The sequence below is a fragment of the Toxotes jaculatrix genome, chromosome 11 (assembly GCF_017976425.1).
Source record: "Toxotes jaculatrix isolate fToxJac2 chromosome 11, fToxJac2.pri, whole genome shotgun sequence".
In the NCBI taxonomy this organism is placed as follows: Eukaryota; Metazoa; Chordata; class Actinopteri; family Toxotidae; genus Toxotes; species Toxotes jaculatrix.
Window position 1 is genome coordinate 24,812,624 of NC_054404.1, and position 72,089 is coordinate 24,884,712.

Here is a 72,089-nt window from a genome sequence, read left to right on the forward strand (position 1 = left end):
ACAGGTGTCTTCACAAAGTACAGTAAACAAAGTACATTTGGCCACTACAGGTCATGTTGTATGTACTTCACCCAGAATTGAATATACGAGTTCATGAGAATATACGAATGCTTGATAAAAGAGTATATGGTTATATGATAAATATGATAATTGACATTACACAAACCATACGCATGAACTCATGAACCAAACTGAAGACCACCTTTTCAAGTGGACAGACCAACGAACTGTGTCTGGGTACGGTACACAATGTTCACCCTAAACTTGATTGTGGGATCAACTGTAACTTGGATATGGTCCTGGGTCCCTGATGTGAAAGCCTCCTTTGAGTTTGCTGTCCACTACCAACACACCACTAATTTCAAAACATGCGGCATGTCTTTCACACACACACACGCACACACACACACACACACACACACACTTGCACTGTGCGTGTTGCTTAAATCACAAAGAGAATTGGCTTACCTTTTCAAGAGTTGCAGCAGTGAGTGCTAAAGAAGAATGTTGTCCTTCACCTCAGTCATGTATTTTCAGGTTAAATCCCTCTCAAACACTAACTGAAACAAGTGGGCCTTTTCTTTTGTAGACCATTGTCACAGAAAATGCATTTCTCAGAGCGGAGAATGAATTCTCGCACATTGCTCTGGATGCACCAAATGTTAAGGCATGTCTGAAAGCAATCAGCACATGGGGCATTGCAACCATATGCATATAGTACTGTATAGTCCAATCACCCTTGATTGGCTGTGAATGTTTATGTGAGTTGAAAAACTGTTCAGTAGCCTTGTGCTCTGTCTCAATTATAGGCAATCATGACAGGTCAATAACACACAGCGTTTATGCCATGACATGACACACTTTCTGGATTCAGTGCAACAAGTGCACTCACCTGAATGTGAGTTGCACTCAAGGAATCTGTGATCCATCTCTCTAAGCACTGAATCGAAAGTGTCAGCAAATACAAAATGCTGCACTTGCTTTGATTCTATATTCAAGCCAGTCTTGGTTGCGATACTAAGCCGAGACAAATTAGCACTATCACTGAAAATAATGGCGTGTACTGTTGTAAGAAGATCTGGTTGGTCTGACCAGCCCCAAGGTCATCTATGGGTTGTCATCCACAGCTAGCACTTACGCTAGCAGGTGCGTCATGGCTACTCACATGGTTCTTGGTTTTCTGTTGGAGGCCTTGAAGAAATTCCACTGTGCAGCCATTTTCTTATATCTATTTCTGCATTTTCATTTTCACATGAAAACCATGTCATTTGAGTGCAATATTTCAGGGTTGATTTAGCAGACACAACTATGTCTTGGCAGATTTATTGCTTAGGACCCAAGGAAGTGCACTGTCAAGTGTGAAGTTGTTTTGATGATGCTCTCTTGAAAGCTGCAAGCTGGATTAATGCAGGCCAAGCAAACAGCCCCCTTCTAAAAGGCACATGACGAATGGGCATTGTACTAGTGAGATATATTATAACATAAAGGATTTTTTAAAACTGAATCAAAGCAAAGCCACTCGTGGAATTCCAGAATATAAATATAGAGCTGGAAATTAGCATACTAAGTCCCCTTTAATAAGGTAAAAAAAAAAAAAAAAAAGCTGCCAGAAATAATGACATATCCCCCATATGATCCTGTGGTCATGCTGGAATGAAACATTTTTCCAAAAAGTGATGGCAGCACCACCAGCCTTGAAAATGAACAATGACTGATAAAGCTGTGAGATCTAGTTACACTTGACTTCAGAGTGGATTTCCTGGAGAAAATGGACATCCGTTGAGAGCAGTTTCCCGTTCTAAAAAACTAAAAACCCCCTTTGATTTGCATGACGAAGCACCGTAACACGAGCCCAGAGTGAAGTTATTGCTGAGAACGCATTGGGCGGCCGTGGCGCAGCAAGTTAAGCATGTGGCTTTGGACTTTGGACCACCCGGAGATCGGAGGGTCGCCGGTTCGACCAAGCACGATGGATACGCACAATGGATATAGGTGGTGGTGAAGGAGATGCTCCCCCCCGTGCCTCTGTGACCATGGCCGTGGTGCCCCTGAGCAAGGCACCGATCTACCCCAGCTCCCTGGGCTCTTTCTAGGGAAGCCCCCTGCCACAGCATCTGTGCATGCTTGTGTGTGTGTTTCATTCACTTTGTGTGGGTAAAATGCAGAGAATAAATTTCCCCAGCTTGAGGGACAAATAAAGGATTAAACTTAACTTAAACTCCTCCACTGGTCAAAATACCAAAACCTCCACTCCATCGAAAGAAAAGGAGCTGCTGGCCTCAAAACAACAAACCTGAGTGAACTGCAATAACACAAGAACCTCCCTGTGAATATGACTGAAAGATTACAGAGAAAGGAAATTAACAAAAAATTTCTAGGAGTGGGAGTAACAATATCCATCACAGGTGAAAAGGAAGACAAAGAGGAATCAGCAGGAAAAATAATTAATAAATCATGTTGACGGTTGGCAACAATGTCCACATGAAGAAAGCACTAAAAGATTCATGCGGCAGCATTATGGAGTTATATTTAAGAGGATCCTAGCTATGTTCACTGGTACAGCTCAATGATCAATGATCATTTACCCGAGACAACTATCCAAACAATTCAGTTCAGTTTTATTTATATCGCGCCTTCCACAATTAAACTGTTTATGTCTTATTTGTCACGACTGAGGCAGTCGTTAATCAGTTCATCAAGTCCTCTAATCTAAACTACAGTATAGGTGGTTTGTCCCTACTCACAATACAACCTGGTCGTTTCATTCAGTAGTGCCCCTTCAGCATGAGACATGTAACAGAAAAACTTTTAAAAATCACAAAAGAAATAATAAATAAAAAAATAATAAAAAGCAGTGCAAGTACGTCATCAAGTTTAAAAGATTGTCGTCGCCATGGTTACAATAATAAACATGTGATTAAGGTTAAAGAATGATCATGGTTTTGATTAAAATAAATAACGCTGAGCCTTGGTTTGAAACTGAAAAATGAACAGCAGTCTCCCATGTTGTCGTCATATGATCTGTCAACCCATCCATCTGGGTTGACAGATGGGTACAGTTTGTTGCTATATAAAATCCTGATGTCCCATTGTAGTTACTATAGTCACTAGAGGGCTTTGTCACTTGAACGTAAACTCATTCAAAATCATTTTAAGGCGTTTGCTAAAAACTCTGATCATTTCATACATGGCATTTCATACATAACCATGGGCTGCAAAAAGCAGTGGGGTCATTTTTATTGGAGGACAGTGTCCATCAGAGTGTGTGCAAGGATAGGTTGATTCCACAAGAAGATAGTGGGTGCTCTGTTTGGATGATGGATGTATAACTTAGCTGGGTAAAGCACTCTGTGCTTGACTCCACCATTGAACAGCACTGCATAACGTCCCATAAAGGACAACATTGCATCAACACCTCATTTGTGAAGATGAAGATTCTCTCCCCCTTGACTTCCAGGGGTTGCTGTTTGCCAGGGCAAAGGCTCAAGCCTCTCTCTGTTTGTTGTGTGTACGCACTTGAAAGCAAGGGTTCACCTTTGGCCAATTTTATGGAAGCTCAATGTCACAAATACAACACTGAGATTGCACTGATACCTGATGGAGAAGAAAATGGTAAACCCACTGAATTCATCAGATTGATCCCCATTTTGCTGAGGGCTGAGCACTTTCCAGGGTCCCTGGCGTGGTCGCTATAACTTGCTCTTGCGTTACCACATGTGCATCCTCCACAAGTGTCCATTCTCTCATCTATGCTGCAAAGGAACAATTCTGACGTCTCCTTGCATAGTACTTGGCACATGGTGAGGTTCATCCCTGCTGGTTGGTTATGTTGCCTTTGCCTGTTGAAAAGTAGGTCATGGTGGATGGTGAGGAGTTTCGACTAGTTTGTTCAGAGATATGAAAAATATTTGGTAGTAAATCAAAAATTAGTAACAGAAGCAATGTTGGCACACATCTTCTCCAGATCCTTGGGTTCTAGCACCCCCTGAAATCTCTTTAAAGCATAGGAGTTATATATCCACATTTCTGAAAAGTGAGTGAAGCAGCAGGTTCCAGCAGACTTGCTCAGTTCCCATTCAGTGATAATGAGCACAGCGGGATTACAGGAAATGCTCCATAGGGAGGACAGTATATAAGATGCATGTCCCTTTGCCTCTGCTGGTGGAGCTGTAGAGGAGTCCAGTGTTGTTTATGTATGTGCAGCTGAGAACAGCATAATAGCACTTCCATCATCCTGTAACACTGGACTTCCTGTTAAAAGCCCATCATCAGGCCATTCATAAGCTTTTAGTTCCCATCAGATCTTTATGGTTGCAAAGCCTTTTCACTTTCAGATTAGAGCTTCACATGCACACGCTCACAAAAAAGCCTTCACATGATCACAATGCATGCATTCACAGACACAAATAACTTCAGGTTGCAGTCTGTGACTGTGTGTGTGTGTGTGTGTGTGTGTGTGTGTGTGTGTGTGTGTGTGTGTGTGTTGGCAGAGGACAGGTCCAGTCATGATTTGAGTTTTTGGAATGTGCGTTGTGCTGTGGTTTCTCCCAAAGTGCTACATTAATGCAGTGGAGAGAGTGGTGGTGGGAGGAGCTGGGTTGGGCTGTGGATGGTGGAGGTGGAGGCTTGTGGAGAGATCCTCTTCCTGCTCTTGAGGAATTACTGTAGCACATTCTGGTTTACTGCCTAACCACCAAACTAAATCTAGAAATTCATAATAAAGACATTTAGTTTAGTTAGCAGCTACTCATTCACCCTGTGCTGCCACCTAGGGCTGTAAAAAAGAAAAGGTATGGTTTTAAAATTGGTAATATGCTTTATAAAAAGGTAACAAAACTGGTCATGTTTCTATTGTAGTTCATCAACACTGTCCATATAAATTTTGAGAAATACTTTCACATTCCTTTGCAGTAGTTCCTTTTCATCACAGTTTCACGCCACAGCAACATTTACTCATAGCCGGTATTATCAGCAGTTACTGTAAACTACACCCTGTTGTACATTTGAAGTAACCACATTATCTGAATCTAGTTGATGTGGTTTTAGCAACTGTGAAAACTCTGACACAATCTGTACACAGTAGTGTGACTCACAAGGATTTGTCCATGAGACATTCACTTCATTTGAAATATAATATTCCTAAAACATACTTTTTGAGGTAAAGTGAGGGACCAAGTCAGTAGGCATGAGGTGGGGCAGGGGAAGGGGCTGGGGTGCAGACTTTTGGTGAGAGGAGTGGTACACCCTGTACAGGTCTCACAGGGCTGACATTTACAGACAAACAACTTTTCACATTCACATTCACACTGGACAATTAAACTAACCTAATCTCAGCCTGGAATACATACATTCATCAACATGTTGCATAAGATACAGTCTTACACAACCTAAAAAAAAACTTATTTAAAACACTTGGCCTCACAGTAGAACTGGAGGCCAAGGTAAAGCAATGCAAAGTGAGGAAGTGTTTAGGGCAGTGTACAACAACTTCAGTTTACCTATAGGAACAGGCCAAGACATCCAGGAACTGTTCATTGATTATTTGTTAAATATGAGGACATCATACATTAATCATGAGCTACGGTAAGATACTTAATCTAATTCATAGACTGATGTCTATGAAAAAGATGTCTAGACTCCAAGGAATGTAATAGATGATTTATAAAAACATGTATTATGTATTGTCATGATGTTTTCAAAGTTAGTCAGTTTCTGACGGAGGTTTCACAACGTTAGACAATAGTAAAACAAGTCAAAATTTTGTGATGTCTACATGCTTTTAAAGCATTACGAATTATTTGATTGCTTCCAGGACCCATTTTATGACTGGGCACTCATTCTCTGCAGTGGCATAGTTCTTCACTCTTGACAAGGATCTCACCTGGGTCTTTGTCAAAGGTTTTGGCCAGTCCTGGATTGCACAGAGTTTTGCTTCCTGGGCTTTGATAAGGCCCCGCCCAATGGTGTACCCCAAGTAGTTAATCTCATTGAGACACATTTCTTGGGATTTGCTCTCAAGCCTGCTTGGTGGAGGGCTTCCAAAATGCATTTTCTTGAGGGGATTTAAGAACCTGATCCATGATGCACAGGAAAGGAGTGGGAGCTCCAAACAGACCAAAATACATCACCTGGTACTGCCAAAGGCCTCCAGGAGAGGCAAACGCAGTCTTCTCCAGTGATGATGCAGACAAGGGAACCTGTCAATAACCCCTTTATGAGATTAAGGGTGGTTAAGAATCAGGCATTGAAAAGACATTCTGGTTACTATCCATTGGCTGCTTTGCTTGGCACCACTGATAAGGGGAGAGGTCTGGGCCAAACTTCGTCCCGGTAAGGTTTTTCCGGTTCTCTGGGGGAAAGGCAATTGAATGATGCCTCTCAGTCATGACTTCCCTAACATTTTCATTTACCTCAAAGGGCCCTTCACCAAGTAGCCAAGAACTTGCATTATGCTGTGGGGATCAGCACTTCAACTCTGCCTTGTGGTTTGAATTCTCTGAGTCTGGATTCTCTGTGCTTTCCCCATTAGCTCCCTCACAATGACCCCACATGTTCAGTCATGGTATGATGGGCACAGGGACTGAGGAACTTTCCTCAAACAGAGGGTAGGGGAGAAGCTGGTCCCAATTTCTTTTTGGCGTCCCTCACCATTGCTTTGAGAGTCTCGTTAAATCTCTTTACTAACCTGTCTGTTAGTTCTTTTGAGTTTTTCTATAATTGTCAATATGTTATACTTACACTGTCCTTCTGCTGTACCAGACTGCTGACAATATAAAGAAACCGGGATGAATGAAGAAACAATGTAATCACACTGTCATGATGAGTTAAAGGGGGGGTTGACATGAATGATATTCATATGATACTCTGATACTGTCCCTTTATGCAACTTCCTGTTTGTCCTGAGTGTGTGTATGTGTGTCTGTGTGTGTCTATACATATCCTTCTATGGTTGTGTGGACAAATTTTGTTTCGAAATTCTTCTGAAGACATTATGGCATTGTCCTCACAACTTTTAGGGGCTCTTTGAGGGTTCAGACTTGGTTTTAGGGTCAGGGTTAGAATTAGGTTTAAGTTAAGGGTAGGTTTATACATTTAGTTGTGATGGTTAAGGTTAGGGGAAGGGGCTAGGGAATGCATTATGTTAATGAGTGTCCTCACAAAGAGAGTAAAGACAAGAATGTGTGTGTGCCATGCCCCCTGAGGCTTTGTGAGTCATGCTGTGATGAGTCTGTCAGTCATGCTGAGGGAACTCAGACTGAAACTCTGTTGAAGGAGGGGGATTTCTTTCATTTCATCCACAAACATCTTGGATTGCTGTACTGATGTTGCTCCCACTCGGCCTTCCTTCCTTTAAGGTCCGTCAACCTCAGCTTAGGTACCTTTTGAAATACACAGTATACACTTATAGTAAAAGAATGCAAGAATTGTCGCTGTGGTTACCTGAGTGTTAATACACTGTAATTTAATCAATACACAATTCTGTCAGCCAATCAGAAACATGTATTTTGATTGGTCACAGTATAATAAGTCAGAAATAAAGTGGGCTCAGTCTATCACAGAAACTTTATTGTTTTATTTATGGTTTCCACTTACAATGGTACTGAGCCAGAAGTCACGTGACTCATGAGTTGATATACTGGAAATGCTGACATTATCTGTTGTGACATCTGATGAGACGGACTTGTAGACAGATAAAGGAGACGCCAAGTATGAGCAGTTTTCTGCCTATTCCCACACAGACCATGTGGGGTGTTGGGTAATTTCCTGTGATGCACTATTTGAAGGGAACATATGGTTCCTTCTTTCATGCTGTAGTAGATCTTCCAAGTGATAGCAGCAATATCCACTCGGACAATAAATTATGCAGAATACATGGCAGCTGCTTCATGAAAAGCAAACTCACCTGGTGCACAACCAAACTGAATGAATTTTGAGTTAACTGGAAATTGTCTATTGTTAAAGGATGAGGCTGTATTTCTCTTATTGTTAAAAATAGATCAAGCCAAAAATGAATGTATTGGACTATTGGACAACGTTGTACTGGGTGACATGTTCCTTCATTAGCACAAACTCACACACACACACAGCTCATGATTCTGCTGCCCTGTACACACCAGTTGTGCATTAATCCCCTGATAAACCAGCCCCCAACGAAAGCACCACTTCCTCCTGTTTGAGTGATGGATCCGAATCAGAAAAAACTTTAGTGATCCCCACCAGGCAATTGCTTTGTTACAACTGCACAACACACAGTTAGGACAGAGGGAGTAAATAAGTAAAAATTGTAATAATAATAAACACACAGCAAGTGAATAGAAAAATGTACAATAGGGAAATGTGTGTAAGTATTGTGTGAAGAAGAATCTCTAGGCCTCTTTAACATCGGCATACAGCATGTCCAGGGTCCTTTCTCCTCTGGTAGTGCAAGTCCACAAACTGAGCATAAGTGGGGAGAGTCTTGTCTTGTTTTTCAATTCCCCAGAGAGATTATGAAGAAAGTGTGTTGCAGAGTCTGGAGTTTCTCAGGCTCAGAATGGATGACATCCACAGGAAGTTGCAGTGGTGGAGTTTGGGGTGGGTGGGTGTAAACAACAACCAAGATGGCATGTGAGAACTCCCTGGGTATGTGTTATGGCTGTAGCCCCACAACTAACATTTTAATGTTAGTGAATGGGCTGCAGAAACATTCCATTTCAGTAATGCGACCAGAGTGGCACCATGATGTTAAACCAAAGTAAAAAAGCCCATCTCTTCTTTTCTTTCCGCTTTCAGATTTATTACCGTCAGCCTGAATCATCTGAAGGCCGTTGATGGTAGCGATGGGATGGTGAGTATGTTATTGTGGCCATGCCCCTGTGAAACAGAGACACTACACTCACAGATTCTCCGATTCCTCATCCGGGATGCTTGTCCACCGATCTCACATTGCCCACGATGATCGAAGGGAGATACGCTCTCCTCCATCAGTCTCTGATGCCTGGACCCAGATCTCTGGATGTTTTGGATGTTTACATTTTACCAAAAGCAAGAAAAGAAAAATAATGTAAATAAAATATTAATTAAAAATAATTTAACTAAAGTTCTATTTTTTTTTTTTTAAATTAGAATCATCCTAACTTTCCCCTTCCACATGGCAAACCTGAGTGAGCTTAAGATACCCTTTTGAACAATGGGATAAAAATAGCCAACTGTTGTGGGTGTTTGTTCACAGAGGGGCAACAATGAGACCATTCAGGGCTGCACTTAACAACAAGCTTGTAGGTCCCACCCAAATCTGAGACAGCATGTTTTATTTTACATGAGAAGACACCTCAAGGACAAATGTACATCTGGTTAACTTGCTCATCTCAGATAATGACAGATCTGACACAAGGTTCAGCTTCAACTGCACACTTTGTTTTTGTACTTAGATTTTATATTTCTATTCAAATGGCACACTTCCTTTTTTACTCTTATTTTAAATTCCTATTTCTGTAAATAATGTCTATATTGTTTATTTTTACCATTAGAGGTTTATATTTGGAGGCTGAGTGCCTGTGTATTGCTGCTGTGATAGTGAAATTTCCCAACTTGGGATGAATAAAGTATTTCTATTCTATTCTATTCTATTCTATTCTATTCTATTCTATTCTATAAAGAACAGTGCACAGCCATTTCCCTAAGCTTAGCTATGCAAAGCCTCTGAGACAGTCCCCCACACTGTCCAAAATGGGGTTAAGGGTCCAACAGCATTTAACAGTATCTGCTTCAGTACTGCTGTAAGTTGCATGTGCTGGCATAGCATTTTGGTTCAGTTTATGTTGAATCTTCATTATATGTGTCAGATGACTTGGCTCTCACCTAACCACTCTGTCAACAAGCCACAAGAACCTCAGGGCACTCTCTTCATGTTTAACTTGTGCTGTCATGTTTTCTTCAGAAGCCGGTGTGTCTAAAATATATATCACTCAAATCCTCCACATATTTATTTCCTTCAAAACATCAGTCCTGAGATGAAAAAAAAAAATCCAAGCTATAATCAAGTGGTATTTTCTCTCTTCATGGAAATGAAATGACTTGCACATACATGGAGAATTCTTCAGTTTCCTGGTCTAATTCCTGAAAAGGTGAGGACTGCCTGGGGACAAGGCCTGTCTGCTCTTATATCTGTTTATCTCTGAGAAAGCTCAAGACCACACCCTACACCTTAACCTCTCTTTATCCTTACTGCGTGTGTTTAACTACCAGTCTATTGTCATGGCTCTGTGAGTATGGGTGTGGTTTCTCTTTAGAATTACAGCCATTGACATTAGTAAACACAGGGGACAAATCCACCTTAAAAACAGGGAGAGCAGGGCAGGAACACAGGACACTTTTAATCAAGTCACCCTGAAGGACTTTGAAAAGAATAATCAACAAATGCAAATGTGTTGAAGTTAGCAAGGCCTGCTGGTGTAAAACTTAGTTTTCAACAAAGTTTCCTTCACACTCAGACACATCTTTGCCTGTCAGCAGAGCTCACAGCCAAGCTGGGAGTGGCTTCTACCCTTCCAGTGAAAACAGGAGTAAACACACAGACACACACACACTCAAGCAGGAACATGTCTTATCATGTCATAAAACAACGTCACTTAGGCTGCAACAGACTGTCTGGCAGACTGCAGCAGGCATCTACACACCCAGAGGCCTGAGTTTGTTACTCATTAAACAAGAACTGTTTGAGAAAATGACAACACATGCTCTTATTTCAACTGCACTGCATTGTTTAAAACTACTTGGAGGCATTAAAAAAAAGATTTAAATCTGCTGTAATCAATATTTTTATATTTAAACTAGAGATGGGGCCGATCCGATCCAGTATTGGTATCGGGTTCCCCTAACTGGCTGCAAAATATGGAATGGATTTCCTGAACGGAGGTGTGTCTCAATGAGACGGGGAGTAATGAGACGCCGCCGTTCAGGAAATCCATTCCACATTTTGCAGCCAGCGAGCATAGAGCAGCACCGTGGCTAACCAACTTTTCAGCACAACATGTCCGCTGTGTGGAAATATTTTGCACTAGAAACACCCCCAAAGCAAGACAGCAACGTCCAATGTTTGCTAAGCTGTTGTACCGAGGGGCGGAAACTCTGTCGCGACCTACAATTCGTAGGTCGCCCGAATTAGGTCAATTTGAGATTTGAAAAACCTCGATTTGTTGCTGCTACAAGAGCCAGCTACTTAATTTGTGCTGATCAACTCAACCAGCCCTTTTTTGTTTCTATTTTATTTGGAGAGGGGTAGTGGAAGAGGAGGTTACCCTTTATGGGTATCTGTCTTGAATTTAATAAATATTGACTTTTAACAGGATTTCCTGTTTTTCCTGACTTTCTTTTCTGACCGTATACTTACCTCAAGTTGCCTTTTGGGACATACATGCATACATTGTTACAGCATCATATAAAATCAACATTATCGGCAGATATCCAAATTCAGGTATCGGATCAGAAGTGAAAAAATGTGGATTGGTGCATCCCTAATTTAAACCTGATTAACGCCTGTGTGTAAAAGGGGTCTCTTTCAGTGACATACTATCTTTACTGTTTTGGTTCTATCTCAGAGCAACAAGTAACTGTTTTAGCAAAAAAAACTGTGATAAACCACGACCCACTCAGCAGGAAACAGCAGACAGATGTGATCAGAGGCCAGCTGAACATAGTCACTGTCATAGTCAACTTTATAGGGAAATAATATTTCAGTGTTGTGTTTCTAGTTGCCCCCAAGTGGCTAAAAAATGCTAACAGGTTTACACAACTCTTTGAACTCTGTGAACTTTACACTTTTTATTTAAAGCTGTTTTATGACCACAAGTGGTCAGCAAAACCGTAATATATGGCTACTAACCTGCTAGCAAACAATACAACCAGCCGATTCAGAGAAGCATGTCTGAGTTAAAGATATTCTGTGGAGATTTTGATCACTAATTGCACTATGAAACAATTCTTTTACAGGTGGGTGACCATTTTGTTTGTTCTCCTACATGTGCGTGATACAGTAAACATTCCTGCCATTGTTTTGACACTATATCAGGTGATCTACAGGTGGTGGTTGGCCTCCAAGAAAAGCAGCCATGCCAGAAACAGAGGCAGGAGAAAAGGAGATTGCTAGTGAGCAATGCAGGTTTCCAAAAAAAAAAAAAAAACTTTGCAGATGTTTTATGAAGAAGTAAACAGACACTGGGGAGGACATGGGGAACATGTTAGTCCAAGTTTCAGGAAAAATGTTTCTTTAGCTCGGTAGTTGCTTGATGTTTTTTCACGCAGCCCTTGTTTACATCACCTCTACTATTCCATGTAAGACAGCTTGCATACACTCGACTTGTCTTATCTTGTGCGATGGAAAATATGGTTTCGGTTTTATGTTTTCTTTATGGGGGAGTTAATGAGATGAGACAGTGTGTTAACCATACAGTGTCTGAGAGCCGGAAGAAAAAAAGACAAATGAAAGGTAAAAGGTTAAAGGCTCCATAGAACTGTAGATGATCAGTGGGTTGAGCACTATGTGAGACCCCTTCAAATTAAACACTCATTTTATTCAATAGTAATATAGGTATATTGCTTAATGCCAGTAGAAGCTGATTGTTTGCACATTAGCAAACCGGTGAGATCTCGTGACTTTAATGTCTCCTGTGGTTATTTGTTGTATTTTACACAAACATGACAGACAACCTGTTTGAAAAGTACCTCACAGGCACATGATGCAGATCTGAGAGCACAGACTGATCCAGTCTGTTGTGAACTTGTATGGGGCGTTTAAGAAAAAACAGCAAAGGCAGCAGAATGAACTTCACCCTCTTTGAACAACAGGCTGTTACAGACGGGGGCAGCTTGTGACTTGCAGTGACACACTGACGGGAATGCAGCAAGGCCAGAATTATCAAACTGTCCGGTGTTGTTTGACTGCACGCGACTGCGCAGACATTCCACGACAAACCTGTTCAGTATTATGATGAGGAATTGATAATTACAGTGTTAGTCTTGTAACAGTCCTTACACCTTTCATGAGGAAGTCATGGTGAAAATGAAAGAAACTCTCTGTACTTTGTCTTCTGTCCTGTAAAATAAAGGTAGAGTGTATGTGTCCACCAGCATGTGTCTCCATCTGCTGGGGAACCGTGGATATAACAGCTTAGTCAGTGTACTGTATGGCAGAATTCCTTCACCCTTCCCTGAAGTAGAGGTAAATCACAGTTACTTTCCCATGCAGTGGGTGACTTTGATTCACGATCTCGACGGCGGGATGCGGTCTGCGACCTCACGGCAGACTACAGACCAAATCATGGAAAACATTCACTTAACTGTTCAGAATCTGGACATTTGAAATCTACAACTGATTCTTATGAGACTCCACAAACTGGACCTCTTTGGTCTTTTCAAATTCAGCCTTAAATTGAGAAGTGTTTTGAGATTAAGATTGTGCCTCACTTCACTATCAGGAATTATACAATAGTACATTTTAATAACTTCTGATGAGGTTCTGGTGTCAGTAAAGAAGTCCTGTTTTGGATCACAGTAATACTGCAGTACTATAATTAAGTACAAATGTGTAGTTTAATTAAGTTCTGTACAGATTTGAGGAACTTTACCTGAGTGTGTCCATTGTAGGCCACTTTATACTTAAATGTGTTTTTGTCCACATGTATCTGACAGTTGTAGTTACTATACAAAGTAAACTTTTACAAGTAAGACTTATGATAAGCTCATAAAATAAGATGCATTGCTTTGCATTAAACTGCAAACAGCATATCAAGTTTGTTAAATCAGAATAATCTTTATTGTCATTGCAGAAAAGAAGTTGTACAGTGCAACAAGATTTTGTTTCAGCTCTGTAAGATGCCCAGTAAGACAATAAGTCTGTGTGACAATCTCAATATAAATATAAATATAAATATAAATATAAATTACGAGGGCACTAGGCATAGTAAATGTACAGTATGGAGTGTTGTGTGGTATAGATGTAAATATGCATATTACTATTAATATAGATCTGACTGGATAGAGAATATGACTATGAGAATATACATTTATTATGTACAGTATAGTGCAAATTGTCATATTATTGACATTGCAGCAGCATGGTAACAATGTCAACTGTTGACATGGTTCGTGTTTCAAGCCGTGAGTTTCTCGGACTGGTTTAGAGCAGCCACAGCTCTGGGGAAGAAACTGTTCTGCAGTCTGGTTGTATGGGTGCGGAGGGCTTTATAGCATCTGCCGGATGGCAGCAGTTCAAACAGGTGATGGCACGGATGTGTAGGGTCTTCGCAGATGCTGGTTGCTTTCCTGAGGCACCTGGTGGAGTAGATCTCAGCTTCATCTCGACAAGCTACAACATTTAAATGCTGCTTACATGTTAATGCACCAGTAATAATAATAATAACATAATAGAAATACAACACAAACAGAAGTAGTACTTTTTATGTTTGATAAAGCACATTGTGCTGATATTACTTACCTTTATTTGAGTATTTTGAAAGGTGTGTGTGTGTCAGAACTGTCACTACTGTGCTGTAGTACAGTAACCCCTTTTATTATTTTGCATTCATAAGGCTCAGGCCCTCAGCAGACAGGCTGATGTCTTCTCATTTTTCCTGTGAAGAGTTCCATCTCATAACGTTTTCCTCAGTATCTCCTGGATTTTTACAGCAAGCGGAGGACGCTGAGCTTGGAAGGTAAAGTAATATTTTTTTCTGGCTCACTGGGTTGAGTGTTGTGTTGGTAAAACACTTCTACCTACAAGTAGAAATTTTGAGTTTCTATATATTTTTTAATGCTTTTCATGTGTTGGTAAAATGTTCACAGACAACATCATTTTCAAAATATCTAATCTATCAATACAATATCCACATCCTCATTGTGACTACATCATTATGAAACCTTTTGGTTATGTTTAGGGTCTCACAGTCAAAGTTAGGGAGGTTAGGAAAAAGTCAGGACTTGAATTACAAAACAGGACTGTTTTGTTGCCAACCCCAAACTTACATGTTAGGCACAGGATGGACACCCAGCTCTATGAAGGTACAAGTCCTGACGCCAGCATTCACCCCGACCTCCTCTGATGTAGCACTCAGAAGTTTTGGTTAGAAAATTCTGATTATACCGAACGACTGATTTCCTATCCCACTAGCTCTGCAGGATTCTGCAGACCTACTATAAAGAGATGAACAGCTGTGACAACATTTGACTTTTTAAACTTCTTTTATTAAGCTGTACACATATTCCTGTATTTTCATGTAGAAAGTCACCACAGGATACATGGTTGCCATCTTGGATTTCAGATAAAAATGGAGACAAGTCAGATCAAAATGGAACTCAGCTTGAAATGTTACATTTCTAACACTGCAGTGCTGTTGGCCCTTGGAAAATATACACACAGTAACAATGACAGCGAGAAACATACAACACATTGAATTAAAAGATGAAGCCATGAGGACATATTTGAAACGTCAGAATCTTTTGGAAAATGCATGTTTTAAAATATGGCGACAGCTAAAAGAGAAGATTTATATTCATTTCATCTCTGTGTGTGTCAGTCTGGATGTGTTAAGCCTTGGTTAGCACAGCAGACTGACTACAGCTTAAACTCTTCGCTGTACCAGATGCACAAAGATGATGCTGATTATTAATCTTTTCCTTCGAATAAGGCTGACTGCAAACAAGTGCACTTCCTAATATGTCTGGCTGTTCCTTCAAGTACAATGACTCACTCCCGAAAGCCGACCTCCATCTTCTGATCACACTTACAAAAAACAGAACAAAGTGGGAAGACCAAGAAAAAAAAAACTACATATTTACATTTAAGTTTAGAAACTTGCTCAACAAGCAGCTGACATCATCTCAGGAATCTGACAAGATTAAAAAACTGACAAAGCTGTTACGACTTATTACCCTTCGCCTTCTTCTTCTTTTTCTCCTTCTTCTTCTTTTTCTTTTTCGGCGATTTGACTTTAGGTGTTTTTCCTTTGTCGTCGTCACTGCTGTCACTGCTTTTACCTTTTTCACTGCCGTATTTCTCTCTACTGTGCTTTTTGTCTTTGTCCACTTTGACTTTGTCGTGGCTCCTGAGGGCCTGCTCCTTGTTCACCTCCTCCTTGACCCTGACATCTGAAGGAGGTGCCGGTCCTCGGGACACTGTTATGAGCATCCTCTCCTTGCTCATCTCCTCTTCCAAGGAGATTTTTCCCTGACTCGCTCTGTGATTTCTGTGATCGTCATCTGGTTTGCTTCTGTGATCTCTCCCGTCTCTCCAGTCTTGTTGGTAGTCTCTGTGATGTCTGTGGTTTCCTAAATCTTTCTGATAGCTGTAGTCCCTATGGTGATCTCTCTTGTCTGAGGGGTGTGGCTGTTGATTACTGCTGCTGCTAAAGCTGTGTGAATGTCCTCTGCTGTCTCCAGCCTGCTTACCCATCAGCACTTTCTGCTAAAAAAAAAAAAAGTGTTGAGACTAAAAACACATGGCAGACTCTTCATCCCACCTTTGAGTGTGACCATTCTGAACACGATGAAATACTTTCACATGCTACATTATATGAACATGCTCATCTCAAGTATCCTGAGGCCTAAAGAGTCCTCTAGTGACTTTCTGAGGCAGCAGAGCAGTGTATGCTGGACTGAGCTACAATATTAACAGTATTAATAGTACTAACGGAACAGATCACTCGGTGCAAGAATGGGGTTCACTTATGAGAGGGTTAAGATGTGCAGTGCATTCAGAAAGTCTTCAGGTCCCTTCACTTTTTTTCCATTTTGTCTTGTTGCAACTTTTCCCTCATCAATCTACACTCAATACATAACAAAAACAGAATTCAAACATTTTTTGCTAATTTAAGAAAACTGAAATATATTGACATAAGTATTCAGACTCTTTTCTATGATAAAGTGAACTCAAGTGCCTCCATTTCTCTTGATAATCTTTTTAGATGTCTCTATAACTGGAGTCCACCTGTGGTGAATTCACAGGTGGACTGACAGTCCACGTCCAACCTGACAGAGACTGAGAGGATCTGCAGAGGAAAATGGCAGAAAATCCCCAAATTCAGGTGAGGAAAGTTTGTTGCTTTGTACCCAAGAAGACTTGAGGCTGTAATCACTGCCAAAGGTGCTTCAACTGAGTACTGAGTGAAAAGTCTGTATACTTATGTCAATGTGTTATTTCAGTTTTTCTTTTTTTAATAAACTGGCAAACAAAATTTAAAAACCCTGTTTTTACTTTGTCGGAGTATAGAAAAAGATACACACACTTGTTCGTCATATACATTCACTTTACACTCACACGTTTTGGTCTTTTGGTGGGATTTATCAACAAAAATATAGAATAACACCAGCCCTGCCCAAAAGGAGGTACCGTGGTACTTACAGCATCAGAGTTACTATGTTGGTGGATAGCTGCATGCTTCTCAGCACAATTAAAATCTCCGATGAACTCCTCACAATCCTTGCAATAAAATCCAATCACTGGTACCAGAGAACTCAATCCTGCAAATGAGACAAGACAAGCAGTGAAGCATATGGAGCACCTCAGTGTGTGGAAGACAAAAAAGGTGAAAGTGAAAAAATGGGTTACCGTCTTGTTTCAGCAATTCCTCCAATTCTTTCACCAGGGATTCCACTTTACTTATTTTGGTTTGTTTCTCTCTCTTCCTTTCCTCATCATCAATCGCCTGAGAAACACAAGTTAGAATTTGAAAACCAAAGGGTTGAGACCTTCTTTGATACATTTACCTTTCTCACTGAGCGGTCAGTGACACAGCAAGGAAATCTTTTACCTTCTGTTTGTCAGAGGTCTGAGACGCCTGAGATGTGCCACTGCCGTCACTCTTCGCCCGCTTCTCCTTAGTTGCTAAAAGAGGAAAGAATAAGATAATCTTGTATTGTACATTAAAAGCATTAAACAATTAAAATCATCAGACCATGCGGTATCAATTTCCAACTGACTCGGTTACACCTCCACGTTCAGCTGTCACAAAATCTTATCCTTGACAACCGAAGAGAAACAAATCTAAAATCAGCTCGATACATCTCACAGTTCTAGGATAAGGATACAACTGGGCAAGTGAAGGCACAAAAAAACTATGCAAAGAACCGCTATGGCAGACTTTTAGACTTTAATTATGCCTCCACACTGGAATTTGCAGATGAGGAAACTTTTGAGTTTAGTGTCATTTTTGTTTACCATCATGGTCATCATCCAAAAATGGTCTAGGAAACACACCTGCTGTAGCGGGGCCTTACCAGAGAGGTGGTTCTGAGTACTTTGGCAGGTGTTCATATGTCTGTCAGGGGACAGTTGGTTGTCACCATGACAACTGTGCAAGAGACAGTCATGAAACTTTACAGGTGTGAAGTTGAGATCTCATGGTCAATGTTTCCGACCACCAGCAATCACATACAAAAATATTTTATGACTGACATTACTGCCTATAGGCAGCAAAAGGAATGACTTTCCAAAAATCTTTTGTAAACAAAAATCTTTTGTAAAGATTAAAGAAGGTATTACAAGGGATTGAAGAATACCTCTTAAGGACTTTTTACAGGTAAGGTGATTTAAGCTTTAACAGTAGATTTTGCTGTTACTACTGAATAAAAAAACATAAAAAGATCAAAACTCTCTAACTTCCCCACTTTGTCTGCAGCACACAGGCAAAAAAAGGTCACAAATATAAAATTTCATCTTTAAAAGAAAGCCTCATTATTTTCAGAGAAGAGCTGAACTGCAATTCTGAGCGAACGCTGCCTGAACTGAAGTATCGAGTATATTCGTGGGAATTTTTTTCAGCTGTGGATAATGACGGAGTACGTCGCCCAGGATGGGTCGGATCGATTCATTGCTGTTTTTGTTTTTTTTTAATGTGATTTGCTGGTAAGTAGAAAAATATAGAATATCTCCAGCCTTATACTCTAAAGGTTTAGCTTTATATGATGTATATGACATAAGTCATCCACAACAATAAAACCAATCAATAAAGCTGATCACAATCTGTATTTATGATTACTAAATTTACCTATAAAACACTAATGCTCAGCAGGCTGAATGCTGAAATTGAATCTTTCTTTCAGTACACTCACCTTTGATCAGGGACTGAAGAGATTCCAGAGCCTGTCGTACATTTGGGTTATTCATCGCTGGCATTGCCAAGCTCGCTGCCTTTGGGTCTGAACCAAGAGGCGCAGGAGACGGCTGCTTCTCCTCCCTCTGCCCCTTCATTTTCCCCATCATCTTGCCGATGTCTGCTGTGCCCAGACTTTTTAATATGTTCTTGATCTTCTCACACTCACTGCTGTCCAGATTGGCAGCGGCTACACTTGAGGAAGTCACTTGAAGGGGTTGCGTCAGATCAAGCGGATCCCCAAAGCTACTGAATAAGGGCTTTGACTTATGATCCTGTTGACTGCAAAGAGGAGAAAGGTCCATTTTGTAGGCTTGTTTCGCTCCAGTGTCTTCATTTCCGTACAAAAACGACTCCTCGTCATCGAGCTCATCAGCTTTCCTGACCGTGGAATCCTCTTGACTTTGTGGTTGGAGCCAAGAGAAGTCACTGCCTACTCTCTCATGGGGAAGGAGCACGCTGTCGTTTTCCAGTGATGATGAATTCTCCTGACTGTCGTACTGTACTTGCTGATGTTTGTACTCATTCCCCACACACTGCGCTTTTTTGCTGTCATCAGAGGCCTGTACAGAATGAAGGCAACAATAACATTAGACTGGACAGACGCCTGCTCATTCACTTTGCTAACTTGCAAGGCTATTTGGAAAATAATGAGGTACAGTCGCTGCATGCAATAGTTTTAAGAGATAGATGAAACACATACAAACCACAATTTTAAGTACTTTATCCAGAATTTGCATTAGGTGTGTGACAACTGACTGAATAATTAAATAGGTGAACCTTTTTTAATGTTAATTTTTCTAAAGTCTTTCTTTTGTAATGTACTTGTTACACCAAAACTCTAAAATGGACAATACTTCCAGTGAGCAAAATCTATACAATTTCTTAAATAGTCATTATAAATGATGAAGGATACTGTTTTAATACTGAACAATTATGTGATTAACTAATTTAATAACTGACAATCCTATTAATCAGTGAACACAGAAATGCGTACTCTTTAAAATGTAAAGGCATTCAGAGACATAAGTGGTTCTGCTGCTAAAACTGTAGCTAAAACTGCTGCTTTATGTGGTCGATACTGAACTTTTTGCTTTGACTGGGACAAGGGTTGGGTGATATGGCCTATAAATAAAGAATAATACTGAAATATTTTTAGGCTATATCGCAATACACAATATATATCTCGATATTTGAAAATCTCTTCTAAAACATGTCATAAATGCTTGGGTGGCCTTTCGAACGGTTAACCAGATTTATGGTATATTTTGCAGAAAACTGTTGTTTGTTCAACATCTTCCTTGCATATACACAGATAGTGAATCCAGTGATTCGTCTGCCTCCACCTTCTATTGCCCTTTCTGAACTCTGAGTACGCACAGTGTCATGGGCTCGAGTGATCCCACGCCAAAGTGATTCTCATGCCATAGCTTAAAAAAATGATGTGACAGTTTCACTCACAGTTCACAGTGTCCCCAGCAGAACACGTCGACATTTCTCAAGTATATTAGAAACATTAACCTAAATGCAACTCTCGAATTGGGCGTGTATTATGAACATGCCCTTGGTGTGATCTTGGTGTAGCCAAATAGATTTTCTTCAAAAATGACACCTTTTGTGGAGGTGCTGATAACCGACTGACACGAGACATTTTGTAGAAGGAATGATGAGCTGTACCTGGATGGTGAGGATGGCATCTTTGAGGGTGGGAAGCCGCTCTTCCAGTTCTTTGCTGTTCATGACCAACTTCAGTCCTTCTAACAGACTTCTCCCTGTCAGCTTATTACTGTTGCTAACACTGCTGCTACAGCTGGGGCTGGGGCTCCTCTTTCTCTTTTTGCCTTTAGCATGGCTCTTTTCACTACTGCTACTTCGAGACTTGGACCTTCTGACCCGGCTCTTGCTCCGTGCATGGCTTTTCTTCTTGCTTCGGTTTCGACTTCGACTCCTACTGCGAGGCCTGCTTTTGCTTCTTGCCCTGCTTTTGCTCCTCGCCCGACTCTTGCCACGAGCACGGCTTTTGCTCCTTCCTCTGCTTCGGCTGCGTTTTTGGCTTCTGCTTCGTCCACGGCTCTTGGCTCGAGATTTCCCGCGGCTTCTGCCACGACTTCTGCTTCGACTGTGGGTTTTGCTCCTGGCCAAAAGCTTCTGAAACACAGGGTCTGATTTTGCTGCGTCTTTCAGGACGCTGGCCGACTTAAATGCATCAGCAAGGTTGTATGCCATGTTCCCTTTCAGATAGTCGGGGAGAGGCTTGTTGGCTGCAATGCATCTCAAGAATTCCTCACTAGCTCGGTCACTGAAAGTAAAAATACATGTTTCAAACACCAGAAAAAAAAAAACAAAAAATACATCAAAACAACTGTTCCAGCTTAGACTTATACAAAGGATTTTACTTTGACATATATACCTGCTGTCTGGAAGATGATGGTCCACAGAAGTGGGATTCCACTGTGGGATCTGAAGGTGTGGTGGTTCTGCATGAGGGACGATCTGTTGGCTGCCTCCCATAGCAATCACTGTACTATGGTCTATGGAGAAGCTGCTACAGTGGGGCTGAGAGTATTCAAAATTCATGTTATAGTGCTGTACAAGTCAGAACTGCAATAGCATATTTTTGGCATTTTTACTCTGTGTGACCATTAAAATGGTGTTCCACAAAGCCAACACTTACAAATTGGATTTACAAATTATAGGAAATTTGTATTCAAAAGGGATAGCTGCACGAATTCAGAGTTTTTAAATCTCTGAATAACTGCACACAGAATGCTAGACATTTACACATTTAAGAGATCAAAATAGCAACTGTTTAAATTGTCTGAGGTTACATCACAGTGTAAAGACGTTTTTTACAATTTCCCAAGGACTGACGTTGCATCTTGTCGCAAATTGTATTCACAGATTGAATATGCTCAGTAGCTCAACCGCGATAACATAGTAACAAATAATCAGGATGCTTGAGTCAATGCTTTTATAACAGCCTAGATGACCTAAAGGCCCACATTAACCTACAGGCTTGTGTGATGGCTTTTCTGCCACAGAGGAAATAAACTCCTGGAAAGTCAAAACGAGTTGAAAGCATCTCACAATGTGCTCACTCTAGAAACGGATAAGAGAAGGAATCATTTGTCAGCAGCCAAGAATTATCCTTAATACTCTCATTACATGGTGTCTTGGTGTGAGGAGCTCAAAAATGCTACCACCAAGAGGTCTGACAGGAGGGAGTGTAAATACGTGACTGATGAACAAGCTACACAACGAGAGATTTATGTTTTAATGATCATACAGTTGTATGCAAAGGTTTGGTCATCTCTGGTCAACTGACATATTTTGAATGTAAGAATGTAAACTGTATGCAAACAAATGTTTTCAGGAGACTCAGGGTAACTTGATTAATAACAGTTTGATCCAACCAAACTCTTATTATCTCATTGCTTGACTGCTCTTCTGAGACACTTTTTAGGGACAAGCTTAATTTTAAAGACATAATCTTATAAAGTCTTTTATCAAGTAGATGTATTTAAGTATTTGATGGTACATAACTTGCAGAATTGCTGAAATGGTGCACATCAGCTAGGAGGTGTGTTAACCCCTTAACACAACAACAAATTCAGGTTATGGGCGTGCTGCTTGTCAGAGAATGGTACTCCCTTTTTACTATATGTCCGTTTTCTGCACTTGAAATAATCCAGACAGTGTTGTATGATCATTTGTATTTCTATTGCTGGTGGTATTTCTTGCAGAATAGTGAAAAATGTGCAGCGTGTTGCTAGTACTGAGCCCAGGGACTACCTTAAAGAAAGACAGTTAACAGGTTTTCTTTAACATTTCTGCTGTATTTTGTGCAGAACACAACAGGAACATTACATGCTGTTTTGAGAATTTGAGAATTTGAAAATGAATTTGAGAAATTCATTTTCTATGTCTAACACACAATCAAACTGATCTTTACTTCAAGCTGATAACTACTCTTTTTGCAAGTTCCATATTTAAACAAGACGTCTACGCCACATCCACAGTAGCTACTCCGTGCTGTAAGGCTGTAAGTAGGGCTGTTACAATAATTGCAATACCTCAATACAGACAGGCCAACAACAGGAGATGGTAAGCAACTGCTTTAACTGTGTTCAAGTTTTCTCTTCGTTTCTAACTTCAGTGTGTATATTGAATGGTAAAGCCCTGTGGTCGCTCCAGCAGCTGACGACTGGAAAAGTATATGTCTGATACTTTGATTAATGTTTATGTAATCTGAAATATTTCTATAATGTTGTGGATTTGCTTCAAAAACTTTTTTTGTTATGAGTTATGATTTACTCTAATTCTTCCAGGGGCTTTGTAGCTTTGTAATTCATCATGGAAAGTGCTGTTATTTTTGGATATTTCTGAAAACAAACAAAAAACAAAGACAAACAACCCCTTATGTGTACTTATTCATCTATTATTTACAGTAAAAACGGCTGTGATCGTGTTCTGACTGAAACTGATGGCAGCAGCTCACTGGTTTACTGATTTACAAACACAACTGAAGAGTTCTATGCTGCTGTCTCTACCATTTAGATAAAGATAGTAATCTCAAAGTTGTGGGTGAAGTGGTGCTCTGCCTCTGAAAAGACAAGCATACAATAAACTAAATATAAATAATATACCTAATAATAGCCAAACAATAAAGCGTATTTTTATATAGTACTAAAATCAGGATAAAAGAAGTCATTTGCAAAAAAACCCAAAAAAACAAACAAAAACAAAAAACACATGGTGCTAATAATGCATAATGTGCTGTTGAGCCACTGTAAGTCATTGTATGGGGAAATTCCTGCACTGTGACAGCCCTAGCTTTTTTACATACAATGAAATAAATAATTACATGGATTATAAACAGTCAAACAAAGTGGACAAAAGTGTTGGGAAAAACGTACAGTCAGACATAAATAATAATAATAATCATCATCATCATGAACATTAGAAACAACTGTAATAATTGTAAAACGTTATATGGGCTGCCTCTGAATTGATTTGAACAAATTACGCACTTGTTCAAAATCACCCTTGTGAAAAGAGGACAGCCCTCGCGGACAGATGTCTTTCTAAACTGTCCATTTACACAGTTTAAAAGTTCTGAATTTGTACCAAAGCATGAGCATTTGTTGCAGTCTGCAGCTCATATATTACAGCATCTTGTCTTAAAAAAAATAATAAAATCCAATAAATAAACAGGAAAGATGTTAATATATTGTGAATAGACACATATTACTGTGCAATTTTAAGAAACTTTCACTTAAATTTTTCCTTTTGACTATACTTCTACACAGCTACATTTACATTTATTCAGTTGGCAGAAGATGTGAGTAAATAAAGCACTTAGTAAACCAGTAGTGTAGCTTTGTCTGTGCCTCCACAAGTTCCTTCCTCTTTTTCCAGTTACAGAATGAAACTGCAAACACCTTTCTGCGCGGTCGCTGGCTCTGCCGATCCTTGATTCCTTTGTATTTTTCATTGCTAGACATGGGAAACAACATGGAGGACATCTCCTGTTAACAAACAACCAAAAACGTAGATGTACGATAATAGTACAGATGTAATAACTACTCAAATTAGCAAGTATTTCAGGCTGCATAATAGTTGAGACCTATGTATTTAATTAAGCACAACAAACAAAAATTGCTTCTGCTGACTTACCCATCTCTGATGTAAAGCAGGCTCATAAAGCGTTGTGGCCAGTGCGGGTGGCTGATCTGTACTGTGCCGGCAAATTTAACCGCAATGTCCGTCGTCAACTGAAATGACTTCTGCAGCACAGCTGTGAGGAAAATGGGAACTGCGTGGTAGCCAGGATGCATGCGTGAGAATGCTTCTGTGGCCTGACAGGACCGAAATTCAATCGTAGCTGCAAACAGCACTTTCTAGCTTCACAGCCACAGATTTACATGCCATGTAAGAATAGTTTTACTTATACCTCGCCACATTCAGCTGCTGTTATTGTACAGAACAGGTTTAAAAATCTTGATGGGAATCACGTAGAAGAACTCATGACCCAGGTCTTACGCCTATAAATGTAGCTGATCCAAAGCTCTTATGCCACTTTCAGAAAGTGAGCTGCCAACCTGCTTTTCACTGTCAGCAGAGACTCTGGTCTGACATGTTGCTCTTGACTGATAAACCTAAGAATTATATCAAAAATAATCAAATAATTTACCAGTTAAAAGTTAAGTTTCGCCTATGTTCATTGCTCTCACTCTCTAACTTGATCACTCATGTGTGCTATTTGCCTGTAGCTGAGTCTCTCCCTCTCTCTCTTTTTTTCAGTGGGTTGATTAAATTATATTTATATTAGTTATCATTTAATTTATTTTCACGTCTGGTGGCAACACCAGTTCACCAATGCAGAGCAGCATGTTCAACCCAGCCAACGCAAGATGACCCATTCAGACAGACCCCTGACACAAGTTTAACTTGTGTCACTGTGTCGGTATGAATGGGGCATTAGAAGAGCTTTACACTTTCACATAAACTGAACTGTAGCTCTGATAGAACACGTAATGTCATAACCTAAAAACTATGATCACAAGTAAACTACTGACATAATCTAAAAATAAAATAAATAGCCAAATAAATATTTGTTAGCTACATGATCCACTTGCATCTGTGTTCTTTCACTGGTTTTATTATTGATACATTAGATCAAAGCTCTTGAGGTCAGGGGTTTTAAAACTGGCCCACAAATTAATCTAGAATTTTTACTATTATTATTACTATTTTTTCCCACAAATTTCTAAACAGGTCTTTTCACATTCTAGCAAGATAAAAAAAAAAGTAGCATCATTTTTTTCCTCCACTTTCAACTTAGTGCATCCAAACTGTGTGATGCTTTAATGTGTCTCTATAAACATTAAAGAAGGACAACTGAAGTGAACAACTGAGTCTAATGCAACTGCTGCCTGTCTCATCTGTGAGGAGCATCAGAGAGGCCTGGACATTGTGGAATGTGGAAAAAAAGGAATGTGATTCTTCAGTTGAGGCCAGCTGTGACTGTCTAGGAATAAAATTAGAAAATCTTATGCTTAGGTCTCTTTTAGATCAGGCACGGATAACTTTACCCATGGGCCTACACTGAGCTGAGGGTAAACACCGCTGATTTTATATAAAGAAGAAAATTAATGGTAAACAGGACTGGCAAGAGGGGGAGAACACCAAACTATTTCAACAAGATAACAAGTCTGCAGTTAAGGTGAAAGTTAAGGAAACTTGCAAAATACACCCAGACCACACTGGACGAGGTCTCTGTCAAAAATCACTATACTTAAGACCGGTTTCTTATTCTGAACACAACTGATGCCGTATGTACAGCGTAGCTACGTCTGCATAAATACATAAAGCGAGGCCTCTGTACACGTTTCACTGGAAAAGCTATAAAAGAACACATAATGCTGTTTACTCATGGGGTACAACAGCTAGCTACATGTGTAGCTAACTACCACTCACAGTGGTCTATGATGTTTATTCGTGTTTAGATTTAGGTTATGCTAGCTAACCCATTATTTAACTCATGTAATTTGAAAAGATTAGCTAGCTTTATTATCTTATTGGGTACGTACGCTGATGAAATGCCCTCTCGGTGTCCTGTTGCCGTGGAAATGGCTATCCGGTGCTGAAGATAGTCCGCAAGGTCCAGGTGGTGGCCCAGGTGGAGGAATACCACAAGACCCTCTGTGTCTGAAAGGAGGGCCATGAGGTGGTAGAGGTCCGAACGGCGGCGGGCCATGTGCAGGTTTACCTGGGCGGTACATGGTCCTGTTCAAAAGAGCATGCTAGCTTCAGTGTCGCCGAGGGAGGAAACAAAAATGAAGGGTACAGCTGGTTCCAAGCAAACGCGAGATTCTTTTTCCACACTGTTACGCGCTCCTGTTTCCACTGTATGTTGCAGCCGCCGGAAGTACAGCAGTGACAGAGTAACAACATCCTCCGCCGCCTCCTCCTTCTTCTTCTTCTTCTTCTTCTTCTTCCTCTACTTCTGAGTTTCCGGCAGACTGGAATGCCACCCTGCTGCCCCCCACAGGCTGGGGTTAGAATGCAGTTCGGAGTGATTCTGTTTAATGGTGTCGTAGCAGTGAATTCAAGGACCGCTTACACAGTGCTGGTTCTCGGTGTGATTCAGCAGTCTGTTCATTGTAATCGTCTTTGTGCCCACGCGTGATACTGCAACATAAAACCTTTGTCTGTCTTCAAATTAACAGGTGAATTCCACGAATAGGTGTTTCACAGCATGTTATTTTCTGTAAATTCCACACAGTCCATGTTCATGTTTGTCCATCTGTGCCAGCCAGAATGCCATGCCAGCTTACAGGGTCCCAGTCTCAGTCTAATCAGAACAGCTGTGTGCCCATCTCCTTAAATAACAAAGCTCTTTCTTTAGACTAGTTTGTATAGCAAAGTAGTGCCATCCCTTCTTTTCATTTTCCCATATGTTCTGCCACACAGCTGTGATGTCTCTCTTGATAATAGATTTGTGCTCATATGTCCCAGTGAGAACTCTCACATCTACAGTGCTCAGCATAAATGAGTACACCCCAACAGATTTGTCATAAAACCTTTAGTTTCCTTTAAAAATCAACATTTTCTATAGGATACTACAAAATTCTCCCACAAACTTGGACCACTGATTGCAAACAAGCTTTGTTGAGTAAAAGTAATTTTCCTAACAAATTCATTCAAGACCATGTTGCAAAAATGAGTACATCCCAATGAAAGTCTTAGGAACAAAGGTATATTTTAGATTACAAAAGTCTAGTTAACAAGGATTCAACCACAGGTGAGTCTAATTATTCATTAAACAGGTGTCCGGCAGACAGCTGACTATAGAATGAATAGAATGCCTTTTATTGTCATTACACATCTTTTTACATGTACGAGATGAAAAGCAAGTCCTTCTCTAGTGCAAACATGTATGTAAAATATATACAACATAGAATAGAATAAAATGCATTTAGTGCAAAGAATGTAGAAAATTCAAAAAAGGGCATTATTTAAAGAAAACCCCTTCCCATTTCATGCTGTCAGCAATGGCACCACATGGAAGAAAAATGTCGTAAGTCCTGAGAAAGAAAATAATTTCTTTACACAAGAAAGATGAAGGCAACAAGAAGATCAGCAAAGCTTTACTTATAAGTCAGAATAATGTAGCAAAAGTGATACAAAACAAAGATGGAACAGCAACCATCTCACAGAGACGTCCAGGCCGTCCACGGAAGTTAACACCTCAACAGGAGCGCATTCTGATGAGAAGGGTTGAAGAAAATGCAAGTTCACGGAAGTTAGCTAAAGAAGTAGAAAGCCAAACTGGAGTGAGTGTTTTCCCCGTGACACAATACGGCGTACACTGCAGAGGAATGGCATGCATGGGTGTCATCCACTAAGGAAGCCTCTCCTAAAGCCCATGCACAAAAAAGCCCCCCTAGAATTTGCTAGGGCCCATGCTGACAAAGATACTTACTACTGGGACTCTATACTCACAGATGTACTGCTCTATACTGAAAGAGAAGATGCTACCATCACTCCATGCCCTTAGTTGTCGTGCACTTTTCCAACATGACAATGATCCAAAACATGCACCTAAGGCCACTGTTGCATTTCTGAAGAAGAACAGGGTGAAAGTGATTCAGTGGCCAAGTACAGTATGTCTAATGATCTGAACCCAGTCGAACACCTGTAGGAAATTCTGAAGAGACAAGTTGGGCATCACTCTCCATCCAGCATCCAGGCTCTAAAGGACGTCGTTCTTGATGAATCAATGAAGATCGATGCTGCAATATGTCGCCAACTTGTTCATTCCATGCCTAGAAGACTTGGTGCTGTCCTTAAAAATCATGGAGGTCATATAAAATACTAGATATAGTAGTTTTTGTAGTGGGTGTATTCACTAATTTGAGTAAAACTAAAGATTTTGTAATCTAAGTTATATTATTAACCTTTCATTTTATGAGTTATACAAATGTTCTATAAAACTCAGTCTTGTCAAAATTTTGGAAATTGTTCTTGTGCTTATTGCTATATTCCTTACTTTTCAAAGTGGGTGTACTCATTTATGCTGAGTTTAAAGTCACTCATCCAGTGATATAGTTGATATATTTTAGAACACTTAATTTACATCAATTCATATGCCTGAGGTAATGAACTTATTTAGAATACCCGACATAGCATATTCATTTAGAAATCCCTGGACAAGAATATTCATACACTCGTTCCAAACAAAAGCTCTACAAGTTTTCCCTCGTATTCACTCAGTGACAGAATGTAATTACTGGAGCTATGAGGTGTAGAATTTGAATCCATGAACTCATATTTAACATCTTAATAAAGACATCCTTAAATTTTGCATTTTGCAAAAGCATTTTGTAGTTCCCTGATTGAGACAATCAGACCACTGAATAAAAAGTGATAATCTCATTTCAGATTTTATTTTGCGTATTTACACATCCATGCAAACCTTCCAACATCCAACATGTATGCACACACATCTTCCATGGGCAAAAGCTGACATCTTTTAAATAAGTAACAAAGGCGATTCCAGTTAAATTTACTGAAAGAAAATGGGACTGGAAACCGTTTTTCAATGAATTTTCAAATTCAACTTAACTACCAGAATTTCAAGAATCATACATCTTAATACTGACGTTCACTTCTTATGTCAGTAGGTGCACCAACATTGAAACCTTAGGAACTTTCGCTATCTTTCCAAAAAAAAAAAAAAAAGAAACAATGTCCAATATAAGGCTAATTAAGTGGCAAAATGAGGTCAAAACAGCAGAGTCCAACTTATCAACTAACTTATCAACTAGTCCAACTTATCAACTAACCATTTATAGCACAGCTGTTGGCTTGAATACTACATAGGAAGCAAAGAAAACATAAAGACACCAGGATGAAAAAGCAAAAGGTCTACCCTCTGAGGTACAGCAATAATTCCAAAACAGTCTACAGTGAATGTATACGGGTCTGTATGAGTGTATGTCCTAGAATCTCATGCTGTAAAATTTAAGTTAGGATAATAAGGCATTTGAAATCCATTCACCAATGATAAGGAGTCAATCTTCGTGTGGACTCTGCTGAAATACCCCACACTGTCTTCAACTAGTGTAGTGTCTGCTTTGATTAAAGCCAGCTTGGTTGTAGTGCTGGCCTGCGTGTTGGAAGAACTGTTCAAACTGTCCTCCTTGGTTAAAATTCGAGCCCCCTCTCCCTCCCCAGCCCCCGCCTTGTCCTCCGCCTCCGCCTCGGCCTCCCCTTCCCCTGCCCCCGCGACCTCCTCGACCCCCACCTCTCTCCTGATGCCAGCCTGCATCTTGGTGGTAGTTGTCATGGTAACCACCTCCTCCTCCGTGATACCCAGGGTCCTGGAAGCCTCCTTGGTTGTTCCCTCCTCCTCCTCCATAACCACCTCTCCCTCCTCCCCCATGATGACCTCCTGCATCCTGATAGTGGCCCTGGTGGTAAACGCCTCTTCCTCCTCCATCTCTTTCTCCCCAGCCTCCCTGCACCTTCCCCCCTCTGCTGCCTCCACCTCTTCCTCCCCTGTCTCCATGTCCTCCTCCTCTCTCGTAGCCTCCACGGCCACCTTGGGAGTAGTGATCGTAGCCCCCCCTGCTGCCTCCGTGCCCACCCCCGCCATAGTGTCCACCGCCCTGGGGAGCATCCTGACGCTTCTGCCAGGTAGGCATCTCTGGTGGAGGAGGCTCAATCTCGCAGGGTCGGCCTCCCCTGTCTGGCACTCTGCCCATTAGAACCTAAGAAAAAGACACATATTGAATTAAGACAGTTCAAAGCATGATCACTACCTCGATTTGATCCCACTTCTGTTGTTTGCATGAGATTAAGTTTCAGTTATTTTCACTGAACATCATGTGTTAAGCAAAGGGTCATAAAACCAAAACTGAACAGATGCTGATGCTTTAGCAAGTTTTAGCAAACATCAAATAAACAGAGTGTTTTAACTCTATTAAAACACTCTGAATAACAGATGAAACAGAAAGGAATACCTGGAACTACATTGTGTTTAACCTACCTTGTTAATAGCACAAGCAGTCTTCTCTCTTATCTTGCCACTGCTTGTGCGTAGGATCTTAGAGAAGTCTTGTCGAGCAGCAAGAAGATGGGCAACAGATGTTTTACTTGTGGTGCAGAGGGCAGATCGCAGAGGCGGGTAAACTTTGGCCAACTTCTCAGCATGTGTCTGCAATAAAACATTCAAAACAAAAGTTTTTATTTGTTTTTGGAAAGCAACACTTCGAGTCCATCAGTCATACATTGCAAATATGTATGCTATGTAGACTGGAGCAATTTTTTGTTTTTCTGTGGAATATTTAAAAAAAAAAAAAAAAAGGGGTTTACATTACAGATGTGGTTTTTAATTTCTCAACAAGCTTTCAGTGTATATGTCAGGCCTTTTTCACTTTTTCATTCCAATCCATTCTATTTAACAAACTCATAAATGACTTTTGTCAGTCTTTTCCCTTCTCAGCAGGGCAAGAGCACCCCCAAATGGATAACAATGGCCTGACAACTGCTGAAGCACACGTGTACACAGAATTCCTGTTTAAAATGCCTTGTGTGTCATTTAACTTGGAATCTTTAGGACCCTTCCAAGTTTTTACATACCTTCGCTCTGTCAGACCAACCAAAAGACTGAACTGTGACGTCAAGACGTTTCAGCAGCATCTTCCTTCTGACTTCATACTCATTCACTAATGCTTGGTTTATAGCTTCTATTTTTTCCTGGCAAAATGAGAAACAAGCACAAGAGAAAGGTCATTCGCTTATACAGAGTTCACCAATTGTATTATATTTCTTTGTCATTTTTCAGTATTTACCAAGTGCACAGGTCCAAGGGTCTTTTTCATCAAAGGCTCTCCTATGTGATTTGGTGGGACTCGACTTATGGCTTCTTTCAGCTTAAAAAAAAAAAAGGTAGAAACCTCAGAGAGTAAAGCTGGAATGTGTAGAAGTAGACTTCTTCAGACACTGTGGCAGTGGCAGTGGTACTGACCCTGCTGATAATACACTATAGGCACAAAGTATTATCAGCAGGTTCAGTACACATATCATGCTGTTGTGTGAGTGCACAGCCATCTCTCTGTGCCACTAGAACAACTGACCTTCTTTTCAATTCCACTGAAGAACTGGAACATGGTGATGTTGGCAGGAGGCTTGGACATGCCCAGCGCCATGCAGATGCCCTTCAGTTCCTGGAACACAGGGCTGCCTGACTCCTGGGCTTTCTTCTGAGGCTTGTTAACCAGGATCATCCTTGATGCCTCCAGCTCTGATACCAGAAAGGCTGAGATAGAAATGGATTTGGTTAAATTGTAATTGCTGTTAAAAGGATGCTTAGGTTTCAGAAAGTCATACTTAAACCCTTGTTAGTGCTATCAGGAACTAAATAACCTTCCTTGTGGTTTGTGTAGCTCTTTGTGTGATACATACATGTCTGAGACATTAACAAGAAGGCACTGAAATCATTAAGCGATGGCTGCGACTAAATCTCAATACAATATTAGTACACAGTTTTCACAAGTGAAGTAGGAGAAGGTTGTGTATCATCACGGTAGCCAACCTGTTGACCTATTCATATAGACCCCTGAGTCATTGTGTCAGTCTGAATGGGGTATCAGTGAAAACAGCTGTGTCAGTATCATGTGGCTCCACAGAGAGTGGAAAAAGTAACCGCACACACAGGCTGCTTATGCTGCCTTCTAGTGGTGACTACATGCTATGTTCATGCCCAGCACAGAATAGCACTTCACAATATATGACTATGGAAGATTTTGTTACAGGTGGGTGTGAACACATTTTAGAGATGTTGCAGAGTACTGTTATCATACTGAGAAGCAGCAGACAGTCTGTCCTGTTGAGGAACCGCTGAGTGATGTCTCCACTGGTAAGGACAGAATAAGGACAGGCAAGCTCTGACAGCAGACCACTCATCTCCAACTGGAAGCTCTCTGCCTCGCTTGGACCTGGGTGGGGCAGGATAACAAACATATCAAAAATGATGTTACAAGACAGACAAACAAACTGGTTAAATGTCACAAGTACCCAATCTTGGCAGACCTCAAACAGAAAACTGGCTTTGTGAAATATGCAGCAACAGTGATTAAAAAGCAATCGAACCTAATGACTTACTTACCAAAAAAATGGAAACCATGGCATGTGCCATATGTTGTATAAACAGAAATATATGTGTTTTATGTTTCATTTCTTTCCCATTGTTATCAACCTTCAGCTGACAAGAAAAGGAAATGAGGAAAGGAAACTCTTCTGTCACTGTTCAATATATATATACATGTCTTACAGTTAGTGGCGTGGACATTCTCCTCCAACTTGCAGTAGAGTCTAAGCTCTGAGACAATCCAGGCACAGAGCTTAGTAAACTCAGGTGAAGCTGCACCTCCATTCACAGCAGAATCCAGAGCTCCTTCCTCCAAAAGAGGACCTTGGTACCTGCAGTGACACACACACACATGCAAACACCCACAACTCTTTGCTTCCCTTATCAGTACTGCAAAGTGGTGGTCATGGGCGTAGATTTGGCTATGGACGGCAGGGACATGTCAAGGTGTAGATGAATTTTCACCAAGCAATACCTTTATCAATCTCAGATGATCTTGTCGAGATGCCACAGTTGTGTGTTTTCAGAATGTTGGTTATTATGATACACAGTGAAAGACTGAAATATGAGGGATGCCTGACTATGATTGAACAACCCCCACCTTCAAATTGCTTTATGCATCGTTGAGCAGCTGCAGCCTGGCAGTAGCAGTAGAGGGGTGGGTGATGAGCAGTAGTTACTTAAGCATTTCACACGTGATCTAATTTGTGACTGGTGCTCAGACATGGGGTGATAGAGAGCATGTGCACAACTGTCTATTTTGGCTGTCTGACACAAAATGACACAAGATAAAACCAAACCTAGGACCTTGCCTTGTTTGTATGAGCCACAGTGAGGTGTGGCTTAGTTTGCAGAGACAAGTTTGACACTTTGACACTTCAGTGCTCTTGCCAAGTATTGACAGCATTCACTGAAAATGCCCGACCACAATTTAGAATTTGGCTATTTAAAGACATGCCCTCCAAACAGCGGCTCAAGACAATCACTTATGTGTATGATGTTACTGGACATTTCAGAATATAACCAAATAACCAAGAAACACTTGATAAATCAATAAATCGTGCATTATTAGAAAGTGGGGCTTAAACGGGTTAAGAGAAAGGAATGTGTTGGAGCTGTCCTTATATGAATCACGCCGGGAGCAGCTTCTGCTGACGCAGCTAATGACAAACCATATATAACCACCCTGCGTATGTGTATTAACAGTAATATGTCTGGAAATATAGAAAACCACTATGTACATAAATAGTCAAAAGATATTCCATCACCGTCTGACTAACGTTAGTCACAACAGCAAATTAGCCGTTAAGCTAAAGCAAGCTACAGTGCACTGCGCTAGCTAAAACCGGACAGACAGACAAAGCTAATCATAGAAGTAACAGCTCTCATACAGCGGACGACATATTACGTTTTTTTCTTACCCTAAATCTTCAAGAGAGACGAGGGTGTCATTCTCCATCCCAGTAGTCTACAATTATGTCTTAAACCACGTACTATGAAACAGGGCTTTCACATCGGCCACCTCAACTCAAACACGTTTGACTTCCTCACCTTCTTCCATGGATTTTTTTTTTTTTGAAGATAGGCAAATCAGCTCACAATAGATTTACCGCCACCTACTGGAATGGAGTGTAAAGCGGTTGAAAGCCTAAACCTGTTTCTTATACTTGTGGTTTTGTGATTTGCTTCCTTTAGTGCTGATACTACTTCCCTTCATTGCTCATCAAACGTAGCTGCACACCTTAAACATATTTAGATATGGTCATATGAAACATGAAAGCACAATATTTCTATATCTATAAATATTAGTTTAGTGTTAAAAATACAAGGAACTAATATCCAAAATAAATTAAGAGGTCAGTTCACATAATCACACTGATACTGGTTTGATTTTATCACATGACAAGAAAGATACTTATAATAGCAATAATAATTATCAACAGATTAAACCCTCTGTCGTTAGCCACACACTTTGATATGTATTTAGAGCCTGTGGCTCAAATCACATGAACATTACAAAAGAGAAATTCATATTTACATAAGTACAAGTGATAAAAACAACTTAAATATTTTTCATCAAATATAAGGATGTGCTAACTGTAGGAGCCATATTATTATTTTTTGGCGCTAGTTGGTTTTTTATCGATTAGTTTTGTCTGGTTACCATGGTGATGCACAAGGTTTGGGTCGCGTGGGCATAGGCGGTGATAGACGGAGGTAACAAAGAGGGGCACTCACTCACCTGCGCTCAGGTAGGAGGAGAGAGGGGAGCTGGGTAGCCGTAATTTTTGTTGACAGTATGCAAGTTCTTATGCATATTTTTCCATTAATTTTTTTACATATGCTTTGTGAAAACAATGTAAGGGTCTAATCCTGCAGAAGGGAAAACTGGGAAAACTGGGTGTTGTGAATCAAGTATTTTAATATCATGCAGCATGGAGACAAGACATACAGTTCACAGTGTGTTCTGCAGTGTTGTCTGAAGAGTGCTGTCTAGTATGACTCTTTATACCTGTAGTCAGTATGCCATGAATACCTTTCCCAGCATGAGAGACAATAAAGGATGTCTTCTGATCACACCAAATGTAAACAGTCAGGACAACCAAATGGGGTTCACTCCCAGGCCATCTAAGATATTTCCAAATCAGCAGTTTTAGATAAACAGCTCATTCTAGGAAAGATCTGTTAGCACACCTACTGTAAGCACTCAGGACAATTAACTGGGGTTCACTCCCAGGTTAGTTAAGGTCTTTCCAGATCAACAGTTACAGATGTCATTTCACTTTAGGGGACGTCTGTTTTAAATGACCACAAGATATAATCCTTATTTCCTTACAACAACCCTGGGGAGAGTGTGGGAAATGTGGGAAAACTTGTACAAAGGATGGTTTTGGGTACAGCTTAGTTCTAAATTATCGATCCTAGACTTCACTTTCACTAAGGACAGATACATTGAAAAAAATTTTTCCACAGCTTTCTACTGTGTACACGTTTCCATTGACAAGCATGTGTATTCTGGAAGCTGCTGTTTACCGTTTGTCTATATAAAGGAACCGATCAAGAGCAACTCAGACAGCGTGTTTTTTGTTTGGAAAAATAGCGTGTTGGACAAATAGACAGGACCCAGTACCTAACTCTCAAGTGAAAAATCCAAGGCTGGATTTTTGGTCGCAATACTAACATCTAACAAAAAATTCTATGAGACATATGTAGATAGACATTTGAATATTAACTGGGAGTGACTGATATTCACATGGTTCAATGGTTTATACACCCATTGCATGAAGAGTATGACTGAGCATTCACATTGCTATGCTAACTTATGCCGCACAGCTAACCTGCTCCAAAGCAGGCATTTTGAAAGGGACATAAGAGTTTACAATAAAATGACATATAACAAAGAGCAATAGATATTTTTATAGATCAGTTTTCATGTTTTTTCCTGTGTGAGGTTTTCTTATGTGCCCTCTCTGCTGGGGAGTTTATCACTAAATAACTACATCATAAACATTATAGCTTAATTCTTTTATCTGAAGAATTCCTGACAGTGTTGCTGTGATGCTTTGATTCTGATTCCATCACTGCAGCTCAGAATAGGAGAAGACTGTGAAGATAATTGTTGATTCTCACAATGTTAAATATTTAATATGATTATAAATGAACACTTCAGTCAGACTGACCTCATAGACAAAACTACTTCTCTCTTCTTTGGCAGCACCAACAGTCTGACAACCTGCACCCCATATTAAGAATTTGTTACTATTTCAGTAAGAAACTTAATGATAATTTCTGAATTTATTGACAGTAAATCCTCAGTCTGACTTTATCAGATGTAAATTATTCCTATCATTTTTTTTTCTATTCGCATGTTGATCACGTGGTTTATATTTCGCCTTGTTATACCTCCATGTAGAGGCCGGAGGCATTATGTTTTCGACTGGATGGCTGAGACCGGTGAAGACTGCAGAGGGAGAGAGAGCGCATGGTTAGTTCGAGGCAGAGATAGTCCAAAATTCAGGTAAGTAAATCCACAAAATGTCTTTCACAAAGGTAGAGAACAGAGACTAATCACCACAGAAGATGACAGAACAATCTGGCGAGGGTAGACAGGAATATAGCAGAGGTGTCCAAACTGTTCCACAAATAGCCATGTGGCTGCAGGTTTTTGTTCCAACCAAGCAGCAGCACACCAGACTTGACCCATTTAACCAACTGATCTCAGTCTTCAGACAATTGATTGGTCAAACTGTGTGCTCTTCATTGGTTGGAACACTTCATTGCAGCCACACGGCCCTTTGTGGAACAGTTTGGACACCACTGTCTTATAGCTTTGAGGGGAAACTGATTGTGCCCCAATTGCACACAGGCATGTGTAATTGGGGCAGGAGGATGGAGTAGGGAGGAGCTGCCCCGGAATCCACTGCCTGAAAAACACACCCACACCAAGGACACACACACCCACACATACACACGAAAGAGAGAGAAGAGAGAAAAACCAAAACAGAAAAACCCCAGAGGCAGCCGAGCTGCCTCATGACAATACGAGAGTAAATAAAACTAGTATAAAACCTGAATAAGGAAGTACTAACTTATCCATGTATATTCCCCACCCTGATGACTGTGAAACAGAATTATTGGGTTTATGAGAAGTTTCTGATTATCCAGCCTAAAAAAGATCATGAGAAAGTTGTTACTGCCAAGAGAAAAATCAGTTGTCAGTTATCAGCTGTAACAGGAAGATAAATAAAAATTAGACACTGGAAAAAAAAAATTAAAATAATTTTAATTTTTAAATAAATCTAGGTTCTATATCTAATATGTGTGACTAGCTGGTCACACATGTCCAAAACGCAGCATAGGCCTATGTGTTTGAAAATCTAAACTCATCTAGTTGTTATGAGGCAGATCTACTGCCTCTGGGGTTGTTGTTGTTTTCTTTCTCTCTCTCTGTGCATGTGTGGGTGTTTTTCTGGTTGTGGATTCCTGTGTGGCTCCTCCCTATTCCTTTCTTCTGCTCACGCTGATTGCAGTCCCCTCACAAAACATAAGAGGCCTGGTGTCCCTCTCAACCCTTGCAAGCTTGTTCCATCATCTCCCGTGGTGACAAGATCTCTGTGCTCTTCTCTTTGTTACCATTTTGTGGATGCACTTACCTTTTTGTACTTTGCTCTCCTGACTCCTTCTAACCACCGTGCTTTCTCTTGTGGAAGTGATGTTGAGCTTCTTTCTTTCTAATTAGGAGTCTAGAAATCAAAAGCACTACCCCAACAAATAGCACTTATTGTTTTCAGAACTCAAGCCTGTGCCTGTTAGGGTAATGCTGATGACAAACTGATGTACATAGCTAGTCCTGAAAATAATGCTGCAGAAAAAAGTATGTCTTGCATGCTTCCTATTTTGTGGAAGTGATATTGAGCTTCTTTAATCAGCACTGTGGACATGTTTCTGTGGCAAAATTTCCCAAAACCAAGACAACCCCAAAGAGAAGCTCTGTTTGAAGTTATCAGAGTTGGATTTCCAAAAGAAAATGGCTTCCAAAGGGGTCCTTTGCTTCTGTCCATTGAAACTGCCCCAACAAGTAGCACTTACTGAATTCAACAGTCAAGTCAATGCTCAAGTTAGGGTAATAATAAGGACTTGAATACATGTGAAGTGGAAGTCAAAATTCCCAGTACCCTTTTCAAAATGGCTTTGGCATTGAATTCTTTGAAGGGCTAAAGAAATCAGCAACACTACCCCAACAAATAGCACTTACTGTTTTCAGAAGTCAAGTCTGTGCTTGTGTTAGGGTAATGTTAGTGAAAAGTTGATTTATGTAGCTACTGCTGTAAAAAGAACTCTTTAACCAATATCATGTGAAATGTTTCCCATGATTGTAGAAGCCATGTTCAGTTAATCAGCACTGTGGAGATGTTTCTGTGGCAAAATTGCCCAAGACCATGACAACCCCAAATAGAAGCACTTATGAAGACAGGTATCATGAGTGGCTCTGTTTGAAGTTATCAGAGTTGGATTTCCAAAAGAAAATGACTTCCAATGAGGTCCTTTGCTTCTGTCCATTGAAACTGCCCCAACAAGTAGCACTTACTGAATTCAACAGTCAAGTCAATGCTCAAGTTAAGGTAATTAGTAAGGACTTACAAAAACCTCATGATTTTCCTTATTGTCCTTAAGATTCTCTGTTGCAATTTCTGTGGTGTGCCAGTCACAGTGGACTGCCTTCCTTGCGTTTGCCCACCTGAAATATAAATGAACTAACTCCCACCCTACTCCGCCCTCTTTTTCACAAAGTTTCAAGGGTCTTGATAATTGTTGAAGAATCAGACATTCTGGAATTCATGAATAACAGTCATCGTAATTCATGCAGACCATTAGCACTTGATGAGAGAATAGTTAGTCCCCATTGAATTTTCTTGATGCATTTCATTACAACATGGTAGCCACCATTTGTATCTAAAACAATACAAAAAGAAGAAATGAATATTTACTCCAAATGCATTTTAAACAGTGGGTATCAAAGCATGTGTATAAAATCAATAGATCTGAAATCTTTGTGTAGGGATTCAATAAAGAGTATCATCCCAACTTCAAACCACTTTTCTCCATTTCTTATAATCTTATGAGAAAATGGCTTCCAATTAGGAGTCTAGAAATCAGCAGCACTACCCCAACAAATAGCACTTACTGTTTTCAGAAGTCAAGCCTGTGCCTGTGTTAGGGTAATGCTGATGACAAATTGATGTACATAGCTAGTCCTGAAAATAATGCTGCAGAAAAAAGTATGTCTTGCATGCTTCCTATTTTGTGGAAGTGATACTGAGCTTCTTTAATCAGCACTGTGGACATGTTTCTGTGGCAAAATTTCCCAAAACCAAGACAACCCCAAAGAGAAGCTCTGTTTGAAGTTATCAGAGTTGGATTTCCAAAAGAAAATGGCTTCCAAAGGGGTCCTTTGCTTCTGTCCATTGAAACTGCCCCAACAAGTAGCACTTACTGAATTCAACAGTCAAGTCAATGCTCAAGTTAGGGTAATAATAAGGACTTGAATACATGTGAAGTGGAAGTCAAAATTCCCAGTACCCTTTTCAAAATGGCTTTGGCATTGAATTCTTTGAAGGGCTAAAGAAATCAGCAACACTACCCCAACAAATAGCACTTACTGTTTTCAGAAGTCAAGTCTGTGCTTGTGTTAGGGTAATGTTAGTGAAAAGTTGATTTATGTAGCTACTGCTGTAAAAAGAACTCTTTAACCAATATCATGTGAAATGTTTCCCATGATTGTAGAAGCCATGTTCAGTTAATCAGCACTGTGGAGATGTTTCTGTGGCAAAATTTCCCAAAACCATGACAACCCCAAATAGAAGCACTTATGAAGACAGGTATCATGAGTGGCTCTGTTTGAAGTTATCAGAGTTGGATTTCCAAAAGAAAATGACTTCCAATGAGGTCCTTTGCTTCTGTCCATTGAAACTGCCCCAACAAGTAGCACTTACTGAATTCAACAGTCAAGTCAATGCTCAAGTTAAGGTAATTAGTAAGGACTTACAAAAACCTCATGATTTTCCTTATTGTCCTGAAGATTCTCTGTTGCAATTTCTGTGGTGTGCCAGTCACAGTGGACTGCCTTCCTTACGTTTGCCCACCTGAAATATAAATGAACTAACTCCCACCCTACTCCGCCCTCTTTTTCACAAAGTTTCAAGGGTCTTGATAATTGTTGAAGAATCAGACATTCTGGAATTCATGAATAACAGTCATCGTAATTCATGCAGACCATTAGCACTTGATGAGAGAATAGTTAGTCCCCATTGAATTTTCTTGATGCATTTCATTACAACATGGTAGCCACCATTTGTATCTAAAACAATACAAAAAGAAGAAATGAATATTTACTCCAAATGCATTTTAAACAGTGGGTATCAAAGCATGTGTATAAAATCAATAGATCTGAAATCTTTGTGTAGGGATTCAATAAAGAGTATCATCCCAACTTCAAACCACTTTCCTCCATTTCTTATAATCTTATGAGAAAATGGCTTCCAATTAGGAGTCTAGAAATCAGCAGCACTACCCCAACAAATAGCACTTACTGTTTTCAGGAGTCAAGCCTGTGCCTGTGTTAGGGTAATGCTGATGACAAATTGATGTACATAGCTAGTCCTGAAAATAATGCTGCAGAAAAAAGTATGTCTTGCATGCTTCCTATTTTGTGGAAGTGATACTGAGCTTCTTTAATCAGCACTGTGGACATGTTTCTGTGGCAAAATTTCCCAAAACCAAGACAACCCCAAAGAGAAGCTCTGTTTGAAGTTATCAGAGTTGGATTTCCAAAAGAAAATGGCTTCCAAAGGGGTCCTTTGCTTCTGTCCATTGAAACTGCCCCAACAAGTAGCACTTACTGAATTCAACAGTCAAGTCAATGCTCAAGTTAGGGTAATAATAAGGACTTGAATACATGTGAAGTGGAAGTCAAAATTCCCAGTACCCTTTTCAAAATGGCTTTGGCATTGAATTCTTTGAAGGGCTAAAGAAATCAGCAACACTACCCCAACAAATAGCACTTACTGTTTTCAGAAGTCAAGTCTGTGCTTGTGTTAGGGTAATGTTAGTGAAAAGTTGATTTATGTAGCTACTGCTGTAAAAAGAACTCTTTAACCAATATCATGTGAAATGTTTCCCATGATTGTAGAAGCCATGTTCAGTTAATCAGCACTGTGGAGATGTTTCTGTGGCAAAATTTCCCAAAACCATGACAACCCCAAATAGAAGCACTTATGAAGACAGGTATCATGAGTGGCTCTGTTTGAAGTTATCAGAGTTGGATTTCCAAAAGAAAATGACTTCCAATGAGGTCCTTTGCTTCTGTCCATTGAAACTGCCCCAACAAGTAGCACTTACTGAATTCAACAGTCAAGTCAATGCTCAAGTTAAGGTAATTAGTAAGGACTTACAAAAACCTCATGATTTTCCTTATTGTCCTGAAGATTCTCTGTTGCAATTTCTGTGGTGTGCCAGTCACAGTGGACTGCCTTCCTTACGTTTGCCCACCTGAAATATAAATGAACTAACTCCCACCCTACTCCGCCCTCTTTTTCACAAAGTTTCAAGGGTCTTGATAATTGTTGAAGAATCAGACATTCTGGAATTCATGAATAACAGTCATCGTAATTCATGCAGACCATTAGCACTTGATGAGAGAATAGTTAGTCCCCATTGAATTTTCTTGATGCATTTCATTACAACATGGTAGCCACCATTTGTATCTAAAACAATACAAAAAGAAGAAATGAATATTTACTCCAAATGCATTTTAAACAGTGGGTATCAAAGCATGTGTATAAAATCAATAGATCTGAAATCTTTGTGTAGGGATTCAATAAAGAGTATCATCCCAACTTCAAACCACTTTCCTCCATTTCTTATAATCTTATGAGAAAATGGCTTCCAATTAGGAGTCTAGAAATCAGCAGCACTACCCCAACAAATAGCACTTACTGTTTTCAGGAGTCAAGCCTGTGCCTGTGTTAGGGTAATGCTGATGACAAATTGATGTACATAGCTAGTCCTGAAAATAATGCTGCAGAAAAAAGTATGTCTTGCATGCTTCCTATTTTGTGGAAGTGATACTGAGCTTCTTTAATCAGCACCGTGGACATGTTTCTGTGGCAAAATTTCCCAAAACCAAGACAACCCCAAAGAGAAGCACTTATGAAGACAGCTATCATGAGTGGCTCTGTTTGAAGTTATCAGAGTTGGATTTCCAAAAGAAAATGGCTTCCAAAGAGGTCCTTTGCTTCTGTCCATTGAAACTGCCCCAACAAGTAGCACTTACTGAATTCAACAGTCAAGTCAATGTTCAAGTTAGGGTAATAATAAGGACTTGAATACATGTGAAGTGGAAGTCAAAATTCCCAGTACCCTTTTCAAAATGGCTTTGGCATTGAATTCTTTGAAGGGCTAAAGAAATCAGCAACACTACCCCAACAAATAGCACTTACTGTTTTCAGAAGTCAAGTCTGTGCTTGTGTTAGGGTAATGTTAGTGAAAAGTTGATTTATGTAGCTACTGGTGTAAAAAGAACTCTTTAACCAATATCATGTGAAATGTTTCCCATGATTGTAGAAGCCATGTTCAGTTAATCAGCACTGTGGAGATGTTTCTGTGGCAAAATTTCCCAAAACCATGACAACCCCAAATAGAAGCACTTATGAAGACAGGTATCATGAGTGGCTCTGTTTGAAGTTATCAGAGTTGGATTTCCAAAAGAAAATGGCTTCCAAAGAGGTGCTTGCTTCTGTCCATTGAAACTGCCCCAACAAGTAGCACTTACTGAATTCAACAGTCAAGTCAATGCTCAAGTTAGGGTAATAATAAGGACTTGAATACATGTGAAGTGGAAGTCAAAATTCCCAGTACCTTTTTCAAAATGGCTTTGGCATTGAATTCTTTGAAGGGCTAAAGAAATCAGCAACGCTACCCCAACAAATAGCACTTACTGTTTTCAGAAGTCAAGTCTGTGCTTGTGTTAGGGTAATGTTAGTGAAAAGTTGATTTATGTAGCTACTGGTGTAAAAAGAACTCTTTAACCAATATCATGTGAAATGTTTCCCATGATTGTAGAAGCCATGTTCAGTTAATCAGCACTGTGGAGATGTTTCTGTGGCAAAATTTCCCAAAACCAAGACAACCCCAAATAGAAGCACTTATGAAGACAGGTATCATGAGTGGCTCTGTTGGAAGTTATCAGAGTTGGATTTCCAAAAGAAAATGACTTCCAATTAGGTCCTTTGCTTCTGTCCATTGAAACTGCCCCAACAAGTAGCACTTACTGAATTCAACAGTCAAGTCAATGCTCAAGTTAGGGTAATAATAAGGACTTGAATACATGTGAAATGGAAGTAAAAAATTCCCAGTACCCTTTTCAAAATGGCTTTGGCATTGAATTCTTTGAAGGGCTAAAGAAATCAGCAACACTGCCCCAACAAATAGCACTTACTGTTTTCAGAAGTCAAGTCTGTGCTTGTGTTAGGGTAATGTTAGTGAAAAGTTGATTTATGTAGCTACTGGTGTGAAAAGAACTCTTTAACCAATATCATGTGAAATGTTTCCCATGATTGCAAAACCCATGTTCAGTTAATCAGCACTGTGGAGATGTTTCTGTGGCAAAATTTCCCAAAACCATGACAACCCCAAATAGAAGCACTTATGAAGACAGGTATCATGAGTGGCTCTGTTTGAAGTTATCAGAGTTGGATTTCCAAAAGAAAATGACTTCCAATGAGGTCCTTTGCTTCTGTCCATTGAAACTGCCCCAACAAGTAGCACTTACTGAATTCAACAGTCAAGTCAATGCTCAAGTTAAGGTAATTAGTAAGGACTTACAAAAACCTCATGATTTTCCTTATTGTCCTGAAGATTCTCTGTTGCAATTTCTGTGGTGTGCCAGTCACAGTGGACTGCCTTCCTTGCGTTTGCCCACCTGAAATATAAATGAACTAACTCCCACCCTACTCCGCCCTCTTTTTCACAAAGTTTCAAGGGTCTTGATAATTGTTGAAGAATCAGACATTCTGGAATTCATGAATAACAGTCATCGTAATTCACGCAGACCATTAGCACTTGATGAGAGAATAGTCCCCATTGAATTTTCTTGATGCATTTCATTACAACATGGTAGCCACCATTTGTATCTAAAACAACACAAAAAGAAGAAATGAATATTTACTCCAAATGCATTTTAAACAGTGGGTATCAAAGCATGTGTATAAAATCAATAGATCTGAAATCTTTGTGTAGGGATTCAATAAAGAGTATCATCCCAACTTCAAACCACTTTCCTCCATTTCTTATAATCTTATGAGAAAATGGCTTCCAATTAGGAGTCTAGAAATCAGCAGCACTACCCCAACAAATAGCAGTTACTGTTTTCAGAAGTCAAGCCTGTGCTCTGTTTGAAGTTATCAGAGTTGGATTTCCAAAAGAAAATGGCTTCCAAAGGCGTCCTTTGCTTCTGTCCATTGAAACTGCCCCAACAAGTAGCACTTACTGAATTCAACAGTCAAGTCAATGCTCAAGTTAGGGTAATAATAAGGACTTGAATACATGTGAAGTGGAAGTCAAAATTCCCAGTACCCTGTTCAAAATGGCTTTGGCATTGAATTCTTTGAAGGGCTAAAGAAATCAGCAACACTACCCCAACAAATAGCACTTACTGTTTTCAGAAGTCAAGTCTGTGCTTGTGTTAGGGTAATGTTAGTGAAAAGTTGATTTATGTAGCTACTGGTGCAAAAAGAACTCTTTAACCAATATCATGTGAAATGTTTCCCATGATTGTAGAAGTCATGTTCAGTTAATCAGCACTGTGGAGATGTTTCTGTGGCAAAATTTCCCAAAACCAAGACAACCCCAAATAGAAGCACTTATGAAGACAGCTATCATGAGTGGCTCTGTTTGAAGTTATCAGAGTTGGATTTCCAAAAGAAAATGGCTTCCAAAGAGGTGCTTGCTTCTGTCCATTGAAACTGCCCCAACAAGTAGCACTTACTGAATTCAACAGTCAAGTCAATGCTCAAGTTAGGGTAATAATAAGGACTTGAATACATGTGAAGTGGAAGTCAAAATTCCCAGTACCTTTTTCAAAATGGCTTTGGCATCGAATTCTTTGAAGGGCTAAAGAAATCAGCAACACTGCCCCAACAAATAGCACTTACTGTTTTCAGAAGTCAAGTCTGTGCTTGTGTTAGGGTAATGTTAGTGAAAAGTTGATTTATGTAGCTACTGGTGTAAAAAGAACTCTTTAACCAATATCATGTGAAATGTTTCCCATGATTGTAGAAGCCATGTTCAGTTAATCAGCACTGTGGAGATGTTTCTGTGGCAAAATTTCCCAAAACCATGACAACCCCAAAGAGAAGCACTTATGAAGACAGGTATCATGAGTGGCTCTGTTTGAAGTTATCAGAGTTGGATTTCCAAAAGAAAATGACTTCCAATGAGGTCCTTTGCTTCTGTCCATTGAAACTGCCCCAACAAGTAGCACTTACTGAATTCAACAGTCAAGTCAATGCTCAAGTTAGGGTAATAATAAGGACTTGAATACATGTGAAGTGGAAATCAAAATTCCCAGTAGCTTTTTCAAAATGGTTTTGGCATTGAATTCTTTGAAGGGCTAATGAAATCAGCAACACTACCCCAACAAATAGCACTTACTGTTTTCAGAAGTCAAGTCTGTGCTTGTGTTAGGGTAATGTTAGTGAAAAGTTGATTTATGTAGCTACTGGTGCAAAAAGAACTCTTTAACCAATATCATGTGAAATGTTTCCCATGATTGTAGAAGCCATGTTCAGTTAATCAGCACTGTGGAGATGTTTCTGTGGCAAAATTTCCCAAAATCAAGACAACCCCAAATAGAAGCACTTATGAAGACAGCTATCATGAGTGGCTCTGTTTGAAGTTATCAGAGTTGGATTTCCAAAAGAAAATGGCTTCCAAAGAGGTCCTTTGCTTCTGTCCATTGAAACTGCCCCAACAAGTAGCACTTACTGAATTCAACAGTCAAGTCAATGCTCAAGTTAGGGTAATAATAAGGATTTGAATACATGTGAAGTCAATGCTCAAGTTAAGGTAATTAGTAAGGACTTACAAAAACCTCATGATTTTCCTTATTGTCCTGAAGATTCTCTGTTGCAATTTCTGTGGTGTGCCAGTCACAGTGGACTGCCTTCCTTGCGTTTGCCCACCTGAAATATAAATGAACTAACTCCCACCCTACTCCGCCCTCTTTTTCACAAAATTTCAAGGGTCTTGATAATTGTTGAAGAATCAGACATTCTGGAATTCATGAATAACAGTCATCGTAATTCACGCAGACCATTAGCACTTGATGAGAGAATAGTTAGTCCCCATTGAATTTTCTTGATGCATTTCATTACAACATGGTAGCCACCATTTGTATCTAAAACAATACAAAAAGAAGAAATGAATATTTACTCCAAATGCATTTTAAACAGTGGGTATCAAAGCATGTGTATAAAATCAATAGATCTGAAATCTTTGTGTAGGGATTCAATAAAGAGTATCATCCCAACTTCAAACCACTTTCCTCCATTTCTTATAATCTTATGAGAAAATGTCTTCCAATTAGGAGTCTAGAAATCAGCAGCACTACCCCAACAAATAGCACTTACTGTTTTCAGAAGTCAAGCCTGTGCCTGTGTTAGGGTAATGCTGATGACAAATTGATGTACATAGCTAGTCCTGAAAATAATGCTGCAGAAAAAAAGTATGTCTTGCATGCTTCCTATTTTGTGGAAGTGATACTGAGCTTCTTTAATCAGCACTGTGGACATGTTTCTGTGGCAAAATTTCCCAAAACCAAGACAACCCCAAATAGAAGCACTTATGAAGACAGGTATCATGAGTGGCTCTGTTTGAAGTTATCAGAGTTGGATTTCCAAAAGAAAATGACTTCCAATGAGGTCCTTTGCTTCTGTCCATTGAAACTGCCCCAACAAGTAGCACTTACTGAATTCAACAGTCAAGTCAATGCTCAAGTTAAGGTAATTAGTAAGGACTTACAAAAACCTCATGATTTTCCTTATTGTCCTGAAGATTCTCTGTTGCAATTTCTGTGGTGTGCCAGTCACAGTGGACTGCCTTCCTTGCGTTTGCCCACCTGAAATATAAATGAACTAACTCCCACCCTACTCTGCCCTCTTTTTCACAAAGTTTCAAGGGTCTTGATAATTGTTGAAGAATCAGACATTCTGGAATTCATGAATAACAGTCATCGTAATTCACGCAGACCATTAGCACTTGATGAGAGAATAGTTAGTCCCCATTGAATTTTCTTGATGCATTTCATTACAACATGGTAGCCACCATTTGTATCTAAAACAATACAAAAAGAAGAAATGAATATTTACTCCAAATGCATTTTAAACAGTGGGTATCAAAGCATGTGTATAAAATCAATAGATCTGAAATCTTTGTGTAGGGATTCAATAAAGAGTATCATCCCAACTTCAAACCACTTTCCTCCATTTCTTATAATCTTATGAGAAAATGGCTTCCAATTAGGAGTCTAGAAATCAGCAGCACTACCCCAACAAATAGCACTTACTGTTTTCAGAAGTCAAGCCTGTGCCTATGTTAGGGTAATGCTGATGACAAATTGATGTACATAGCTAGTCCTGAAAATAATGCTGCAGAAAAAAAGTATGTCTTGCATGCTTCCTATTTTGTGGAAGTGATACTGAGCTTCTTTAATCAGCACTGTGGACATGTTTCTGTGGCAAAATTTCCCAAAACCAAGACAACCCCAAAGAGAAGCACTTATGAAGACAGGTATCATGAGGGGCTCTGTTTGAAGTTATCAGAGTTGGATTTCCAAAAGAAAATGGCTTCCAAAGAGGTGCTTGCTTCTGTCCATTGAAACTGTCCCAACAAGTAGCACTTACTGAATTCAACAGTCAAGTCAATGCTCAAGTTAGGGTAATAATAAGGACTTGAATACATGTGAAGTGGAAGTCAAAATTCCCCGTACCTTTTTCAAAATGGCTTTGGCATTGAATTCTTTGAAGGGCTAAAGAAATCAGCAACACTACCCCAACAAATAGCACTTACTGTTTTCAGAAGTCAAGTCTGTGCTTGTGTTAGGGTAATGTTAGTGAAAAGTTGATTTATGTAGCTACTGGTGCAAAAAGAACTCTTTAACCAATATAATGTGATATGTTTCCCATGATTGTAGAAGCCATGTTCAGTTAATCAGCACTGTGGAGATGTTTCTGTGGCAAAATTTCCCAAAACCAAGACAACCCCAAATAGAAGCACTTATGAAGACAGGTATCATGAGTGGCTCTGTTGGAAGTTATCAGAGTTGGATTTCCAAAAGAAAATGACTTCCAATTAGGTCCTTTGCTTCTGTCCATTGAAACTGCCCCAACAAGTAGCACTTACTGAATTCAACAGTCAAGTCAATGCTCAAGTTAGGGTAATAATAAGGACTTGAATACATGTGAAATGGAAGTAAAAAATTCCCAGTACCCTTTTCAAAATGGCTTTGGCATTGAATTCTTTGAAGGGCTAAAGAAATCAGCAACACTGCCCCAACAAATAGCACTTACTGTTTTCAGAAGTCAAGTCTGTGCTTGTGTTAGGGTAATGTTAGTGAAAAGTTGATTTATGTAGCTACTGGTGTGAAAAGAACTCTTTAACCAATATCATGTGAAATGTTTCCCATGATTGCAAAACCCATGTTCAGTTAATCAGCACTGTGGAGATGTTTCTGTGGCAAAATTTCCCAAAACCATGACAACCCCAAATAGAAGCACTTATGAAGACAGGTATCATGAGTGGCTCTGTTTGAAGTTATCAGAGTTGGATTTCCAAAAGAAAATGACTTCCAATGAGGTCCTTTGCTTCTGTCCATTGAAACTGCCCCAACAAGTAGCACTTACTGAATTCAACAGTCAAGTCAATGCTCAAGTTAAGGTAATTAGTAAGGACTTACAAAAACCTCATGATTTTCCTTATTGTCCTGAAGATTCTCTGTTGCAATTTCTGTGGTGTGCCAGTCACAGTGGACTGCCTTCCTTGCGTTTGCCCACCTGAAATATAAATGAACTAACTCCCACCCTACTCCGCCCTCTTTTTCACAAAGTTTCAAGGGTCTTGATAATTGTTGAAGAATCAGACATTCTGGAATTCATGAATAACAGTCATCGTAATTCATGCAGACCATTAGCACTTGATGAGAGAATAGTTAGTCCCCATTGAATTTTCTTGATGCATTACAACATGGTAGCCACCATTTGTATCTAAAACAATACAAAAAGAAGAAATGAATATTTACTCCAAATGCATTTTAAACAGTGGGTATCAAAGCATGTGTATAAAATCAATAGATCTGAAATCTTTGTGTAGGGATTCAATAAAGAGTATCATCCCAACTTCAAACCACTTTCCTCCATTTCTTATAATCTTATGAGAAAATGGCTTCCAATTAGGAGTCTAGAAATCAGCAGCACTACCCCAACAAATAGCACTTACTGTTTTCAGAAGTCAAGCCTGTGCTCTGTTTGAAGTTATCAGAGTTGGATTTCCAAAAGAAAATGGCTTCCAAAGGGGTCCTTTGCTTCTGTCCATTGAAACTGCCCCAACAAGTAGCACTTACTGAATTCAACAGTCAAGTCAATGCTCAAGTTAGGGTAATAATAAGGACTTGAATACATGTGAAGTGGAAGTCAAAATTCCCAGTACCCTGTTCAAAATGGCTTTGGCATTGAATTCTTTGAAGGGCTAAAGAAATCAGCAACACTACCCCAACAAATAGCACTTACTGTTTTCAGAAGTCAAGTCTGTGCTTGTGTTAGGGTAATGTTAGTGAAAAGTTGATTTATGTAGCTACTGGTGCAAAAAGAACTCTTTAACCAATATCATGTGAAATGTTTCCCATGATTGTAGAAGTCATGTTCAGTTAATCAGCACTGTGGAGATGTTTCTGTGGCAAAATTTCCCAAAACCAAGACAACCCCAAATAGAAGCACTTATGAAGACAGCTATCATGAGTGGCTCTGTTTGAAGTTATCAGAGTTGGATTTCCAAAAGAAAATGGCTTCCAAAGAGGTGCTTGCTTCTGTCCATTGAAACTGCCCCAACAAGTAGCACTTACTGAATTCAACAGTCAAGTCAATGCTCAAGTTAGGGTAATAATAAGGACTTGAATACATGTGAAGTGGAAGTCAAAATTCCCAGTACCTTTTTCAAAATGGCTTTGGCATCGAATTCTTTGAAGGGCTAAAGAAATCAGCAACACTGCCCCAACAAATAGCACTTACTGTTTTCAGAAGTCAAGTCTGTGCTTGTGTTAGGGTAATGTTAGTGAAAAGTTGATTTATGTAGCTACTGGTGTAAAAAGAACTCTTTAACCAATATCATGTGAAATGTTTCCCATGATTGTAGAAGCCATGTTCAGTTAATCAGCACTGTGGAGATGTTTCTGTGGCAAAATTTCCCAAAACCATGACAACCCCAAAGAGAAGCACTTATGAAGACAGGTATCATGAGTGGCTCTGTTTGAAGTTATCAGAGTTGGATTTCCAAAAGAAAATGACTTCCAATGAGGTCCTTTGCTTCTGTCCATTGAAACTGCCCCAACAAGTAGCACTTACTGAATTCAACAGTCAAGTCAATGCTCAAGTTAGGGTAATAATAAGGACTTGAATACATGTGAAGTGGAAATCAAAATTCCCAGTAGCTTTTTCAAAATGGTTTTGGCATTGAATTCTTTGAAGGGCTAATGAAATCAGCAACACTACCCCAACAAATAGCACTTACTGTTTTCAGAAGTCAAGTCTGTGCTTGTGTTAGGGTAATGTTAGTGAAAAGTTGATTTATGTAGCTACTGGTGCAAAAAGAACTCTTTAACCAATATCATGTGAAATGTTTCCCATGATTGTAGAAGCCATGTTCAGTTAATCAGCACTGTGGAGATGTTTCTGTGGCAAAATTTCCCAACACCAAGACAACCCCAAATAGAAGCACTTATGAAGACAGCTATCATGAGTGGCTCTGTTTGAAGTTATCAGAGTTGGATTTCCAAAAGAAAATGGCTTCCAAAGAGGTCCTTTGCTTCTGTCCATTGAAACTGCCCCAACAAGTAGCACTTACTGAATTCAACAGTCAAGTCAATGCTCAAGTTAGGGTAATAATAAGGATTTGAATACATGTGAAGTCAATGCTCAAGTTAAGGTAATTAGTAAGGACTTACAAAAACCTCATGATTTTCCTTATTGTCCTGAAGATTCTCTGTTGCAATTTCTGTGGTGTGCCAGTCACAGTGGACTGCCTTCCTTGCGTTTGCCCACCTGAAATATAAATGAACTAACTCCCACCCTACTCCGCCCTCTTTTTCACAAAGTTTCAAGGGTCTTGATAATTGTTGAAGAATCAGACATTCTGGAATTCATGAATAACAGTCATCGTAATTCACGCAGACCATTAGCACTTGATGAGAGAATAGTTAGTCCCCATTGAATTTTCTTGATGCATTTCATTACAACATGGTAGCCACCATTTGTATCTAAAACAATACAAAAAGAAGAAATGAATATTTACTCCAAATGCATTTTAAACAGTGGGTATCAAAGCATGTGTATAAAATCAATAGATCTGAAATCTTTGTGTAGGGATTCAATAAAGAGTATCATCCCAACTTCAAACCACTTTCCTCCATTTCTTATAATCTTATGAGAAAATGGCTTCCAATTAGGAGTCTAGAAATCAGCAGCACTACCCCAACAAATAGCACTTACTGTTTTCAGGAGTCAAGCCTGTGTCTGTGTTAGCGTAATGCTGATGACAAATTGATGTACGTAGCTAGTCCTGAAAATAATGCTGCAGAAAAAAGTATGTCTTGCATGCTTCCTATTTTGTGGAAGTGATACTGAGCTTCTTTAATCAGCACTGTGGACATGCTTCTGTGGCAAAATTTCCCAAAACCAAGACAACCCCAAAGAGAAGCACTTATGAAGACAGGTATCATGAGTGGCTCTGTTTGAAGTTATCAGAGTTGGATTTCCAAAAGAAAATGACTTCCAATTAGGTCCTTTGCTTCTGTCCATTGAAACTGCCCCAACAAGTAGCACTTACTGAATTCAACAGTCAAGTCAATGCTCAAGTTAAGGTAATTAGTAAGGACTTACAAAAACCTCATGATTTTCCTTATTGTCCTGAAGATTCTCTGTTGCAATTTCTGTGGTATGCCAGTCACAGTGGACTGCCTTCCTTGCGTCTGCCCACCTGAAATATAAATGAACTAACTCCCACCCTACTCCGCCCTCTTTTTCACAAAGTTTCAAGGGTCTTGATAATTGTTGAAGAATCAGACATTCTGGAATTCATGAATAACAGTCATCGTAATTCATGCAGACCATTAGCACTTGATGAGAGAATAGTTAGTCCCCATTGAATTTTCTTGATGCATTTCATTACAAAATGGTAGCCACCATTTGTATCTAAAACAATACAAAAAGAAGAAATGAATATTTACTCCAAATGCATTTTAAACAGTGGGTATCAAAGCATGTGTATAAAATCAATAGATCTGAAATCTTTGTGTAGGGATTCAATAAAGAGTATCATCCCAACTTCAAACCACTTTCCTCCATTTCTTATAATCTTATGAGAAAATGGCTTCCAATTAGGAGTCTAGAAATCAGCAGCACTACCCCAACAAATAGCACTTACTGTTTTCAGAAGTCAAGCCTGTGCCTGTGTTAGGGTAATGCTGATGACAAATTGATGTACATAGCTAGTCCTGAAAGTAATGCTGCAGAAAAAAGTATGTCTTGCATGCTTCCTATTTTGTGGGAGTGATATTGAGCTTCTTTAATCAGCACTGTGGACATGTTTCTGTGGCAAAATTTCCCAAAACCAAGACAACCCCAAAGAGAAGCTCTGTTTGAAGTTATCAGAGTTGGATTTCCAAAAGAAAATGGCTTCCAAAGAGGTCCTTTGCTTCTGTCCATTGAAACTGCCCCAACAAGTAGCACTTACTGAATTCAACAGTCAAGTCAATGCTCAAGTTAGGGTAATAATAAGGACTTGAATACATGTGAAGTGGAAGTCAAAATTCCCAGTACCCTGTTCAAAATGGCTTTGGCATTGAATTCTTTGAAGGGCTAAAGAAATCAGCAACACTACCCCAACAAATAGCACTTACTGTTTTCAGAAGTCAAGTCTGTGCTTGTGTTAGGGTAATGTTAGTGAAAAGTTGATTTATGTAGCTACTGGTGAAAAAAGAACTCTTTAACCAATATCATGTGAAATGTTTCCCATGATTGTAGAAGTCATGTTCAGTTAATCAGCACTGTGGAGATGTTTCTGTGGCAAAATTCCCCAAAACCAAGACAACCCCAAATAGAAGCACTTATGAAGACAGCTATCATGAGTGGCTCTGTTTGAAGTTATCAGAGTTGGATTTCCAAAAGAAAATGGCTTCCAAAGAGGTCCTTTGCTTCTGTCCATTGAAACTGCCCCAACAAGTAGCACTTACTGAATTCAACAGTCAAGTCAATGCTCAAGTTAGGGTAATAATAAGGACTTGAATACATGTGAAGTGGAAGTCAAAATTCCCAGTACCCTGTTCAAAATGGCTTTGGCATTGAATTCTTTGAAGGGCTAAAGAAATCAGCAACACTACCCCAACAAATAGCACTTACTGTTTTCAGAAGTCAAGTCTGTGCTTGTGTTAGGGTAATGTTAGTGAAAAGTTGATTTATGTAGCTACTGGTGCAAAAAGAACTCTTTAACCAATATCATGTGAAATGTTTCCCATGATTGTAGAAGTCATGTTCAGTTAATCAGCACTGTGGAGATGTTTCTGTGGCAAAATTTCCCAAAACCAAGACAACCCCAAATAGAAGCACTTATGAAGACAGCTATCATGAGTGGCTCTGTTTGAAGTTATCAGAGTTTGATTTCCAAAAGAAAATGGCTTCCAAAGAGGTCCTTTGCTTCTGTCCATTGAAACTGCCCCAACAAGTAGCACTTACTGAATTCAACAGTCAAGTCAATGCTCAAGTTAGGGTAATAATAAGGACTTGAATACATGTGAAGTGGAAGTCAAAATTTTCAAAATGGCTTTGGCATTGAATTCTTTGAAGGGCTAAAGAAATCAGCAACACTGCCCCAACAAATAGCACTTACTGTTTTCAGAAGTCAAGTCTGTGCTTGTGTTAGGGTAATGTTAGTGAAAAGTTGATTTATGTAGCTACTGGTGTGAAAAGAACTCTTTAACCAATATCATGTGAAATGTTTCCCATGATTGCAAAACCCATGTTCAGTTAATCAGCACTGTGGAGATGTTTCTGTGGCAAAATTTCCCAAAACCAAGACAACCCCAAATAGAAGCACTTATGAAGACAGGTATCATGAGTGGCTCTGTTTGAAGTTATCAGAGTTGGATTTCCAAAAGAAAATGACTTCCAATGAGGTCCTTTGCTTCTGTCCATTGAAACTGCCCCAACAAGTAGCACTTACTGAATTCAACAGTCAAGTCAATGCTCAAGTTAAGGTAATTAGTAAGGACTTACAAAAACCTCATGATTTTCCTTATTGTCCTGAAGATTCTCTGTTGCAATTTCTGTGGTGTGCCAGTCACAGTGGACTGCCTTCCTTGCGTTTGCCCACCTGAAATATAAATGAACTCCCACCCTACTCCGCCCTCTTTTTCACAAAGTTTCAAGGGTCTTGATAATTGTTGAAGAATCAGACATTCTGGAATTCATGAATAACAGTCATCGTAATTCACGCAGACCATTAGCACTTGATGAGAGAATAGTTAGTCCCCATTGAATTTTCTTGATGCATTTCATTACAACATGGTAGCCACCATTTGTATCTAAAACAATACAAAAAGAAGAAATGAATATTTACTCCAAATGCATTTTAAACAGTGGGTATCAAAGCATGTGTATAAAATCAATAGATCTGAAATCTTTGTGTAGGGATTCAATAAAGAGTATCATCCCAACTTCAAACCACTTTCCTCCATTTCTTATAATCTTATGAGAAAATGTCTTCCAATTAGGAGTCTAGAAATCAGCAGCACTACCCCAACAAATAGCACTTACTGTTTTCAGAAGTCAAGCCTGTGCCTGTGTTAGGGTAATGCTGATGACAAATTGATGTACATAGCTAGTCCTGAAAATAATGCTGCAGAAAAAAAGTATGTCTTGCATGCTTCCTATTTTGTGGAAGTGATACTGAGCTTCTTTAATCAGCACTGTGGACATGTTTCTGTGGCAAAATTTCCCAAAACCAAGACAACCCCAAAGAGAAGCTCTGTTTGAAGTTATCAGAGTTGGATTTCCAAAAGAAAATGGCTTCCAAAGAGGTCCTTTGCTTCTGTCCATTGAAACTGCCCCAACAAGTAGCACTTACTGAATTCAACAGTCAAGTCAATGCTCAAGTTAGGGTAATAATAAGGACTTGAATACATGTGAAGTGGAAGTCAAAATTCCCAGTACCCTGTTCAAAATGGCTTTGGCATTGAATTCTTTGAAGGGCTAAAGAAATCAGCAACACTACCCCAACAAATAGCACTTACTGTTTTCAGAAGTCAAGTCTGTGCTTGTGTTAGGGTAATGTTAGTGAAAAGTTGATTTATGTAGCTACTGGTGCAAAAAGAACTCTTTAACCAATATCATGTGAAATGTTTCCCATGATTGTAGAAGTCATGTTCAGTTAATCAGCACTGTGGAGATGTTTCTGTGGCAAAATTCCCCAAAACCAAGACAACCCCAAATAGAAGCACTTATGAAGACAGCTATCATGAGTGGCTCTGTTTGAAGTTATCAGAGTTGGATTTCCAAAAGAAAATGGCTTCCAAAGAGGTCCTTTGCTTCTGTCCATCGAAACTGCCCCAACAAGTAGCACTTACTGAATTCAACAGTCAAGTCAATGCTCAAGTTAGGGTAATAATAAGGACTTGAATACATGTGAAGTGGAAGTCAAAATTCCCAGTACCCTGTTCAAAATGGCTTTGGCATTGAATTCTTTGAAGGGCTAAAGAAATCAGCAACACTACCCCAACAAATAGCACTTACTGTTTTCAGAAGTCAAGTCTGTGCTTGTGTTAGGGTAATGTTTGTGAAAAGTTGATTTATGTAGCTACTGGTGTAAAAAGAACTCTTTAACCAATATCATGTGAAATGTTTCCCATGATTGCAAAACCCATGTTCGGTTAATCAGCCCTGTGGACATGTTTCTGTGGCAAAATTTCCCAAAACCAAGACAACCCCAAAGAGAAGCACTTATGAAGACAGCTATCATGAGTGGCTCTGTTTGAAGTTATCAGAGTTGGATTTCCAAAAGAAAATGGCTTCCAAAGAGGTCCTTGCTTCTGTCCATTGAAACTGCCCCAACAAGTAGCACTTACTGAATTCAACAGTCAAGTCAATGCTCAAGTTAGGGTAATAATAAGGACTTGAATACATGTGAAATGGAAGTAAAAAACTTCCCAGTACCCTTTTCAAAATGGCTTTGGCATTGAATTCTTTGAAGGGCTAAAGAAATCAGCAACACTACCCCAACAAATAGCACTTACTGTTTTCAGAAGTCAAGTCTGTGCTTGTGTTAGGGTAATGTTAGTGAAAAGTTGATTTATGTAGCTACTGCTGTAAAAAGAACTCTTTAACCAATATCATGTGAAATGTTTCCCATGATTGTAGAAGCCATGTTCAGTTAATCAGCACTGTGGAGATGTTTCTGTGGCAAAATTTCCCAAAACCATGACAACCCCAAATAGAAGCACTTATGAAGACAGGTATCATGAGTGGCTCTGTTTGAAGTTATCAGAGTTGGATTTCCAAAAGAAAATGACTTCCAATGAGGTCCTTTGCTTCTGTCCATTGAAACTGCCCCAACAAGTAGCACTTACTGAATTCAACAGTCAAGTCAATGCTCAAGTTAGGGTAATAATAAGGACTTGAATACATGTGAAATGGAAGTAAAAAATTCCCAGTACCCTTTTCAAAATGGCTTTGGCATTGAATTCTTTGAAGGGCTAAAGAAATCAGCAACACTACCCCAACAAATAGCACTTACTGTTTTCAGAAGTCAAGTCTGTGCTTGTGTTAGGGTAATGTTAGTGAAAAGTTGATTTATGTAGCTACTGGTGTGAAAAGAACTCTTTAACCAATATCATGTGAAATGTTTCCCATGATTGCAAAACCCATGTTCAGTTAATCAGCACTGTGGACATGTTTCTGTGGCAAAATTTCCCAAAACCAAGACAACCCCAAATAGAAGCACTTATGAAGACAGCTATCATGAGTGGCTCTGTTTGAAGTTATCAGAGTTGGATTTCCAAAAGAAAATGGCTTCCATAGAGGTCCTTTGCTTCTGTCCATTGAAACTGCCCCAACAAGTAGCACTTACTGAATTCAACAGTCAAGTCAATGCTCAAGTTAAGGTAATTAGTAAGGACTTACAAAAACCTCATGATTTTCCTTACTGTCCTGAAGATTCTCTGTTGCAATTTCTGTGGTGTGCCAGTCACAGTGGACTGCCTTCCTTGCGTTTGCCCACCTGAAATATAAATGAACTAACTCCCAACCTACTCCGCCCTCTTTTTCACAAAGTTTCAAGGGTCTTGATAATTGTTGAAGAATCAGACATTCTGGAATTCATGAATAACAGTCATCGTAATTCATGCAGACCATTAGCACTTGATGAGAGAATAGTTAGTCCCCATTGAATTTTCTTGATGCATTTCATTACAACATGGTAGCCACCATTTGTATCTAAAACAATACAAAAAGAAGAAATGAATATTTACTCCAAATGCATTTTAAACAGTGGGTATCAAAGCATGTGTATAAAATCAATAGATCTGAAATCTTTGTGTAGGGATTCAATAAAGAGTATCATCCCAACTTCAAACCACTTTCCTCCATTTCTTATAATCTTATGAGAAAATGTCTTCCAATTAGGAGTCTAGAAATCAGCAGCACTACCCCAACAAATAGCACTTACTGTTTTCAGAAGTCAAGCCTGTGCCTGTGTTAGGGTAATGCTGATGACAAATTGATGTACATAGCTAGTCCTGAAAATAATGCTGCAGTAAAAAAGTACGTCTTGCATGCTTCCTATTTTGTGGAAGTGATACTGAGCTTCTTTAATCAGCACTGTGGACATGTTTCTGTGGCAAAATTTCCCAAAACCAAGACAACCCCAAAGAGAAGCACTTATGAAGACAGGTATCATGAGTGGCTCTGTTTGAAGTTATCAGAGTTGGATTTCCAAAAGAAAATGACTTCCAATTAGGTCCTTTGCTTCTGTCCATTGAAACTGCCCCAACAAGTAGCACTTACTGAATTCAACAGTCAAGTCAATGCTCAAGTTAGGGTAATTAGTAAGGACTTACAAAAACCTCATGATTTTCCTTATTGTCCTGAAGATTCTCTGTTGCAATTTCTGTGGTATGCCAGTCACAGTGGACTGCCTTCCTTGCGTTTGCCCACCTGAAATATAAATGAACTAACTCCCACCCTACTCCGCCCTCTTTTTCACAAAGTTTCAAGGGTCTTGATAATTGTTGAAGAATCAGACATTCTGGAATTCATGAATAACAGTCATCGTAATTCATGCAGACCATTAGCACTTGATGAGAGAATAGTTAGTCCCCATTGAATTTTCTTGATGCATTTCATTACAACATGGTAGCCACCATTTGTATCTAAAACAATACAAAAAGAAGAAATGAATATTTACTCCAAATGCATTTTAAACAGTGGGTATCAAAGCATGTGTATAAAATCAATAGATCTGAAATCTTTGTGTAGGGATTCAATAAAGAGTATCATCCCAACTTCAAACCACTTTCCTCCATTTCTTATAATCTTATGAGAAAATGTCTTCCAATTAGGAGTCTAGAAATCAGCAGCACTACCCCAACAAATAGCACTTACTGTTTTCAGAAGTCAAGCCTGTGCCTGTGTTAGGGTAATGCTGATGACAAATTGATGTACATAGCTAGTCCTGAAAATAATACTGCAGAAAAAAGTATGTCTTGCATGCTTCCTATTTTGTGGGAGTGATATTGAGCTTCTTTAATCAGCACTGTGGACATGTTTCTGTGGCAAAATTTCCCAAAACCAAGACAACCCCAAAGAGAAGCTCTGTTTGAAGTTATCAGAGTTGGATTTCCAAAAGAAAATGACTTCCAAAGAGGTCCTTTGCTTCTGTCCATTGAAACTGCCCCAACAAGTAGCACTTACTGAATTCAACAGTCAAGTCAATGCTCAAGTTAGGGTAATAATAAGGACTTGAATACATGTGAAGTGGAAGTCAAAATTCCCAGTACCCTGTTCAAAATGGCTTTGGCATTGAATTCTTTGAAGGGCTAAAGAAATCAGCAACACTACCCCAACAAATAGCACTTACTGTTTTCAGAAGTCAAGTCTGTGCTTGTGTTAGGGTAATGTTAGTGAAAAGTTGATTTATGTAGCTACTGGTGCAAAAAGAACTCTTTAACCAATATCATGTGAAATGTTTCCCATGATTGTAGAAGTCATGTTCAGTTAATCAGCACTGTGGAGATGTTTCTGTGGCAAAATTCCCCAAAACCAAGACAACCCCAAATAGAAGCACTTATGAAGACAGGTATCATGAGTGGCTCTGTTTGAAGTTATCAGAGTTGGATTTCCAAAAGAAAATGGCTTCCAAAGAGGTCCTTGCTTCTGTCCATTGAAACTGCCCCAACAAGTAGCACTTACTGAATTCAACAGTCAAGTCAATGCTCAAGTTAGGGTAATAATAAGGACTTGAATACATGTGAAATGGAAGTAAAAAATTCCCAGTACCCTTTTCAAAATGGCTTTGGCATTGAATTCTTTGAAGGGCTAAAGAAATCAGCAACACTGCCCCAACAAATAGCACTTACTGTTTTCAGAAGTCAAGTCTGTGCTTGTGTTAGGGTAATGTTAGTGAAAAGTTGATTTATGTAGCTACTGGTGTGAAAAGAACTCTTTAACCAATATCATGTGAAATGTTTCCCATGATTGCAAAACCCATGTTCAGTTAATCAGCACTGTGGAGATGTTTCTGTGGCAAAATTTCCCAAAACCAAGACAACCCCAAATAGAAGCACTTATGAAGACAGGTATCATGAGTGGCTCTGTTTGAAGTTATCAGAGTTGGATTTCCAAAAGAAAATGACTTCCAATGAGGTCCTTTGCTTCTGTCCATTGAAACTGCCCCAACAAGTAGCACTTACTGAATTCAACAGTCAAGTCAATGCTCAAGTTAAGGTAATTAGTAAGGACTTACAAAAACCTCATGATTTTCCTTATTGTCCTGAAGATTCTCTGTTGCAATTTCTGTGGTGTGCCAGTCACAGTGGACTGCCTTCCTTGCGTTTGCCCACCTGAAATATAAATGAACTAACTCCCACCCTACTCCGCCCTCTTTTTCACAAAATTTCAAGGGTCTTGATAATTGTTGAAGAATCAGACATTCTGGAATTCATGAATAACAGTCATCGTAATTCACGCAGACCATTAGCACTTGATGAGAGAATAGTTAGTCCCCATTGAATTTTCTTGATGCATTTCATTACAACATGGTAGCCACCATTTGTATCTAAAACAATACAAAAAGAAGAAATGAATATTTACTCCAAATGCATTTTAAACAGTGGGTATCAAAGCATGTGTATAAAATCAATAGATCTGAAATCTTTGTGTAGGGATTCAATAAAGAGTATCATCCCAACTTCAAACCACTTTCCTCCATTTCTTATAATCTTATGAGAAAATGTCTTCCAATTAGGAGTCTAGAAATCAGCAGCACTACCCCAACAAATAGCACTTACTGTTTTCAGAAGTCAAGCCTGTGCCTGTGTTAGGGTAATGCTGATGACAAATTGATGTACATAGCTAGTCCTGAAAATAATGCTGCAGAAAAAAAGTATGTCTTGCATGCTTCCTATTTTGTGGAAGTGATACTGAGCTTCTTTAATCAGCACTGTGGACATGTTTCTGTGGCAAAATTTCCCAAAACCAAGACAACCCCAAATAGAAGCACTTATGAAGACAGGTATCATGAGTGGCTCTGTTTGAAGTTATCAGAGTTGGATTTCCAAAAGAAAATGACTTCCAATGAGGTCCTTTGCTTCTGTCCATTGAAACTGCCCCAACAAGTAGCACTTACTGAATTCAACAGTCAAGTCAATGCTCAAGTTAAGGTAATTAGTAAGGACTTACAAAAACCTCATGATTTTCCTTATTGTCCTGAAGATTCTCTGTTGCAATTTCTGTGGTGTGCCAGTCACAGTGGACTGCCTTCCTTGCGTTTGCCCACCTGAAATATAAATGAACTAACTCCCACCCTACTCTGCCCTCTTTTTCACAAAGTTTCAAGGGTCTTGATAATTGTTGAAGAATCAGACATTCTGGAATTCATGAATAACAGTCATCGTAATTCACGCAGACCATTAGCACTTGATGAGAGAATAGTTAGTCCCCATTGAATTTTCTTGATGCATTTCATTACAACATGGTAGCCACCATTTGTATCTAAAACAATACAAAAAGAAGAAATGAATATTTACTCCAAATGCATTTTAAACAGTGGGTATCAAAGCATGTGTATAAAATCAATAGATCTGAAATCTTTGTGTAGGGATTCAATAAAGAGTATCATCCCAACTTCAAACCACTTTCCTCCATTTCTTATAATCTTATGAGAAAATGTCTTCCAATTAGGAGTCTAGAAATCAGCAGCACTACCCCAACAAATAGCACTTACTGTTTTCAGAAGTCAAGCCTGTGCCTGTGTTAGGGTAATGCTGATGACAAATTGATGTACATAGCTAGTCCTGAAAATAATGCTGCAGAAAAAAAGTATGTCTTGCATGCTTCCCATTTTGTGGAAGTGATACTGAGCTTCTTTAATCAGCACTGTGGACATGTTTCTGTGGCAAAATTTCCCAAAACCAAGACAACCCCAAAGAGAAGCACTTATGAAGACAGGTATCATGAGTGGCTCTGTTTGAAGTTATCAGAGTTGGATTTCCAAAAGAAAATGACTTCCAATTAGGTCCTTTGCTTCTGTCCATTGAAACTGCCCCAACAAGTAGCACTTACTGAATTCAACAGTCAAGTCAATGCTCAAGTTAAGGTAATTAGTAAGGACTTACAAAAACCTCATGATTTTCCTTATTGTCCTGAAGATTCTCTGTTGCAATTTCTGTGGTATGCCAGTCACAGTGGACTGCCTTCCTTGCGTTTGCCCACCTGAAATATAAATGAACTAACTCCCACCCTACTCCGCCCTCTTTTTCACAAAGTTTCAAGGGTCTTGATAATTGTTGAAGAATCAGACATTCTGGAATTCATGAATAACAGTCATCGTAATTCATGCAGACCATTAGCACTTGATGAGAGAATAGTTAGTCCCCATTGAATTTTCTTGATGCATTTCATTACAAAATGGTAGCCACCATTTGTATCTAAAACAATACAAAAAGAAGAAATGAATATTTACTCCAAATGCATTTTAAACAGTGGGTATCAAAGCATGTGTATAAAATCAATAGATCTGAAATCTTTGTGTAGGGATTCAATAAAGAGTATCATCCCAACTTCAAACCACTTTCCTCCATTTCTTATAATCTTATGAGAAAATGGCTTCCAATTAGGAGTCTAGAAATCAGCAGCACTACCCCAACAAATAGCACTTACTGTTTTCAGAAGTCAAGCCTGTGCCTGTGTTAGGGTAATGCTGATGACAAATTGATGTACATAGCTAGTCCTGAAAGTAATGCTGCAGAAAAAAGTATGTCTTGCATGCTTCCTATTTTGTGGGAGTGATATTGAGCTTCTTTAATCAGCACTGTGGACATGTTTCTGTGGCAAAATTTCCCAAAACCAAGACAACCCCAAAGAGAAGCTCTGTTTGAAGTTATCAGAGTTGGATTTCCAAAAGAAAATGGCTTCCAAAGAGGTCCTTTGCTTCTGTCCATTGAAACTGCCCCAACAAGTAGCACTTACTGAATTCAACAGTCAAGTCAATGCTCAAGTTAGGGTAATAATAAGGACTTGAATACATGTGAAGTGGAAGTCAAAATTCCCAGTACCCTGTTCAAAATGGCTTTGGCATTGAATTCTTTGAAGGGCTAAAGAAATCAGCAACACTACCCCAACAAATAGCACTTACTGTTTTCAGAAGTCAAGTCTGTGCTTGTGTTAGGGTAATGTTAGTGAAAAGTTGATTTATGTAGCTACTGGTGCAAAAAGAACTCTTTAACCAATATCATGTGAAATGTTTCCCATGATTGTAGAAGTCATGTTCAGTTAATCAGCACTGTGGAGATGTTTCTGTGGCAAAATTCCCCAAAACCAAGACAACCCCAAATAGAAGCACTTATGAAGACAGGTATCATGAGTGGCTCTGTTTGAAGTTATCAGAGTTGGATTTCCAAAAGAAAATGGCTTCCAAAGAGGTCCTTGCTTCTGTCCATTGAAACTGCCCCAACAAGTAGCACTTACTGAATTCAACAGTCAAGTCAATGCTCAAGTTAGGGTAATAATAAGGACTTGAATACATGTGAAGTGGAAATCAAAATTCCCAGTAGCTTTTTCAAAATGGCTTTGGCATTGAATTCTTTGAAGGGCTAAAGAAATCAGCAACACTACCCCAACAAATAGCACTTACTGTTTTCAGAAGTCAAGTCTGTGCTTGTGTTAGGGTAATGTTAGTGAAAAGTTGATTTATGTAGCTACTGGTGTAAAAAGAACTCTTTAACCAATATCATGTGAAATGTTTCCCATGATTGCAAAACCCATGTTCGGTTAATCAGCCCTGTGGACATGTTTCTGTGGCAAAATTTCCCAAAACCAAGACAACCCCAAATAGAAGCACTTATGAAGACAGGTATCATGAGTGGCTCTGTTTGAAGTTATCAGAGTTGGATTTCCAAAAGAAAATGGCTTCCAAAGAGGTCCTTGCTTCTGTCCATTGAAACTGCCCCAACAAGTAGCACTTACTGAATTCAACAGTCAAGTCAATGCTCAAGTTAGGGTAATAATAAGGACTTGAATACATGTGAAATGGAAGTAAAAAATTCCCAGTACCCTTTTCAAAATGGCTTTGGCATTGAATTCTTTGAAGGGCTAAAGAAATCAGCAACACTGCCCCAACAAATAGCACTTACTGTTTTCAGAAGTCAAGTCTGTGCTTGTGTTAGGGTAATGTTAGTGAAAAGTTGATTTATGTAGCTACTGGTGTGAAAAGAACTCTTTAACCAATATCATGTGAAATGTTTCCCATGATTGCAAAACCCATGTTCAGTTAATCAGCACTGTGGAGATGTTTCTGTGGCAAAATTTCCCAAAACCAAGACAACCCCAAATAGAAGCACTTATGAAGACAGGTATCATGAGTGGCTCTGTTTGAAGTTATCAGAGTTGGATTTCCAAAAGAAAATGACTTCCAATGAGGTCCTTTGCTTCTGTCCATTGAAACTGCCCCAACAAGTAGCACTTACTGAATTCAACAGTCAAGTCAATGCTCAAGTTAAGGTAATTAGTAAGGACTTACAAAAACCTCATGATTTTCCTTATTGTCCTGAAGATTCTCTGTTGCAATTTCTGTGGTGTGCCAGTCACAGTGGACTGCCTTCCTTGCGTTTGCCCACCTGAAATATAAATGAACTAACTCCCACCCTACTCCGCCCTCTTTTTCACAAAATTTCAAGGGTCTTGATAATTGTTGAAGAATCAGACATTCTGGAATTCATGAATAACAGTCATCGTAATTCACGCAGACCATTAGCACTTGATGAGAGAATAGTTAGTCCCCATTGAATTTTCTTGATGCATTTCATTACAACATGGTAGCCACCATTTGTATCTAAAACAATACAAAAAGAAGAAATGAATATTTACTCCAAATGCATTTTAAACAGTGGGTATCAAAGCATGTGTATAAAATCAATAGATCTAAAATCTTTGTGTAGGGATTCAATAAAGAGTATCATCCCAACTTCAAACCACTTTCCTCCATTTCTTATAATCTTATGAGAAAATGTCTTCCAATTAGGAGTCTAGAAATCAGCAGCACTACCCCAACAAATAGCACTTACTGTTTTCAGAAGTCAAGCCTGTGCCTGTGTTAGGGTAATGCTGATGACAAATTGATGTACATAGCTAGTCCTGAAAATAATGCTGCAGAAAAAAAGTATGTCTTGCATGCTTCCTATTTTGTGGAAGTGATACTGAGCTTCTTTAATCAGCACTGTGGACATGTTTCTGTGGCAAAATTTCCCAAAACCAAGACAACCCCAAATAGAAGCACTTATGAAGACAGGTATCATGAGTGGCTCTGTTTGAAGTTATCAGAGTTGGATTTCCAAAAGAAAATGACTTCCAATGAGGTCCTTTGCTTCTGTCCATTGAAACTGCCCCAACAAGTAGCACTTACTGAATTCAACAGTCAAGTCAATGCTCAAGTTAGGGTAATAATAAGGACTTGAATACATGTGAAGTGGAAGTCAAAATTCCCAGTACCCTGTTCAAAATGGCTTTGGCATTGAATTCTTTGAAGGGCTAAAGAAATCAGCAACACTACCCCAACAAATAGCACTTACTGTTTTCAGAAGTCAAGTCTGTGCTTGTGTTAGGGTAATGTTAGTGAAAAGTTGATTTATGTAGCTACTGGTGCAAAAAGAACTCTTTAACCAATATCATGTGAAATGTTTCCCATGATTGTAGAAGTCATGTTCAGTTAATCAGCACTGTGGAGATGTTTCTGTGGCAAAATTCCCCAAAACCAAGACAACCCCAAATAGAAGCACTTATGAAGACAGGTATCATGAGTGGCTCTGTTTGAAGTTATCAGAGTTGGATTTCCAAAAGAAAATGGCTTCCAAAGAGGTCCTTGCTTCTGTCCATTGAAACTGCCCCAACAAGTAGCACTTACTGAATTCAACAGTCAAGTCAATGCTCAAGTTAGGGTAATAATAAGGACTTGAATACATGTGAAATGGAAGTAAAAAATTCCCAGTACCCTTTTCAAAATGGCTTTGGCATTGAATTCTTTGAAGGGCTAAAGAAATCAGCAACACTGCCCCAACAAATAGCACTTACTGTTTTCAGAAGTCAAGTCTGTGCTTGTGTTAGGGTAATGTTAGTGAAAAGTTGATTTATGTAGCTACTGGTGTGAAAAGAACTCTTTAACCAATATCATGTGAAATGTTTCCCATGATTGCAAAACCCATGTTCAGTTAATCAGCACTGTGGAGATGTTTCTGTGGCAAAATTTCCCAAAACCAAGACAACCCCAAATAGAAGCACTTATGAAGACAGGTATCATGAGTGGCTCTGTTTGAAGTTATCAGAGTTGGATTTCCAAAAGAAAATGACTTCCAATGAGGTCCTTTGCTTCTGTCCATTGAAACTGCCCCAACAAGTAGCACTTACTGAATTCAACAGTCAAGTCAATGCTCAAGTTAAGGTAATTAGTAAGGACTTACAAAAACCTCATGATTTTCCTTATTGTCCTGAAGATTCTCTGTTGCAATTTCTGTGGTGTGCCAGTCACAGTGGACTGCCTTCCTTGCGTTTGCCCACCTGAAATATAAATGAACTAACTCCCACCCTACTCCGCCCTCTTTTTCACAAAATTTCAAGGGTCTTGATAATTGTTGAAGAATCAGACATTCTGGAATTCATGAATAACAGTCATCGTAATTCACGCAGACCATTAGCACTTGATGAGAGAATAGTTAGTCCCCATTGAATTTTCTTGATGCATTTCATTACAACATGGTAGCCACCATTTGTATCTAAAACAATACAAAAAGAAGAAATGAATATTTACTCCAAATGCATTTTAAACAGTGGGTATCAAAGCATGTGTATAAAATCAATAGATCTGAAATCTTTGTGTAGGGATTCAATAAAGAGTATCATCCCAACTTCAAACCACTTTCCTCCATTTCTTATAATCTTATGAGAAAATGTCTTCCAATTAGGAGTCTAGAAATCAGCAGCACTACCCCAACAAATAGCACTTACTGTTTTCAGAAGTCAAGCCTGTGCCTGTGTTAGGGTAATGCTGATGACAAATTGATGTACATAGCTAGTCCTGAAAATAATGCTGCAGAAAAAAAGTATGTCTTGCATGCTTCCTATTTTGTGGAAGTGATACTGAGCTTCTTTAATCAGCACTGTGGACATGTTTCTGTGGCAAAATTTCCCAAAACCAAGACAACCCCAAATAGAAGCACTTATGAAGACAGGTATCATGAGTGGCTCTGTTTGAAGTTATCAGAGTTGGATTTCCAAAAGAAAATGACTTCCAATGAGGTCCTTTGCTTCTGTCCATTGAAACTGCCCCAACAAGTAGCACTTACTGAATTCAACAGTCAAGTCAATGCTCAAGTTAAGGTAATTAGTAAGGACTTACAAAAACCTCATGATTTTCCTTATTGTCCTGAAGATTCTCTGTTGCAATTTCTGTGGTGTGCCAGTCACAGTGGACTGCCTTCCTTGCGTTTGCCCACCTGAAATATAAATGAACTAACTCCCACCCTACTCTGCCCTCTTTTTCACAAAGTTTCAAGGGTCTTGATAATTGTTGAAGAATCAGACATTCTGGAATTCATGAATAACAGTCATCGTAATTCACGCAGACCATTAGCACTTGATGAGAGAATAGTTAGTCCCCATTGAATTTTCTTGATGCATTTCATTACAACATGGTAGCCACCATTTGTATCTAAAACAATACAAAAAGAAGAAATGAATATTTACTCCAAATGCATTTTAAACAGTGGGTATCAAAGCATGTGTATAAAATCAATAGATCTGAAATCTTTGTGTAGGGATTCAATAAAGAGTATCATCCCAACTTCAAACCACTTTCCTCCATTTCTTATAATCTTATGAGAAAATGTCTTCCAATTAGGAGTCTAGAAATCAGCAGCACTACCCCAACAAATAGCACTTACTGTTTTCAGAAGTCAAGCCTGTGCCTGTGTTAGGGTAATGCTGATGACAAATTGATGTACATAGCTAGTCCTGAAAATAATGCTGCAGAAAAAAAGTATGTCTTGCATGCTTCCCATTTTGTGGAAGTGATACTGAGCTTCTTTAATCAGCACTGTGGACATGTTTCTGTGGCAAAATTTCCCAAAACCAAGACAACCCCAAAGAGAAGCACTTATGAAGACAGGTATCATGAGTGGCTCTGTTTGAAGTTATCAGAGTTGGATTTCCAAAAGAAAATGACTTCCAATTAGGTCCTTTGCTTCTGTCCATTGAAACTGCCCCAACAAGTAGCACTTACTGAATTCAACAGTCAAGTCAATGCTCAAGTTAAGGTAATTAGTAAGGACTTACAAAAACCTCATGATTTTCCTTATTGTCCTGAAGATTCTCTGTTGCAATTTCTGTGGTATGCCAGTCACAGTGGACTGCCTTCCTTGCGTTTGCCCACCTGAAATATAAATGAACTAACTCCCACCCTACTCCGCCCTCTTTTTCACAAAGTTTCAAGGGTCTTGATAATTGTTGAAGAATCAGACATTCTGGAATTCATGAATAACAGTCATCGTAATTCATGCAGACCATTAGCACTTGATGAGAGAATAGTTAGTCCCCATTGAATTTTCTTGATGCATTTCATTACAAAATGGTAGCCACCATTTGTATCTAAAACAATACAAAAAGAAGAAATGAATATTTACTCCAAATGCATTTTAAACAGTGGGTATCAAAGCATGTGTATAAAATCAATAGATCTGAAATCTTTGTGTAGGGATTCAATAAAGAGTATCATCCCAACTTCAAACCACTTTCCTCCATTTCTTATAATCTTATGAGAAAATGGCTTCCAATTAGGAGTCTAGAAATCAGCAGCACTACCCCAACAAATAGCACTTACTGTTTTCAGAAGTCAAGCCTGTGCCTGTGTTAGGGTAATGCTGATGACAAATTGATGTACATAGCTAGTCCTGAAAGTAATGCTGCAGAAAAAAGTATGTCTTGCATGCTTCCTATTTTGTGGGAGTGATATTGAGCTTCTTTAATCAGCACTGTGGACATGTTTCTGTGGCAAAATTTCCCAAAACCAAGACAACCCCAAAGAGAAGCTCTGTTTGAAGTTATCAGAGTTGGATTTCCAAAAGAAAATGGCTTCCAAAGAGGTCCTTTGCTTCTGTCCATTGAAACTGCCCCAACAAGTAGCACTTACTGAATTCAACAGTCAAGTCAATGCTCAAGTTAGGGTAATAATAAGGACTTGAATACATGTGAAGTGGAAGTCAAAATTCCCAGTACCCTGTTCAAAATGGCTTTGGCATTGAATTCTTTGAAGGGCTAAAGAAATCAGCAACACTACCCCAACAAATAGCACTTACTGTTTTCAGAAGTCAAGTCTGTGCTTGTGTTAGGGTAATGTTAGTGAAAAGTTGATTTATGTAGCTACTGGTGCAAAAAGAACTCTTTAACCAATATCATGTGAAATGTTTCCCATGATTGTAGAAGTCATGTTCAGTTAATCAGCACTGTGGAGATGTTTCTGTGGCAAAATTCCCCAAAACCAAGACAACCCCAAATAGAAGCACTTATGAAGACAGGTATCATGAGTGGCTCTGTTTGAAGTTATCAGAGTTGGATTTCCAAAAGAAAATGGCTTCCAAAGAGGTCCTTGCTTCTGTCCATTGAAACTGCCCCAACAAGTAGCACTTACTGAATTCAACAGTCAAGTCAATGCTCAAGTTAGGGTAATAATAAGGACTTGAATACATGTGAAGTGGAAATCAAAATTCCCAGTAGCTTTTTCAAAATGGCTTTGGCATTGAATTCTTTGAAGGGCTAAAGAAATCAGCAACACTACCCCAACAAATAGCACTTACTGTTTTCAGAAGTCAAGTCTGTGCTTGTGTTAGGGTAATGTTAGTGAAAAGTTGATTTATGTAGCTACTGGTGTAAAAAGAACTCTTTAACCAATATCATGTGAAATGTTTCCCATGATTGCAAAACCCATGTTCGGTTAATCAGCCCTGTGGACATGTTTCTGTGGCAAAATTTCCCAAAACCAAGACAACCCCAAATAGAAGCACTTATGAAGACAGGTATCATGAGTGGCTCTGTTTGAAGTTATCAGAGTTGGATTTCCAAAAGAAAATGGCTTCCAAAGAGGTCCTTGCTTCTGTCCATTGAAACTGCCCCAACAAGTAGCACTTACTGAATTCAACAGTCAAGTCAATGCTCAAGTTAGGGTAATAATAAGGACTTGAATACATGTGAAATGGAAGTAAAAAATTCCCAGTACCCTTTTCAAAATGGCTTTGGCATTGAATTCTTTGAAGGGCTAAAGAAATCAGCAACACTGCCCCAACAAATAGCACTTACTGTTTTCAGAAGTCAAGTCTGTGCTTGTGTTAGGGTAATGTTAGTGAAAAGTTGATTTATGTAGCTACTGGTGTGAAAAGAACTCTTTAACCAATATCATGTGAAATGTTTCCCATGATTGCAAAACCCATGTTCAGTTAATCAGCACTGTGGAGATGTTTCTGTGGCAAAATTTCCCAAAACCAAGACAACCCCAAATAGAAGCACTTATGAAGACAGGTATCATGAGTGGCTCTGTTTGAAGTTATCAGAGTTGGATTTCCAAAAGAAAATGACTTCCAATGAGGTCCTTTGCTTCTGTCCATTGAAACTGCCCCAACAAGTAGCACTTACTGAATTCAACAGTCAAGTCAATGCTCAAGTTAAGGTAATTAGTAAGGACTTACAAAAACCTCATGATTTTCCTTATTGTCCTGAAGATTCTCTGTTGCAATTTCTGTGGTGTGCCAGTCACAGTGGACTGCCTTCCTTGCGTTTGCCCACCTGAAATATAAATGAACTAACTCCCACCCTACTCCGCCCTCTTTTTCACAAAATTTCAAGGGTCTTGATAATTGTTGAAGAATCAGACATTCTGGAATTCATGAATAACAGTCATCGTAATTCACGCAGACCATTAGCACTTGATGAGAGAATAGTTAGTCCCCATTGAATTTTCTTGATGCATTTCATTACAACATGGTAGCCACCATTTGTATCTAAAACAATACAAAAAGAAGAAATGAATATTTACTCCAAATGCATTTTAAACAGTGGGTATCAAAGCATGTGTATAAAATCAATAGATCTAAAATCTTTGTGTAGGGATTCAATAAAGAGTATCATCCCAACTTCAAACCACTTTCCTCCATTTCTTATAATCTTATGAGAAAATGTCTTCCA

The 72,089-nt window shown here is 39.3% G+C and overlaps 2 protein-coding genes across 5 annotated transcripts; both read right to left on the minus strand.

The window, feature by feature from the left end:
• Window positions 1-14,998: 14,998 nt before the first annotated feature.
• si:ch211-195b21.5 (zinc finger protein 318) lies at window positions 14,999-27,079 on the minus strand. Of its 4 annotated transcripts, XM_041050090.1 has the most exons (9): window positions 26,717-26,778; window positions 24,801-24,921; window positions 21,535-24,620; window positions 20,802-21,423; window positions 19,084-19,687; window positions 17,784-17,857; window positions 17,582-17,678; window positions 17,375-17,493; window positions 15,000-16,438 (listed from the first exon to the last, which is right to left on the minus strand). In XM_041050090.1, the coding sequence occupies exons 3-9, from the start codon at window positions 21,699-21,701 to the stop codon at window positions 15,893-15,895; spliced, it is 2,229 nt and encodes a 742-aa protein (XP_040906024.1). In that variant the 5' UTR covers window positions 21,702-24,620; window positions 24,801-24,921; window positions 26,717-26,778; the 3' UTR covers window positions 15,000-15,892. The 4 variants fall into 4 exon arrangements, with proteins under 4 accessions (XP_040906022.1, XP_040906021.1, XP_040906024.1 ...); XM_041050088.1 differs by lacking the exon at window positions 24,801-24,921 and having other exon boundaries at window positions 14,999-16,435; window positions 21,535-21,680; window positions 26,717-27,079; XM_041050087.1 differs by lacking the exon at window positions 24,801-24,921 and having other exon boundaries at window positions 14,999-16,438; window positions 21,535-21,680; window positions 26,717-27,079.
• Window positions 27,080-29,556: 2,477 nt separating this feature from the next.
• Window positions 29,557-34,833, minus strand: fam98a (family with sequence similarity 98 member A). The gene is made up of 8 exons (XM_041050703.1): window positions 34,704-34,833; window positions 33,466-33,614; window positions 32,996-33,130; window positions 32,270-32,451; window positions 31,985-32,065; window positions 31,773-31,889; window positions 31,180-31,347; window positions 29,557-30,901 (listed from the first exon to the last, which is right to left on the minus strand). The coding sequence occupies exons 1-8, from the start codon at window positions 34,739-34,741 to the stop codon at window positions 30,245-30,247; spliced, it is 1,527 nt and encodes a 508-aa protein (XP_040906637.1). The 5' UTR covers window positions 34,742-34,833; the 3' UTR covers window positions 29,557-30,244.
• Window positions 34,834-72,089: the final 37,256 nt, after the last annotated feature.

Coding starts and splice junctions, on each gene's coding strand:
- fam98a (XM_041050703.1), bottom strand. CDS start 34,741: ATGGAGAATGACACCCTCGTCTCTCTTGAAGATTTAGG. Junction 33,615..34,703: donor GTCTCTCTTGAAGATTTAGG/GTAAGAAAAAAA, acceptor GTGTCACTGCAG/GTACCAAGGTCCTCTTTTGG. Junction 32,066..32,269: donor TCAGTGGAATTGAAAAGAAG/GTCAGTTGTTCT, acceptor TTTTTTTTTAAG/CTGAAAGAAGCCATAAGTCG.
- si:ch211-195b21.5 (XM_041050087.1), bottom strand. CDS start 26,908: ATGTACCGCCCAGGTAAACCTGCACATGGCCCGCCGCCGTTCGGACCT. Junction 21,681..26,716: donor CGAGAGGGCATTTCATCAGC/GTACGTACCCAA, acceptor GAATACTCTCAG/CCCCACTGTAGCAGCTTCTC. Junction 21,424..21,534: donor CATCATCTTCCAGACAGCAG/GTATATATGTCA, acceptor TTTTACTTTCAG/TGACCGAGCTAGTGAGGAAT.